Source organism: Oreochromis aureus, linkage group 13, assembly GCF_013358895.1.
Source record: "Oreochromis aureus strain Israel breed Guangdong linkage group 13, ZZ_aureus, whole genome shotgun sequence".
Lineage (NCBI taxonomy): Eukaryota > Metazoa > Chordata > Actinopteri > Cichliformes > Cichlidae > Oreochromis > Oreochromis aureus.
Genome location: NC_052954.1, coordinates 21847791 through 21919879, shown reverse-complemented (window position 1 = coordinate 21919879; position 72089 = coordinate 21847791). Strand labels below are relative to the sequence as shown.

The 72089-nt window shown below is 39.8% G+C and overlaps 3 protein-coding genes across 8 annotated transcripts in view; 1 reads left to right on the top strand and 2 right to left on the bottom strand.

The window, feature by feature from the left end:
- Window positions 1-12776, bottom strand: part of adam12b (ADAM metallopeptidase domain 12b) — a 120383-nt gene extending 107607 nt beyond the window's left edge. For 3 of the 6 annotated variants that reach the window (XM_039621929.1, XM_031742247.2, XM_039621930.1), the window contains exons 1-6: window positions 12482-12776; window positions 6919-8015; window positions 5331-5503; window positions 2159-2339; window positions 563-626; window positions 1-36 (exon numbers count right to left, since the gene is read on the bottom strand). The exon at window positions 1-36 is cut by the window's left edge and continues 64 nt beyond it. The gene's annotated coding sequence lies outside the window, so the exon portion shown is untranslated. Of the gene's footprint in view, window positions 37-562; window positions 627-2158; window positions 2340-5330; window positions 5504-6918; window positions 8016-8414; window positions 8509-9147; window positions 9279-12481 lie in introns of those variants that run through there. The other 3 variants (XM_039621932.1, XM_039621931.1, XM_039621933.1) reach the window with 3 other exon arrangements.
- Window positions 12777-44075: 31299 nt separating this feature from the next.
- LOC116322211 (indoleamine 2,3-dioxygenase 2-like) lies at window positions 44076-54292 on the top strand. Its single transcript, XM_039621427.1, has 10 exons — window positions 44076-44211; window positions 45008-45103; window positions 45252-45371; window positions 47436-47554; window positions 47689-47703; window positions 47799-47898; window positions 48036-48153; window positions 48268-48319; window positions 48544-48692; window positions 48866-54292. Exons 1-10 carry the CDS (start codon window positions 44122-44124, stop codon window positions 49225-49227), a joined length of 1221 nt encoding a protein of 406 aa, XP_039477361.1. The 5' UTR covers window positions 44076-44121; the 3' UTR covers window positions 49228-54292.
- On the bottom strand, window positions 54208-69271 carry insyn2ab (inhibitory synaptic factor 2Ab). Its single transcript, XM_031742230.2, has 4 exons — window positions 68014-69271; window positions 64546-64617; window positions 54496-54945; window positions 54208-54339 (listed from the first exon to the last, which is right to left on the bottom strand). The coding sequence occupies exons 1-3, from the start codon at window positions 69153-69155 to the stop codon at window positions 54762-54764; spliced, it is 1398 nt and encodes a 465-aa protein (XP_031598090.1). The 5' UTR covers window positions 69156-69271; the 3' UTR covers window positions 54208-54339; window positions 54496-54761.
- Between the last annotated feature and the right edge of the window lie 2818 nt (window positions 69272-72089).

Here is a 72089-nt window from a genome sequence, read left to right as displayed (position 1 = left end):
TTTCTCTTTGTCACCTCTGGCAGCATGTTGTAAATCCTACAGACAGAAAAAGGCATATTCATACGCAGCAGGGGAATATAGTATCAGAAGTTTGAGGGTGGCTGAGCCATGCCAGCAGACTGGCATACTAGAGATGAGGTTTTATCTAGTGCGACCACAGCCAGTGAAAAACCTGGATCCACTGATAAACAGGTCTCGCTCAGACTCCTTTTTCATTCCTGCAACTACAGCCAATTTGTCAAGAGATCCTCCAAGCCAGATAATGTTGCTTTTGAAAAAAAATTACAATGGGCAGCCATCATCTGATCAGGTGTGCCTTTCCAGATAAGGGAAGAAAAAAAAATAGATAAGGTATACAGAGGAAAGCTCATATCTCCTGCCAAGACATTTGGGCGTCAAAGATCTATTGTATCCATACAGTATGCATATGTGTGAATGTGCATTGTGTGGATGCATCCAGATATGACAAACAAGGGTGATGGATTGTGCTGAATTAAAAAAAGCAAAGTGCAACAAGAAGAAGAGTGACAATGTCTGACTCGGGTTTGATCTGAGAACTCACCGTCTGGACCTCAGCTGCATCTCTCTACTCGATATAGACCTCTCTCTAGGCTTGAAAAGGTTATCTAGGACACCCACACACACACACACCCACACACACAGACACACACACAGACAATAATATGACGCACACACGCAAACACACAGGAATAACAAATAAGAATTAAAATGTAAATGAATCTCGCATATGTAAATGAACACTGAGGGCTGTGTGTGATCTCTCTGTTTCAGACAGTTACACAGACACACACACACACACACACACACACACACACACACACACACACACACATCTCAGTATTAGTGCAAGCACTCACAAACACACACATACATGGACAGATATCAAACCCACACACATGCCAAGCACGGGCATATCCAGTCCTACTAACTCTGTTTATAATTAGAATCCGAACTTCAGTCAGAGATGACTGTGAGCTATTCATGGTTCCTAATTTCATGACCCCGCCATGACCTTCCAAAACAAAATTCAGAGCCGAGAGATGATCTGAAAACACATCCCTCCTAACTTCAGAAAAAAACACGCTGTTATCCAGCAAAAAAAGCCCCGATGTGTTGTGATGTGTTGCTACTCTTAAAAGTAGGAGGCATTTATGAACATTTGATATTATGTGACCTGTGGAGAGCTCATATTCCACCCATGTAATAAAATCCCACATTTTTCAAAAGCACAAACTAGAGATTAATGCTCAGAAAAATGTACATAGAAGCCAATTTCTTGCACAGTGAACACCTTTATGAATCTTAAATAACCCAACCACAATTAAAAAAATACACATCATTATATGTATTTAAAATTATACTTGGCATTGCGTATGAATGCTTTTTTGACTAATCTTTTTTTTTTTTTTTAACTTGAAATAGCACAAAACAAAACTAAAGGATTATTATGGTCTATTTTGTGAAACTCATTTATTTCCTGCATGCAGAAAACAGTGCTTTAATGGATCTGCAGTAGCAGATAATGTCCAGCAGAGAGCAAAGTTGGATAACTGCCACTACACTTTAAAGGGAATAGAATGTAATGTCGCCCCCTTTGTTTCAGTCCACCCCAGTTTAGATAGGTTAAAAAGAATTATTGGAGAAACAATTCACAGTTCCTCAAAATGCCAGCAAAATTCAATATGGTATGACCACGAGCTTCTTATTTAATTATTTCTCACTCTGTGTGTTAGAGGCTGCAGTGTCTCCAGAAAACTACACTGACTGGAGGAGCTTTCATCCTAGTGCTTCATGGATTTGATGAATGTTTCTGTCTCTGTAGAAGTGACAGAAGAGATGGGATACATGGTAAAAGATCAATGTAGGAGATGAGGGCCTGCTGTGGACTGAATCCTATCTGATCTGCAGTAGCTACACTGTGGATTGCCTGCTTTTGTTGCAAGAGCTCCTGCCTTACTTTTACTTCCACAACCTCCAGGATCTTTCACTGTGACTTAGAGCTCCTGATGTGCTGCTGTCATTTTACAGCAGAATCAAATCATTCAGATTGGTGGGCCAATAAGTATGTGACATTATATTCTACTAAGTGGCTTACTTCTGCTCAAGGATTCGACCCGAGTTATTCAGCTGTGCTTACCGCTAAGTGGATCTGGTGTGGTGCAGTTCCTCTTTTGCTTGACACGATTTTCCCTAAGGCCCTGCACCAGGTCTGGATTGGAGTCCTGCAGTGATTTCCTTATCCTGGCCCTTTGCTCCAACCTCCTCAGCCGACCCTGAGATCGGCTGATGAAGTCTGGTCTGAAGAGCTCCAAAGCCTCCTGGGGTTGGGTGGGGAATATATATACAGTAAGCTGCTTGTTTGTGGGAAGAATAGAGTACAACTCATATACACTAATCCTGTGGAAAGAGAAAGAAAATCTTCACTGGGTCGAAATCTATTTTGAAAACATCCCTAATCTACATCTTAACCTTGGAAAATCCTCTTCACAGCCTTGTAATGGCTAGGAGGTGGAGGCAACATGGAAATATTATGCTTAGCTTTAGTGGAGATAAAGGTAGAAGAGCTTTGCTCACAGGGGGAAGCGGAATCCTTTAAAAAGCTTCACAGAACTCATTGGATCTTTACCCATCACAGCAATGAGATAAAACTCAAAAAATTCTTTCAAATAGCAAAAAGAAAAAGGGGAAACTGTAATTATTAGTTTTTATTATTAATTTTTTCTTTTTTTCTCCTTAACTTGTTGAACCCATGTGCCAAAATATGTGGAATGTAAAGGTGTGGGACCATAAGCACAAAGCTGGGGGCAGTATAACGAGGATTTAATTTCGGCCAAAAATAGAAGTACAAAATAAGTCTAAACCCAAAGAATTAAGCAACGAATAATCCAGAAGCACAATCTGATGAGGAAACCTGTGATGACAGGTGGTATAACGACAAAAGAGTAAGTAAACTGATGTAAGGAATCAAAGAAAACCAATTTTCAAAGTAAAACAGGAAATAAAAGACAAATACTAAGAGTCTCATGTTAGACATGATGGCGAGGGCAGTACAGGCACGATCAGAAATTAGAGACAGATGGATGAGAGACAGGGAAAACACTGAAATGCTAAAACATAAATATACAAGAAACAAAGCACTGGATTGCAAACAATAAATCTTATGAGTAGGAATCATAAAGTAAGACAGCAACAGAACCAGAACTGGGTCTATATAGATATAATACAGAAGTCAAAACATGAAGCTGAAAGACATAAAAAAAATCAAAAGTTTTCAGAGAAACTCAAGGACCAGGACTGAGAACCATCCTCATCAAGTTTTTTGAATTTAGGATCTTAAAGAACACATTTGAGTTTAACTTTTTGTTCCTTTATTATTCTAAACGTGAGTTTGATTGCCTGTGATGTGGTCGAGTCTTTGTTTTCTGTTTTGTGATCCTGTGTCTGGGTTCATGTATTCATTGTTATCCTGGTACGCTGACACTTTTAGTTTTTCTATACTATGTGAACTCTGGTCTGTATGGAAAAACGGATTCCTGTTTTTTCATTATTTTTTTCATTACTATTCTAGTATCTTAAAGTTTTACTTGGGTATCTTTGTGTTTATGGAGTTTGAATGCCTGTTAAAATGATTTACGGTCTTAGTTTTGGGTTGTGAATCCTCGGTCAACTTTAGTTTCTCAGCCGAGCTGATTATTTTTCATGAGTGTAGTTCCCTTAGTGTTTCTCGGTTTCTACCCAATCCGTCTCATTTTATTGTGTTCTCCAAAAGTTAGGTTATTCATGTCTTGGTGTTGTCTTCTTTTAATTGTTTGTTAATTTACTGTTTTATTCTGATAGGTGGCTTCCTCCATTGATTAGAGTTTTACTTCCTGTCTCTTTATTGTCCTGATTGCATTTGCCTACATCTCATTTCTCTTCTGTTTCTCACCCCCAGCCTGTTTTCTGTGTATAAATAGCCCTGCCCTATCCTTTGTTGGAGTGTCTGTTTTACTTTCTTGTTTCCCTTGAGTAGGTCTCTGTGTTTCAGTTTCAGAGGTAGACTTGATAATAAAGCTTGCTTTTATTCTGCTTTGTGTTTAAGTGTGCAAGTGGGTCCACTTTTGAACTAAAATGTAAAAATGAGAAAAACAGCTAAAGTAATAAAAAAAAAATCCCTCCAATCACCCATTGAGATGATGCAGCTGTTGTACAGATGTTCATTTCAACAGGAAAACAAATTAACGCTCTCTGTGTGGGAAAGCTTAATTGAGCAGTGTACATATGTAAAACTTGACTAATGAGGATTTTAAAGGTTACACATGGCACATACCCTGCCCTCTTCCATCTTTTGTGGTTGCACTGTGACAATACCAAACTGCTTTTTGTAGTATTTTCTTCCCTCCAAAACAACCTTTGTATTATTGGTCATGGTTCTGTGCCTTGTAGAATAATTATTTGTGAATTTCTATCCACAGTAGCTTCACTCACCTTCAATATTTTTCTTTAACTTTGATGGATCAAAAGGAGTGGAAAGAGAAGAAATTTGGAAGTCAATTTGCCACTGGAGGCTCTGGTCTACTTTTTTTTCTTTCCTTGAAATTATATTTAATAATATCTTACACAGCTGAAAGAGTGCCTGAAATCATTTCAGTAAAAACACCTACAACACCCTTGAAAAAAAAACAAAACAAAACTGGGACACTGTGTAAAAAATAAATAAAACAAAACGCAATGCCTTTCAACCCATTTGAAACCCTAAATTTAATTGAAAATGAACAAACACAACAGACCAAATACTGAAGCAAAAAATTAGGAAGCCAAATTTTGGAAAACTTGTGTAAAACTTAATTTACAAAGCCCTGAAATATGATTTAGTATAAAAACACAATTTTGCATTTGAGAAACAAAGTTAAAAAGTCAAAAACTGAGTTTAAATGTCAAGAATAAAGTCAAACATTTGAGAATAAAGATCCATCCATCCATCCATCCATCCATCGATATATGCATATATTACACCACGTTTTTCTATAGCCTTATGTAGATAGAAGATCTCTTTAAATTTGTAGTAGTACTGATGCATATGTGCAAAAAAGTGGAGCATTAAGTAATATTAACTGGTTACAACTCTGTCATTTAGGCTATAGGAAAATTTGACCCCTCTGGCCATTTGTGGCATTGCAACAACAAACAGCTCTTGCAGCCAATAAAGCATTTTTTTGGGTATCACCAAAAATAGATATCTATAAGACTGTTGTTCTTAAAACAAACAAACAAACAAACAAATTAATAAACAAACAAATAAAAAACAAGTATAGAAAAATGGCTCATACTTGAAGGCTGAGAGTCTTGGGAGTGCCTTCTAGAGAGCTGGTCTTCAGTTGGGAATCATAATAACAGGTCTTATCCAAAGTGGGAACTCTTTCAGTTTCTGTGGAACAGTCATCTTTTTGCCCTTTCCAGGTCTCTTCACTTGTTCCTTGCTTGTTCCATGTTTCGGAGACCACTTGACAGACACAGAAAAAAGTGAAATAAGCTCCACACACACACACACACACACACACACACACACACACACACACACACACACACACACACACACACACACACACACACACACACACATATAGATAGATAGAAAAACCCAGAGGGAACACGAGTGTGGCCGATGAATAATGTAAAAGATGGCAGCGCATCCATCCAGCACCCGTAACCCCATTCCTGTAGCTTTTGTAGAATATATATCTCCACTGAATACCCTGCCATAAGCATATGGCATGTATATAGAGCACTATTACAAAGTAGCGTCACCGGTCAAACTATTTCTATAGGAGGTATAAATTCCATTGAAAAGGACATCATCCATTAATAGCCTTTCATCTTACATCAAGTGAAAAATATAAAATGAGTACAAAGAACAGTCACTTAGAATGTAAAACAGTGATAAAGTAAAAACCAGAGGAATTTCACCAAGGAGATGATTATTTGGCTAGGACCTCAAATGTCAATGCTATAGGCCTACTGGGCTCCTGCCTACAAGCAAGTGAAGCTTTTTAGTCTGTTTTAGAAGTGCAGATATGTTGATTTTTATACCTTTGTACACATCCTGTTTAACTGCTTCCCCATTTTTTCTGTCATAAACTAATAAGACATCTGGCTGCTGTAACTTCATATTTAGGCATTTATTCAAACATTGAACAGATAAGACTACCTCTCAGCAGGAAAACAGTCAAAGTGTTTTAAGATGTTGTTTGAAGTGAAATAGTTGGTCTCCTACACCAAAAGACCAAATTTTGCATTTAATAATAGACCGTGTTGTAGTGTGACACTGAAAATCTCACGTGTGCTGAACAACTCTGTTGTTTGGGGGCTGGTTTGTTGTCTTAATTGCCATTTTCTAAAACAGAAAATTCCTCTGTGGCATAAACAAAATTATATATTTTTTTTCAAATAATGCTTTCATAAAATATTGTCGTGACTTGTTAAGAGATTGGAAGATTCTTAAAATCCTCCAGTTTATTTTAAGTCTATTGTTAAGATGCAGCAGCAAAGTGTGAAAAGTAAAAGGAGGATGAAAGAAAGTGTTTGCACTTTAATAAAACTTGCAGTTGAGCTGAGTGTGTGCTTGTATCAGCTGGGATTTATTTAAACAATGTGAATGTACAGTAGGATAAGTGTGGTAGGTGTGTGTGAGTCTATTATCCATGCATGAAGTATAAATCAAAAGGTGACAGGCAGAGTGAAAAAATGAGACTTTCTACCCTCTAAGACCACATTTAGATTACTTTCACACCTACAGAATAATGCGATCTTATCTACAGCAGCTTTAGAATATATAAGGCAGTCAAACGAGTATACAGATCAGTTGGCATGGCCACTTTAAATTTTTAGACTTGTAAATCAAGGTGATGAAATTCATACCTGAGCCAGTTTTGAAAGTGTGTTGCCTGTGCCTGAAATTTCTCCATGCAGAGAAGCTTGCCTCATCTGCATTCCCCTTCTGTGTGCCAGTCTTTGTGTTTGAGGGACCTGGCCCTCTGAATGACAATAATCCCAAAGTATTGCTGAGGCAGTGCGTGTCTGAATCCTCATTCTTGCTGTTAACACCACAAGCGGGTGGTGTTCGGTTGAACCTGTAGCCCCCGCGCTTTGATGGAGGGCCTCTGCAGCGACCTGAAGTGCTCTCTCTGCCATTACGTTGGTTGCTGTCCAACACGGCTGCTCTGGATTTCACATATCCCTCATTTCTTTTGGCTGGTTTGCTATCTTTAGAGGATCTGTGGCAGGACGAGGCACCAAGGCGAATTGACAAAGTAGACCTACACAAAGCTGGTTTACATGCTCCTTTCCCCTGTAGTTCCACAAGGGAAATACAAAGTGGCTTGTCCAAAAATACAAAGGATCTAGTGCACCTCAGAGGCACCTCGTGATAAACACAAGACCGGTAAGAAAGCTGTGAGGAGAGCAGGTTCTTTTCTGAGCCACCAATCACTTCCTGCTTTCTGTCTTCCTCTGTATAGCTCAGTCTGCAGTGCACAAGTTGTACTTTCTTCTTTCCAGGATCTTTTACTGCCAATCCATCAGCTGGTGAGTAGGCCCGTCTGAAGTCACTTGGCATCAGGTAGGTAGGATTCGGTCTGCACACATTCAGTTGGGAAACTGAGACTCTCATGGTGGGTTTTGATTGGGCTCTTCTCCCAAAGGTTTCTGCCACTTCTGGAGGAGTTGCTAACTTCACAGGTTGTGTTGGCGTGGATATCTTGGAGACTAAAAGTGATGGTAGGACCTTATGGGCTGCAGTGAAGAGAGATGAAAATGTCTCTGTGGACTCTTTACAACCACCTCTGGGGGTATCTTCAGTCCGAAACAAGCTGGAAAGTCCACTGAAGATATCCAGTAACTGTTGCCTGCTGTTGCTCTAAGAGACACACTCGCCTCACACTCGCCTCTTACCCCCACCACACACCCAGTGACAGGACATTTCTGTGCAGTGAAGCGGTGATATCCGTATTTGAGGGCTATGAAAAGACAAAGAAAAGAAAAATGTCTTGTATCAGAATTGGGCTCCAAGTCTTCATTTAATTCCCCTGCAAACCAAGAGGTTCTGTAGTTGAAATGAAACAAAGAAAGACTGCAAATACAAAGATATGAACTGCTGTAATGTGACAGGGCAGACTTGTCATCTGCTCTCCTGTGCTACTTGTTTCTTTATCTGTTGCTGTTTCCATGACAATGTGCAACTTGATGGACAGCATGTGGGGACAAATTATCCATGACATTTAAAATGAACAATTCAGTTGGTCCTTTGAAAAACAAAGATCAGTGCCTTCCCTGTTTCTATTTCAAACTTCACCTAAAAAAAGAAAATCAAAGCTCGAACAGGACAGCTTCCTACTGTCGCTGTAAGGATACTTTACCGGTTAATATTTTGTTTCTTCTGATCGTCTTTGAAGGGCAAGCTATGGAACATCTTCCCCAAACATCCCTTGTGTTGACTCACATCCTCGAGAGCTAAATATCAGGAGACGTTTGCACAGATATAATTTGGATTAATGAATGACATTTCCTCTTGCTTGAATGTTATTATAAACCAATATTAAAGAAAACTTTAAACATAATTTAATTAGTTTAGAGGTTCAGCAACGTGGAATTGCAGATTGAAATTATGTATAAACATGTTTGTTTTTGCTGGATATGTATCTTTAGCTGACAGTAGGTTGCTGTCCCAAATCATTTTTAATCCTCAATTTAAATGCTTTTCGTTGAGAATTAAATGTTAAGATTTGATTTTCCACTTACATCTTAAAGTACAAAATACCACAAGTACACAGTGAAAGATCGCACTGTGCAGCAGCGAGCTCACCGATATTTGCACAGTTTACGTCATCGGTCTAGATCACAAGACCTCAAATAAGTATAACAAAAGCTGTTCATTGATGTTAACTGTCAATAAGTTTGGGAATCTCCAGCTGTGGAAACCTGCTGACATCGACCAGCTGTCTTATAATTCGTTCATCTGTCAGCTCAGTACAGAGACAACATTAGCGCACTGCGGTTTCTGATTTTGGCTGCACACACCACATATGACTTAAAAGAGAAGTCCACTTCAAAGGCACACTCCTCAACATAAAATACAATTATCAGACTTACCCACTCATCACAAAAGTACACCTATCCTGTCACAGAAAATGGTAGTTCTGTTAACACTTCAATATCACATTATTCACTCCACTTTATCACGCCATCATTTATTCCACGCTCGGAGCCATGCTCATTCCCACCTAACAGCATCCGAAAGAAAAATCTCTCTCTCTTGCTTTCTGCTTCCCAGCTCAGCTGACGATGACTCCCCTAACATAGTTATCTGCCTGCTTGGCTGGCACATTTTGGATAATTTCTTGACACCATACAATAGCCTAAATGTTTTGTCCTATTGTTTCAGAAGGCAAAGGAAAAGGCTTAATCAACCCATTTTATTCACCACTGAGCATAGTTCAGTTTTTTAATCATGATACCCAAAGTGCACTGCTCTCTAAACAAAGCCCAATGTAGTTATTACAGTCAATAAAACTGAGATTATTATGAATGGAGGCATAATTTACTCTTTAAATATACTTGTCAAGCACACAGAGCATTCATTCAGTGTTATACAATGCTACAGTGAGACCTTGCAAATATAAGTCTCGCTGTTGGCCCGTTCAGATGTTTGCATGAATTGTACAGAGCATATTATACAAGGGAAGTAATTATGTTTACTGTGTGTGCTCCACTTTGAGGTGAATCACTTGGGAACTGAATGCAGGCCCGAACAACAACGCTGAAATAGAAATTAATACATACATGGTTTCAGCCCATTTTTCCTTTGATTTATTTTCTCCTTAGCCAGCAAGTGTAATTGAAATTGTTTGAATATGCAGTGTTTTTAAAAACAAGATATTTAAGAATTTAGATCATCAGGTGACTTTTTTGACAATAAACATGGTAACATGAATTAAAAAAAAATGAAATGACCAAAAGCCTAAATTGATATTACTCGGCCTGTGTAGCTGTTCTACTGGAAAATACATTCATTATTGACTATCTCTTTTAATGGACCAGACCCTTTAGGGGTGCCAGAATTTACCGATATTGATGATGACTGATATGTTAAAGATATAGAAGTATAGATATCATGGTTACATTTTGTAAATTATCAAATACTTCAATTATTCAACTATTCATTAATGCAAATATCTAATCTGTCAATCACCCTCCAGTTCACTGAATTTAGGCACAAGTCTAGAATCGTCAAGACTGATGCTGAAGTTCGAATGGGAAAGAAAAGTGATTTAAGTGACTTTGAATGTGGCGTTGCTGTTGCCATGTTTCAGCAGATCTGAGAATTTCAGAAACACCTGATCTCCTGGGATACACAACACAACAATCTTTACCGTTTACAGAGAAAAGGCCAAAAAAGAGAAAATATCCAATAATAGGCAGTTCTCTGGGCAAGCTTTGTTGATGCCAGATGCCATAAGAGTATGGGCAGACTGGTTTGAACTGATAGGAAGGCAACAGTAACTCAAATAACCACTGAAATAACCATGGTATGCAGAACAACATCTCTGAACTAATGACAAACCTTGACACAGATATGCTACAGCAGTAGAAAGACATAGCAGGTGCTGCTCCTGCCAGAACGGGAAACTGGGGCTACAGTTCACCAAGGCTCACCAAGGCTCACCAAAACTGGACAAAGGGTTTTGGACAATTTCTCCTGCAACGTTTAGATTGGAAGGGTCAGCATTTGATGGAAAACCATGGGAAAGCATGGATCCATTCTACCTTGTATCAGTGGTTGAGGATGGCGGTGGTGTGATGGTGTGGAGAGTATGTCTTTGGCACACTTTTGGACCCTTTAGAACCAAGTCAGCATCATTTAAACGCCACAGCCTACCTGAGTATTGTTGATTATATCCATCCCTTTGTGACCTCAGTGCACCCATCCAACGCTTCCAACAAGAAAATGCACTAAGTTCAAATAATCTCAAACTGCTTTCCTGAACAGGACAATGATTTCATTGTCATTGTAGTCAAATGATCTCCACAGTCACCAGATCTCAATCTAATAGGGCACCTTTGGAATGTTTATAGTATTTTAGTACAGGCTACAGTTTCTCACACTTGTATTTTATGTATAATTTAATTGCCAAGAAGAATGTAAAATATATAAATGACTGATAGCATTAGCATGTTACCCCTACTTCATACTTTTTTCTAACAGCTAGCACAAGCAGCTGAAAAGGCTCCAGAGGAGCACTGCCTACTCCTGCGTCAGAAATGAGTGCACCGCTCTTTTTGATTTGTTTTATGTATGCTTAAAAAAATGAAATTAACTAAGGTTAATGAAGAACTGAAAGAAAGACACACTGTTGGTCTGCCATGTCTTACTCTATAGAATAGAAGCCAGTCTTGTTCTTTAAAAGTAACCATTATACACCAACCAGTCAGTCTGTGAGAAATTGGAAGAAAATACGCAAGCTGCATATGTGAGAAAAATAGCAAGGTGCACGTGGAAGACAGAGTGACAACAGAAAGACAGCGAACAGGGTTTGAACTTGGCAGATGTGACTATTTGCTTATTGTTGCATGCATGGAAACCAGTGATTGAGTAAACCTCTGTGTTCCTGACAGTGCCAGGAACACAGAGGGAGGCAGTGGGACCTACAGCTGGTTAGGAAGCAGACAGGCTGTGCAGAACTGTGGGCATATGAGAGATAAACCCATCAGCACAGCCAGTGTTGAAATGAGGCTTACTGAGAGAGCTCTGAGAGACAAAATGCTGGTATGTGTGGTTATTAGCATAGGTCGTTTCTGTCATGAACTAGTGTTATTACCCCGGCCTTCCACTTTATGCATGCAGTGTCTTTAATTTCTCTGCAAGCTTGCCTTAGAACGCAAAACAAAAGAAAAAACCCAGCTATTTTCCACTCTCTGTTAAATTATTAGTTCAATTATTGTTTGAGCACACATTCAATATTGATCAATGTGTCACGGATTATGAGGAAAACATACACGTTGCATTCATGCGTGCTCCTCATTATGAGCTGTGGCAGTGGCATACTTGTTCCTGGATTAGCGGAATTATTTCAAAGTGAGTCAAGCATGCCGTAATAGTCCTGACTGTGGGACACTGGAATGTGGTCACATGGACAGTAATTAGTTCAAAACCAGAATAACAAAACATGCCACTGGCCTCAGGAGTTTTTTATGGAAATTAAACCCCAAAAAGCCCCCTAAAAAACATTTTGAAGATTAGTTTTCCAGAAAGTCTGTTTGGGTAGATTGTACCAGTAACGCCTATGACCATATTGTCTATCATAATATATTTTCCATAATGGGTAAAAATTATTGACCTAACATTTACTTTAAATCCAAACACATTTTTTTTAAACAAAATTTCGTCTGAAATCTCCTGTCCAACCATACTGTGGAGCCTTCTTACCTTATAAAGAAGAGTATCTGTGTTAAAGCAGTGACTGTCCAATCTTTCCTTGGAAAAGATATAACCCCTTTTTCAGCAGCGGCCACTGTGTGAGCTGTCCTGCACTCAGCCAGGAGTATAACAGATCTGTGTAGTCATCAGGTAGCTGAGAGTGCTCTGTGGTATTTTCTCAAGCCGTAGTGGAAGCTCCTCTCAGCTGACAGGGGCTCAAGGAGAAAAGAAAAACCAATCAACTAAGTCAATATGTTTATAAAAATTAGCCCGCGAGCTTAAGTTGGCCAACTGAGAGTGAACAGCCGATTACACTGTGCAAACAAAAAAGAAGTCCGTGGTAGAAGTTTAACCACGATGGCTCTGCTGGACACACTTCACTGAATTTTAATATTTCCCAGTTACTTCTCTACAAATGCCTCTGGTTTAGTTGTGCAGGTTAAAAAATAACCCCCAGGGATTTATGAAGCTCCCAGCAGTCCTTTAGGCCTTGTTTGAGAGGAGTCCTTCAGACAGTCAACTCAGGATGTCCTTTCCTCCTCCTCTGTCCCCAGAGTCCAGGCTCAGGTAGCAGAACAGGTGACTGCCTCTCAGGTTACAGGACATGCATAATAGCTCCCTAATGCACAAGTTATTAATGGAGTTAGAAGCTCTCCACAGCTCCCGCAGTTCACTTTACTGACGCAGCAAAGACAAAAAAATATATAGGAAAAAGTACAGCTGTTTGCACCCAGTTTTGCTCTTTCCAGTGCTTGCTCACACCAACATGTTTTCCCAAAGCTGCTTTGAAAAGACAAATACATCTTCTCGGAATAGGCAGACCAGGACATCGACGAAAGAACAGAGCGAGTAGAGGCAAAACTATAAATAAATGTCTAGATTCAGTACAGCGCTGAAAGTGCTGAATATTCACCTTATTGTTTCTCCCTTATATGAAACCCAGCCATAATAGGTTGGCATTAAAATCACACTAAAATGCAATAAGTTTACACTTTCTCAATGATAAATTACCCAGTTACTCAACTAATACAGCAAAAACATCGAGGAATATTTCACTATTGTCACCGCTCATGACCCACTGGTTATACTGATACATGCGCTGAATGAAGCGCAGTTGTGATCAATGGCTCATATCTCCAGCGATTAATCAGAGCCATATGGTGCTACTGTATTAAATAGGTGTAAATACACGGCGATCATTTTAAAGTTATTTTGTGAAGAGGTTTTTTTTGGGGTTTTTTGCTGGCCTAGCAAAAGGCCAGCAACAATAAAAGCAAGGCCACACAGAATTAGGGGACAAAGAGTTGTTTATTGAATCCAAATAGGGAAATTATTAAACATAAGTTTGAGGAGGAACCAGTACTGTTTGCGGTGAATGGGAAAGGGCAGATGTGGTGTTCTTGTGTTTTGTACTGGGCTTCAGACAGAATCAGGTAGGCTGGGGAGGATGCAGTTAGCTCTGGGAGAAAGGTGCGGATGGCCCATTAGGGGACTCCTTTACGCTCTACAGGCCCAGCCCAGATGTTGCAGGTTCGAGCAAATGGGCCTCTCAGCTATTTTGTCTCACTCAGATGAATGTTGACCTATTTGTTGAAGCACACTTTATGGTAGCAAAGAAAGAGTTGCTCAATACTTTTTCATCTGCAAATTGCTTAAAAGGTTGTTTCATAGTGATTTGTCAGTTAAGTAAAAAAAAAGTAACCTCAGTCAGTTCTTCTTAAAAGCATCCTGGCATCCTTGTACCTCGTCTTATTTCTTCCTGTCTAAAATTTTGAAATCAGTGTTCCTGTTTAAATGCTCTGAGAAGGAACCTGGAAATAACTGTGAAATAGCTTTTACACACCACGTCTCAGGATACGTGCAGGGGAGTCTGTTCTGCACTAATCCTATTAAAATTCTCTTGTAGTACAGTACGTTCACCCTAAGTCTTCCAGCCATGTCACTTTTCATTTGATTGTCACCGAGCTTCGTGGGGATTTGTGCAATCAATACTGGGCTCTAACACAATGCCACGTTCATTAGACAAACTCTGAGCAGATTCTTTTCTCACTTACCCCGAAGAACTCCTTCGCCTACATCAGAAACACCATTGATATATTGTACTAAAGCCGTCTTCATCCTCGGAAGAACAATTCTAATCTCAATCACACACGCACACACACACACACACACACACACACACACACACACACACACACACACACACACACACACACACACACACACACACACACACACAAATCCCTTGAAAACTCCAGCTTCATCAGATCACAGAAGATCAGCTTTTTATCAATGGAATAATGCACTTCATTTTCTTCATCATGGCTTTCTCCTCTAGATTTGTCGCTTAAGTATTTCTACATCTTGAGATGGTTAGACCAGTGTAGTCGTAGCGCTGTCTGCACTTACTGTGTTGTATGCAATTAATAATTCAAACTGCCTACTTTGTAGGAACAGTAAATTTGGCAGTATATCGAATTTTCACAGTTCTATTTGTGCACAATGGTGAAACGTAGGAGCATCATCCTAACACAATGACCGCTATCAGTTTTTGTCAGCATCCACACTAAATGAAAAATTTCATTTAACCGATAGCATGTTTCCCCAAAGCTTATTTTGCCGAGGTTATTCATCAGAAATAGTGCACACAGCAGCTGTTATCAGGTTGTGCAAACAAATTAAATCTTGTGTGTGGTCTTAAAAAAAAGGGGAAAAAGGTGCTGTTCTGGTGCCTGCTGAGCTTGTTTTTAAGTATCAGTTCTTTCTTTAGGTACTTTCTTTATGATTTTTGGCTATTTTATTAAGCTTACATTCTCATGTACCACATTATCTGCTCACAAATAAAAATGCAAGCTGATTTTTTCATGGATTTTTATCATAATTATGGTATATCATCCATTCTTGCTTCTCAAAGGATTTTCATTAGGAACGGGGCAGGAGGGTGAGCAGATGTGGTTTTCTCCAATTTTTGCATCAGTTCTAAACTCCACAAAATGCTGCCTCTGAACTTAATCCAGCCAGAGATTATGTCTGCCAGTCACATATCTGGGAAAAAACGATTTAATAAACACAATTTTTAGGTGGTTGAAGTGTAAGGAAGGAGGGAGTTATCCAGGCGAGAGTGACTTTTATTGATAACAAAAGTCATCCTGAATATTCAAATGTATTATAAGTCTTATTCTTTGTAACATTTCTTAATTTTGTCGATAAACGTAGATAAACACAAATGATCAGGAAGGATCGGGAAAGCGTTTGTCTGGAGACAAAATGTGTCTTGATTTTCTGATTAAACCTGAAGAGGAAGCAGCTGTGAACTTCATTTCACAATACTTTGCCTGATTTTGCAATTATGCCTGAATAAATGCAGCGTTGGACAGAGCAGCATTAGTCCATGCTGGGATTAAGGAGTTGTGAGAAGTGCTTGCTCTAATGAAGCGTCAAAGACAGAAATCTCAAGTTTTTCATCAGATAAAAGTTGCCAATTAAATAATAATAAAAGATAATTTTATGTGAGACTTCACATGATGAAATGATTACTGACTGTAAAAAACAAAGAGTACCGCTTCATAAAGCACCAGGTAGAGAAGAGATAGAAGTCCCTGCCAAAAGTTTTTACTTAACAATTCACCTCATGAAATGTAGCTGACATTATTAAGGCTTTTAAACACATTAGATTTACACAGATGAGGAAAGAAAAAAATCAGCACATCTATAATAAAAAGAGTAGGTACCCATGATTCCATATTAAGGACTTTTATGTCTGATTTGCTTGTTCACAGACTGAACAAAAGGCTTAATGTGCACGTTTCAGTTAAACATCAGTTGCAAATGAACTTAAATGCCTCTCAGATGTATCCTGTACGGCACACCAAGCCAACTTCCCCTTTCATAGTGAACCACTGTTTACTTTGAATTAGAAGAGTGGCATTACTTTATTTCTAAATCAGCATAATTAAATCAAGAGTTACTAATTCAATAATTCTAGTTCCTATTTCTCTTACTTACTGTTGTATTTGATGATCCTTTTTTGTTGTGCTTTAGTTTCTGCCATTTCTCATGAATTTTATGTGCCACCTCTCTTCTGTCACCTCAGTACTCAGCTGTTGTTCACCTTTCAGCTGCCTGTTTTTGTTTGTTCTTGTGGTCAAGCATTGCAGCTGAATTCAAGTTTGTGTTCCTTATGTTTTGTCTCTAGTTTGATCTTCTCCTTGTGTAATTGTATTTTATTGTGTTTCAACTTGCCTTCCCAATGTATGATTTTCTGCTTTAGTTTTATGGACCCTACCTTTTTGCCAGCAACTTTCCTATATTGTTTGCTTTACGTTTTGACCTCCTGTGTATGCATTCCAGACTGAACTTTTTCATTTTTATTTTTTTCTTTCACTTGGGTCCACTCTTTTCACGTCTTAATAATAAGTATGTGTGCTGAATGTGTTGTATTTAGCATGAAGAGCTGCAGAAGAATATCATTAAAGATTAGATTTTTTGTTGTTAATGATTAGCAGAAAGTGTCACCATTGATAAATCACAATGAACTATATTGCATGACCACAAAGAATGACTTCTGGAACAATTGTGTTTGGAAAGGCAAGAACAAAGTGAAGATGTTTGTCCATAATGCACAGCACCATGCAAAAAACACAACAGATCAACATGAATGCTAAGCAGGTGGTGGAGGGGTAATGATTTGGGTTTGCTTTGCAGCCATAGTACCTTGGCACCTTGTAGTCATTGAGTTGACCATAAACTCCTCTGGATACCAAAGAATTCTAGAGTCAGAAGGGAGGCAATCTATCTGACAGTTGTAGCTTAGATGAAATTGGGTCATGCAACAACACAACCATCCCAAGTACATCAGCAAATCTACATCAGAATGGTTGAAAAAGAAAAGAATCAAGGAATTGCAACGGTCCAATCAAAGACTGAAGTGGTGTAGTGGGGCCTTCAGACTACTATGCTTAAAGCAATGCCTGCAAACCTGAACTGAAGCAACACTACAAAGAAGAGAGGGCTAAAATTCCTCAACAACGATGTGAGAGACTGATGAAGTCATAAAGTGATTACTTCAAGTCATTGCTGATAAAGTTGAGTCTCCAAGGTACTGAATCATGGGGTGTATTAGAGTCCGGTGAAAACTCTTTTTCTCATGGCTGCAGTACTTCAGGAGGTTTACAACTACTCGGCTACTAAAACGATTCTTTCTTTGTTCTTGATATCTTTTACGCTTATTATTTGACTCCTTCCTTCCCTTGAAACGTAGGGGTATGATAGATGAGTGAGCCACAGAGGGCACGTGAGCGTTTAATGGCGGTCCAAGGGTGGGCTATATCCACTATATAAGCGCTCCTCATATCAGGACTGAAACCAGTTTAGGACAAAATCAATGTCTGCTGACCAGACTGTTTTGCTGTTATGGCTGATTGCAGCAGCCTCCACTGCAAATAATATTGTTCCATAGTTAGTGCTCATTTTATTGTCTTCCATGATGAGCTCAGTCTCTGCGCTATGATGTGGTTCAGCTGAAGAATATAACCTGATCAATTTTATTTATTTATTTATTTATGCATGTGCAGTATTTGTACAGTTGGAATGTCACATGCTTTTTCCAAGGCAATGCAATCTTTCAATTAGTTTTTTTTTTTTTTTAATCATACTGCTATAATATGTGGAGTTTTCATTATGGTGGCTGTTTGTGTATAACATTTACATTTGTGTGTGTGTGTGTGTGTGTAGTAAGAAAAAGCCCCATATCAAAGTTGGAAATTTCAAAGACTCTAGCGCATCATATATGCACTCTGACCCATGGCTGTATGAGATGAGTTACTTTAGACACACAGTTTGCTTCAGTCCACTTTTCCTTGGAAACACATTTAAACAAGTTATATCAGCTCTATAGTTGGTAGATGACTACTGGGAATTATGTAACAACATCTACAGTTATTTGAGGAGGCACTGAAGATAAAGGAAAAAGTAGTAGTTTTGTAATTTTTTAGCACTTTACTGCTGAATCACAGCATAACTATGCACTTTATTATTATAGGTAATTGTTAGCTTCTTTTTATAGGTTTGGTACTATGTATATATATATATATATATTAAAAAGTACATTGTTTTTGCGTTATGAAAGCAGTTGACAAGCTTGCATGGACATGATTAAGATCCAAGACACAATTCTCGTACTGGTCCTAAAGTGGAACCAGTTTGTGGCTCCTATTGCCACTCTTATTATTGGGATGGGATCAATGTGAGTTTTTTTATTTCAGTTTTTTTTTATTTTATAAAGGCAGAAGAATGCTTTGCTCCTCTTTCTTTATGACATACTATCAGAATGCCGTACCACTAGAGGAGCCATCTGTGTATGGATTGATTATTTCAGCCCCAGAGATAATGAGTGTCGATTGAGAACCCAACGGAGAAGCAGTTGCTTTCCAAAAATCAACAATCTGTTTGGCTCTCTGTCTCCCTCTAGCAAAATATTGATCGTAGCAACTGTGTCTGTGCTGTTGTACCCCACAAAACCCCTGCTACCATTTGTCACCATCCCCCTGGAAAGCTGTGTGTGTTGTGTGTCTTTGTACATGTAGCTGGTCATTTATGCAAAATTACTTTCCCTGACTAAATTACTTTACCCACCCAGGTCCGTAGCGTATTTGCCAGTACAACTCCTCCATGATTGTGTGTAATAGATTAACCTCCTCTCACTGCACTGTAGTAAATGCATTTCCACAGGATTCCCCAACAGGGCAAAGCAATAACAAAAATAATTCTGTATCATGAGTTGATTCATAATTGTTGTGATGCAGTATTGATAAAAGAATTTACGTTAGTATAATCACTTCAACAGAAATGAGAAAACTACCCAATATATGATCAGTTTTATGAAAAGAAAAAGAAAAAACAGAGAAGAAAAAGATTTGTATGCATTACGTTTTGAGGAGTGGATTTGGAGGCATACAATGGTGCAGCTTGGTTAAAAGATGCCATTTGCCAAGCCCATTTTTTGTAGACATTCTGTCTTACAATGAGTTATAGTATCTGAAAGTGGTTTACAAGATTAATACTTGGACGGCAGCTTTGAGAAAGATTTTGTGAGCAGGTTTTACACACTGCTGCACCCCCCCCAACTCTAATACAAAAAGCTGATGTGTGAGAAAACTAGTGTACATGTTATCCATTTGCTCTCCATTGAACAACATTGCTGACAAAAGAAAGAACCCGGCGGGGAGGAGATATGGCAGGTTGCTGCACTGACCTGACAGCTTTGGCAGATATGACCTAATGAACTTTCAAGGAGAGAAATGTGAAAGAAACTACAAACAACACAAATGCAATTTAAAAATACACTTTTTGTAGGCTATATGGCTTTTACATTACATCGATGTGATTTCTCCCCAGCCTTCTACCAGGAAGTCACGTTGAACACAGTAATACGTATGACAGCTTACAGTAGCATTACATTTTGATTCTATTGCCACTTCTTCTACAGATATTTCTAATCTGTACCATGTACCATTCAATATTATTCTATTCTTATAACTAGTGCTCTGGTAATTGCTTTAACTTACCAGATTAGACATGGTGCACCTCCTCTCCTCTGCAGTCAGACTGAGGATCTGTTGTTAACACAGATAAGAAGCGTGGCATTGTGAGCGGCTGACAGGATTGGCTGTCATTCCAACTCAAAGCACATGGCATGTACTGTGCGTGTTTGAATTGGCTCAATGGAGGCTTGCTTCCTCACCTGTGACAGTCGCGCCTACTGCATGAGGGAGGGAGACTCAGCGCATACACGCATTCAGAATCACGCCAAGCCTGATTGTTGGTGTCCTACCTATGAAAATGAATCTATAAAGCTTTGTATTAGATGATTACGGTGTACTCATTTTTAAAGAAATGCAGTAGTACAATGACGAGCTGCTTTATTTTATTTCAATAAAGGGTGGGTTTGCATTATAAAAGAATAATTTATCAGAACTTTGCAAAGTAAATGTGAGCGTTATGTTCTTTAAAAGGTTTATATATTTGGCAAACAATAGCAAAGCATCAGTGATTTCTGGTGTCTTGGATGATAAAATGTCTCCGATTTATACTAAAAAGATTAAGCACCAATAAATGCGAAATACATGACACAATGGAAGGACATTATTGTTGCTTTGCTCATGGTGATATTCTTACATTATGTTCAGCAGTCAGTGCCAGGCTGACAGCTCTTCCAAAAAAATGCCAATACAAAAAGCGAGTGCATGTGCATGCCGGTGCCAAGACGGCCCGGTCCTCTGTATTCGTTGTTCTATTAACAGAAAATGTGCATGAATTGCAATGTTTGATAAAAGCAGAAACGGGCCAAAAAAATGCTTGTGCCTAAAATGTGGAACCTCACCTAGTATTAATCACATATTTCCATGGGCCAGGGCCAAACCACATTTCACTGAAGTCTCACCTGACGTTTTTGCTATACCCTGTTAACTACTGAAATGACAAACAAACACGACTGTAAGCACAACCTCAGTGGCAGAAGTAATTACACCCAAGGTATAAGGGAGGGAGGAGAGCTCATAATCAGTTTGTCAGCTCTAATAAGATCTCGCTCCCACTGAGAAGAAGTAATCTACTGGAAGCTGATTTGACTGATGAACCTCCAAACAAACCACCAAGCCAGAGAATTTATCATATTATACAGTGCATTATTTCAACGTTATTATGATGATCACAGGGGTTACAGCCTGTAATAATTCAGGCAGTTCATATGGTAATATTACACTATATTATTTTATACATGCAACCATTTAGTGCTAAAATTAAGTAGATTACAAAGAGTCCTGTAACAGTAACTTTGTTGTCAGGGTTGTTAGGGTTAGGGTCAGTGGGAATGTCTATAGTTTCATTGGCCACTTTATAGGTATACCGTTTCAATCGCTAATGCTACAGTCACACAATAGATAAGACTAAAGCATGACCAAAATTTTTGCAACAAATAAGTTGCCATCTAATTATAAAACCACCAATCTTGTCTAGTTGCAAAGAGAATGCAATTGTATTTTTACTCTGACTGACTAAGCCATAATGCAAACATCTAATCAGCCAATCACATTGCAAATGCATCAGACTGAACGGTGATTTAAGTGGCTTTAAAAGTGACATGTTGGTTGGTTTCAGACAGGCTGGTCTGAGTGTTTCAGAAACTGCTGATCTACTGGGATTTTTCCATCCTAACGTCTTTGGGGTTTACAGAAACTGGTCCAAAAAATGAGCAGCGGTCCTCTGGGTGAAAATGCCTTGTTGATTTCAGAGTTTGGAGGAGAATGGCTGGACTTCTTTGAGGTAACAGGAAGGCAACTCAAATAACTAATCATTACAACAAAGTGTGCATAAGAGCTTCTCTGAATGAACCTTGAAGAAGATGGACTGCAGCAGTGGCCCCCAGCCCCTGGGCCACGTACTGGTACCGGTCCATGAGTCGTTTGGTACCAGTCCATGAGTCGTTTGGTACTGGGCCGCGAGAGTTGAGGCTGTGAAATGTATCATTTTCAGGGTTTTTACTGGTCTTTAGTGTTATTTTTTTTAATCGTTTTTATCATTAAGTCGGTTTTCCTGGGTCTTTTCCTGTGTGTTATGAATAAATCTTCAGATTTTTTTGGACCGGTACTGGTTTCTTTTGTTGTATTTATCCGCGACACCTTAAAGGCCGGCCCATGATATTGTTGTCGGACATACACCAGTCGTTCAACCGGGCCTTGTAAGGTTGACGAAGAGAAGGGGCATTAAAGGATAAAGCTGTGGAATTCCCAGTACCAGTATGATCGTGTATTCTTCCAACTATCCTGCTAAGTGTTTCTACCGCTCCTCTAAACCACTGAGTACAACCCAGCATTACGACAGCTAACCTGAGTATTGTCGCTGACAATGCACCTCCCTTTATGACCACAGTGTACCTATCTTCAGATGGCTGCGAGCAGCTCCATAGGATACTCAAAGCTCAAATCATCTCAAATTGGTCTCTTGAACATGATGATGAGTTTACTGTACTTGAATGGCCTCAATGTAATTGGACACACTTTTGGAGTGTGGTGGAAAAGCAGATCATGTATGTGCAACTCGCAAATCTTCAGCAGCTGTGTGATGCTATCATGTAAATGAGGACCAAAATCTCTGAGGAATGTTTCCAGCACCTTGTTGAATCTATGCCACAAATGATTAAGGCAGTTCAGAAGGCAAAAGGGGTCCAACTCGGTACTGGCAAAGTGTCATCTAATAAAGTCTATAATTAATTCATTGTCATAAAAAAGGTTAATCTTTAGTGTTTTAAGAGTGACCGGCCATGACATTTATGAAGATGTCAAAGACTGACTTTGAGAGTAAGGGCCAGATGATATGATATTTTTAAAAAAAAGCTCCCTGTTTCCTCTTTAATACTCGCAATGTTGGTAAAACACTGTTCTATATTATGGTTATAATGGGGCCCTGCGTATCATAATTACTTAAATGATAATACAGAGACCACTGCAAGGGTTTGCACAAAATTAAGAGCTAGCTGAATGTGCAGTGTAACATGATAAACATGCAGTAAAGGGACCATCTGTGCATATGGTGGGAAATTACATTATAGCTCCATCTCTAAAATGGTGATTGAATAGAAGAGAGCAATACAAAAACAGACAGTGGCAGGTAAACGTCCCCAGTGGACACTGTGTTTTATAGGATGATTCTAAAGCTTTACTTTTCTACTCATTTAGAAGGATTCGATTTTTTTCATTTCAGTTGATTCAACTCTTGTGCACGCACAATCTAACAGGCCTTTTCACCGAGACACTGATCCAAGTGAATGGGACTTGTTAGAGTGAGAATGTCATATGGCAAATTGTGACAATTGTTTTGCACAGGGCACCGTTGCCCCTGTCCTGGCAGTGTTACACAGGACAGCCATCTGCATCCCACATGTCAGAGAGCAGCAGCCAACATGGTGACAGATAATTGGTGAGGGAAGAGGGCTGGAGTGAGAGCCAGGGTCTAAACCTTCTGAAATCAATTTGCACAAACTAAACTAACAAAACAGTCAGATTTTGTGTGCATGTGCACTCTCCTGCAGATGCAGAGTATGAGCACATTACCATTTACATACCCACCGTGTACTCTATAGTGTAAAGAACCCTTCAGATAGATTCAAAGACTGTGAAGGTCTCTGAGTTATTCATGCCTCGAGGGCGCTATCATTGTAATATATTTCACTGCACCATCTGCTTATATTTAACATTACTCATGTGATGTGATGACAAATGTCAATACGTAAAAAGAAACAAGCCATAGATGTAACGGTGCTGTTACCTTGCACAGTCTGCAATCACATTTGTACTAAAGTGCAGTGCACAATGCCGTTGCATTTAATTAAGCATTTGCATAGAGTATGTGTTCTGTGCTGGCCCAGAATAACAAACCATAACGATAAATAATAGATTACCCATGTTGTGTTAAAACTGACTCATGTCTTCTTTCGAGGTACTTTTTAAGCAAGGAAACTTTTTTTAGTTGACATTTTTTGTTGTTGCGTTTGTTGTTGATGGAATATTTTCCACCTTTTTAAAAAAGAAGATCCAGACAAACACACACAAACACGAGCGTGCACTCCAAACTGACACAAACTGAATGACAGACAATCTGTCAAAACTTTCATACGTCTCATTTGTCTGGGAATTAAAGCACGAAGACAGCTGAGGAATCTCAGACAGCAATCTATTCCTTAGACAATATGCTTCCACTACTTGTATGAGCCAAATGATTATTTAGCGCCTGCTGTCAGCACAGAAAGTATGAATAAATTCATGCGAGTGCTTTGGACTGCATGAGGTGCTAGAATTAACTTGCACACTGTCCATGCATGCATTTGAGATTATTGAATCACAGATGAGAATCATGTTCTCTATTTCATCTTCCAATTACAAGTGGAAACTCATCTTGTATATTTTTTTATTTGCTGTTGTTATTTTTGATCAACAATTTTTTCTTTGCCTAGACAACAAATAATTTCTTTTATTTATTAAATTATTTTATGATTTGAAGCTGTAATTTCAAGATTCTACTTCCTGCATCTTTTTCCATTTTTTCACTGAGTAGCCATTAGTGTTGTTTCCTTTTTGCCAGCATTGCCAGTCTTATGTTGAAATGACAGTATCTGGGGTCCAGTGGTCCTCTTGAGGGTATGATGTCTTCCAGGTATCAGTGATGACAGGCAGAGCTGTGATACATCCCAGACAACAAACTTTCATCATCCAGCAGCTCAGGGCTGCTTTCACCCTATAAGCAATACCTGGAAGTCAATAATTATAACAGTGCAGGCAAGGGTTAAAAGATTCAGAAAAATGAATATTCACTTTATCCCCTAATCTGCTTTTTAATTTTTTATTCTTTTTTATTTCCTGTATTTCCTCTCTGGCAGAAGAAAACCGCACAGTTTAGTAGAAAAGCAAAAGCTGTTAGCAAGTCAGGGGATTATCATTTGTGACGGTGTCACTAAATTTAGAAAGACGCAATCCTGGTTTCAGATGTAATCTTTTGCTGTGCTGAAACCCACAGACCAGATGACACTGAGTGCATTGTAATGAGGTGATATGTATATAGTGTGTAGAAAAAACAATCAGGATGAATATGTCTGTGAAGGTTCTCAGTCAATCAGGATGAATAGATATTTCTCAAAGTGAGAGATAACCTTGAATGCATTTTCTTTTTAAGGTCATTTAAAGGCATTTCATTCTAATAGCTCTATATATGGAACCCTTCACTGCGCTGCTTGTGATTTTTCTGTTTATGCTGCAGGAACTATGTACTCTTCTGAAAGTCAGCCAAAAATCTTGTTGTGTGATGTTCCCTTTATCACAACTTGCAGCCATTTGATAGAACAAATGCAAAGCACAAAGAGAAAGAACCGTACTCTTCACATTGTGGATTATAATCAACACTATACAGTGACTTCTGGATGCATAAATCTTATACTGCTGGGGTATATTCAAGGGCAACCATTAAGACTGCAGACTGTTATGGCATTCCTGATTGTCTGGTAGATACATTTCTTAGGCTGTATATAAAAACTCAGAATTTTTACCCATTCAGCCTTTAAACGAGAAAACACAAAATCTGCATGATTCTTTTTTAGCATTTCAAATTTCTGCATTTACAAGAGGTTTATGATTTTTGATAATTCCCACCATCATAAGCAAGTTTACAAAACAATATGATAAGTATGCTGACAACCTTATACCATCTTTACCACACCTCAGTGCACCCTTGTGAAAAAGTATTATACTCATAATACTTGGGATCGTGCATACGTTTCCAAGGGGGGAAAAAAGACAAGGAATGCTACTGTCACTGTCATGAAGAGAAAAAAAACTTCCTTATCTACTTAAAATGTGTCATGAGGTGACCAAATACTTGAATGTTTAGGGCACATACCACATGCCAGTGGGCCAAGTCATAGCTTGCTTGCTTGAATTCCTGTCTCTCTTCCTGTTTTCTCTTTGTCTCTTTTCACTCCAACTACAACAACAGAGCCCCAAAACACAACAAAATGAGCTTTAGGTACTTCTTTTCTAACAACCTGACTTTTATATTTTTTGCTTGTAGCGACAGTTAATGTGGGTAATAATTACAAACTGTAACTGGACACTGGAAAAAATGGTTTTGCAGACAGGTGACAACTAATCATGGTAAACGGTAAATGTAGATAGTAAATGGACTGGTTCTTACAGAGTGATTTTCTACTCTACTTGAGTGGTTTATTCAATGTGCCTCATTCACCCATTAACACAAGTAGTTTTTCTACACCAAAGTACTTTCTATCTAACATTCTCACACATTTATATTCCAATGAACATATCAAAGGGTAACGTGGGATTCTGTACCTTTTAAGGATACATAGGCATGCAGACTGGAGACTCGAGCAGCAAGGAATCGAACAACCTTCTGACCTATAGCCATCCCCATGTGACGTTAAAAGTCTTGCATTCTGGACATGTTACTGTCATGTTGACAATGTAGGATCAAATGATATGACATTAGTCACACAGGCCTAGATACTGGTATATGACCAGTCAACCACTGGTCATGAGGAGAAAAATGAGTATTCCCCAACCAGTTGCAAGTAGTTGCTGGAGCTTGATGGTGCGGTTGCTGCGAAAATGATCGCTAAAGTCCTAGTCAGACACGGTGACAGGTTGACCAGTGACCCTCCAGGCAACCACCTGTCGTTAACGAAAATGGATATTTCACAACCAGTTGACAAAAACCTCCTTGGCATTACTTTGACTGCTAACATATAGCTACAGTCGTAGTTTGGCTGGAAGTGACAGACTTGACAAACACTGGCCAGCAAGCTGTAGTGAAACACTGAAATATGGAACATAAACTGGAAATGGAAACTGTTTGCTACTGCAAAAAATTGAAAAATTGTCTGCAGGACTGAAACTTTTACTTTGAAGGTGAATATTCTCTATTTCTGGTTTGTGTCAGATTTTATGAAGTTGTTCTACTGCCCACCTAGTAGTTAACGAGTGTTTGCAAAAAAAATAGGATAAATTACAGGCAACCATGACAATCTTCCAGCGACCAAAGCAATCACTTAGAGATCTTTTGGTTCTGGACCTTCTTTTTAACTTGTTTCCAGTGCGAGTAAGAAACCTCAAGGAAGCACTGCAAACTTGTTGATTCCCTAGCAACCAGTGGTTGCATTACATCCAATATGGTCGCTAACTCTCAAGCAATGTGCACACGACGCCACATACTGTAAGAAATCTCAATACAGCCATTAACCTCTCTGAAATGTATCTGAGGCAGATTATTTAGTTACAACTTTTGTAATTATTAATTTAGTGGTAACTTCAAACTCTCAAAATATCTCTAGGTTTTAGTGTATTTAAATCATGTCTTTTGAGGCATCACTTTACACTTCCTTGTCAAAGAAATAGAAGCGGCAGGCCCAACCTTAGTAGCTGCTTCCAGTAGTGCCCTCAGCTCTGAGCTCTTTGACAGCTGTGCTGAAATATGGATGTAGTTCAAGAGAAACATAAAGAGAAGGCATTCATTGTCTATCCCAACATCAGTTCAATACTAATTCAGTCAGAGGCAGAAGGGGATCCTACTATATTGCAGAATAGATACCACACACACACACTAAGCTCATCCTCTAGCTTTGACTAATGACCTACCCTTTGCTGTGGCCATTCAGACGGCTGCAGCATATGGATGAGAAAGGTTCACTGGGGATTGTATTTGTATGTGTGTGTGTGTGTGTGTGTGTGCGCGTGTGTGTGTGCGCGTGCATGCCTGTTTACATGTGTGTCTTGACATTCCTTCACCATATGGTAAGAACTATATCTAGCCATGGCTTTCTGTCTCTTTTGACATGTGCTATATGTTAGAGGAATGACCAGGAACAGAATGGGTTCTGTACTTGCCTTATGTGACACTTTCTGGAAATATATTAGAGTGGATTAAAGGGGAGACTGAGACTGATAAATCGTCTGTCATAATTTGTCATGACTCATTCTTCAACAAAGTTCAGAGTTTTTACAACTTACAAAGATTCTCAATGCATAAAAATACCATTTTAAATCTCTTATAACAAGATTTCATAAACAATGTTATAATATTTAAAATATTTTATACAACATGACAGGTGTCATGGTCCAGCAGTCCTCACCGCTCAACCTGCCCGTTGTGTTTGAGTGCGGTGTTTTGTGTTTGTTTCTACTCCCCTCCCGTCTCTCTGTCCCTGTTGTGTTTGTTTTGTGCGGGACGTTCATATCCCTGGACGTTTTGGTGGCGAGTATTGTTCGACCTGGAAGTGTCCGCTTGCTGGAGTCAGCCACACCTGCCGCTCGTCTGCCGTCTGATGGAGCTGATTACCATCATCGGCAGCATCCCTACTTAACCGTGTGGTTGAGCTTCAGTCGACGCTGGATTGTTGAGTTGAATTCGTTGGTACGGCCGCGGATTGCTTTGAGAAAACATTGTTTATTAGAGAATTGCTTAGTCATCACTTTTGTGTTTTTCTTCACTAGGAATCAGGAGTGGAGTTGTGTTCATGGGAGCGGAGCCACTGTTAGGAATTGGAGTTGCTGTTTTACGATTCACAACACGGACATGAGCACTGTGGGATTTGGGAGAAATTGCCACAGCAGCCACAGTGCCAGGACTTGCATTTTACACTGTTTTACACCGTAAATAAATTCACGGTCTTTTCTTGGAGGAGTTCTGTGTTTACCTCTGACCTGACAGAAAGATCCACCCAGTGATAGACCCAGAGGACTCGAGCCCTGTTCAGCGTGAGTTATTGCTACAGGTGGATTTGTTAAAACGCCATGAGAAGATGTTGTCTTTCTGCAAGTGTTTTTCGTCAGTCCACGTCGGAATATGTGTACAGTCGTCAGGCTCTCTTACACATTCGGAGAAGCAAGATTTGCCAAGTTTTGAACACGAACGTTGAGATGCTAAGGGAGATAGGACTTCTGCGACAGCCTGCTAGCTGGCCTAGCAACTCACCGGACTCGCCTGCTACCCCTCCCGGGCAAGGAGGCGCGAAGGCGGTGCGCTAGGACAAGGAAGCGGGGCAAGCGCGGAGGTGTCGAGTCAGGCTCGAGGCTAAGCCAACTCGCCCAGCCATACCATCGATCCTCTTGGCCAACGACGATCTCTGGACAATAAAATGGATAACATTCGACTTCTGAGATCAGCGAATCGCAGAGTAAGTGACTGTTGTGTGCTAGTTTTCACTGAGACATGGCTTAATGACAACATTCGGACTCGGCCATACAACTGGAGCAGCTAGCATGCTACAGAGCCGACAGGGCCCTCGTGAGCGGAGGCAAGACCGAGGTGGCGGGGTCTGTGTTTACATCCGTGACGAATGGTGTCGTGATGCCACTGTAGTACACAAACACTGCTCATCATTGGCGGAGTTCATGATCGTGAAGTGTCGCCCTTTCTACTTGCCCAGGGAGATAAGTTCGATCCTGTTGGTCGCTACTTATATACCTCCATCTAGCAACAACAGCGATAGAAATGCGGCGCTGAGCGAACTGTATCAGGCCATCAGTGAGCAACAAACAAAACACCCAGACGGTTTCATCATCCTCGCAGGAGACTTTAATCATGCTGACCTTAAAACTGTTCTCCCAAAGTTTCATCAGCATGTACATTTTCCAACAAGGGAGACAACACATTGGACCTGGTCTACACACAGGAAAAAGGAGCATACAAAGCCATCCCCTCCCCACATCGGCACCTCTGATCACCTGACTGTTATGCTAATGCCAGCATACAGACAGAGAGTGAAAGTCACCAAACCTGTTATGAAAGAGGTAAGAGTGTGGCCACAGGAGGCCACCTCTGCTCTTCAAGACTGCTTTGGGTCAACTGATTGGGATATATTCAAGGAAGCAGCCACCTACAATAACATCATAGACATTGAGGAGTACACAGACACGGTGAGCTCATACATCACCAAATGCATTGATGATGTTACACAAATGAAAAGTATCACAACTCGAGCCAACCGGAAGCCATGGCTAACAGGAGATGTCCACAGGCTGCTGAAGGCCAGAGACAAGGCCTTCAGAGCTGGGGATGAAATAGGCCTGAGAACAGCGAGAGCCAACCTGTCCCGTGGCATCAGGAAAGCGAAACAGGACTACACACACAAGATAACCTCCCACTTCAATGATAGCAAGGACGCACGAAGCCTATGGCAAGGCATCCAGGCTATTACAGACTACAAGCCTGCAGCAGCGTAGCTGTGAGAGCGACACCACTCTGCTCAACAACCTGAACAGCTTCTTTGCACGATTTGAAGCACAGAACAACACACGCCCACAGAAAACACCACCACCTCCACACGACCAGCCTCTGTGCCTGTCTGCTGCCAGCGTGAAGAGGACACTCATCACCATCAACGCCCGGAAAGCAGCGGGTCCAGATAACATCCCTGGTAGTGTGCTGAAAGACTGCGCAGAGGAGCTGAAGGATGTCTTCACAGACATCTTTAACATCTCCCTGAGGCAAGCCACTGTCCCATCATGCTTCAAGACTGCCACCATCATACCTGTGCCAAAGAAACCATCCCCAGCCTGTTTCAACGACTACCGCCCGTGGCACTGACACCCATTATCATGAAGTGCTTTGAACAACTAGTCATGTTACACATCAAATCCACCCTGCCTCCCACCCTGGACCCATACCAGTTTGCATACAGAGCGAAAGCGATCCACAGAAGATGCAATCTGCTCTGCCCTCCACCCAGCCCTAACTCACCTGGACAAGAAAGACTCATATGTGAGAATGCTATTCATAGACTTCAGCTCAGCATTCAACACCATAATACCACAACAACTCATCTGTAAACTGGACAGACTGGGCCTCAGCACCTCCCTCTGCAACTGGCTGCTGGATTTCCTCAGCCAGAGGCCTCAAGCGATGCGTGTGGGCAACAAGGTCTCAAACAGCATCACCCTGAGCACGGGGCTCCACAAGGCTGTGTGCTCAGTCCTCTGCTCTTCACCCTGCTGACACATGACTGCACACCAACCTACAGCTCCAACCACCTTGTGAAGTTTGCGGACGACACTGGCGCTGGTGGGGCTCATCACCAAGGGCGATGAGACCCACTACAGGAAAGAGGTTGAGCTCCTGACCACGTGGTGCAGAGACAACAACTTCCTGCTAAATGTTAGCAAGACCAAGGAGGTTATTGTCAACTTCCAGAGAGACCACACCTGTCACCCCCATTGACCATCGGCGGCGCTGCGGTGGAGAGGGTGAGCAGCACCAAGTTCCTGGGGTGCACATCAGTGAGGACCTCTCCTGGACCACCAATACAGCATCACTGGCCAAGAAAGCACAACAGCGCCTCTACTTCCTGCGCAAACTCAAGCGGGCAAGTGCTCCACCACCCATCCTGACCACATTCTACAGAGGAACCATTGAAAGCATCCTTTCCAGCTGCATCACTGTGTGGGGCGGTAGCTGCACTGACTATAACAGAAAAGCTCTACAGCGCATTGTGAGAACAGCTGAGAGGATAGTTGGTGTACCACTCCCCTCCCTGCAAGACATCTACACCACCCGCCTTACCCCGCCAAAGCCATCACAATTGTCAACGATGCAACCCACCCCGCGCACTGTCTGTTCAGCCTCCTGCCCTCCGGAAAAAGATACAGAAGTCTCCGCTCCCGCACTACCAGGCTCACCAACAGCTTCATCCACCAGGCTGTGAGACTGCTGAACTCTCTCCCCTCCCGGCTCCCAGCCAGCAGAACCACCAGACTGGCAGGAGTATGGGAAGACAGACTGGACCCTACACCCCACACACACACACACTCCACAACAAGGAAACACTCTCCACATTCCTGACTGGAAACGACTACCTCTGCATTACAATTGCACACACCTGCTGCTATATATTTTAGTATTTTCTTTAGCACTATTTATATTATTTATATTACTATTACTGCTGCTACAGTCTTATGCTGCATTAAAACAAAAACACTTACCAACCACAACCTGGGACTACGTCAAGTAGACAAGTACACTACTTTCCAGGGCGCACTGTGGAACACTTTATTATATGTTATGTGTAGGTCCTGTCTTGTTACATCCTGTATGTACCTAAATGTTGTGCATCTGCACTTTATTGTTGTCTATGTCTACGCATGGGACAGTGTGAAACGTAATTTCAATTCCTTTGTATGGCAAGTACATCTGAAGAAATTGACAAATAAAACTGACTTTGACTTTGACTTTGACTTTGCAGCTCATCACTAAGGAACAGATTGCGCTGCTCCAGGTGGTCACTGACCCTAAAGGTATGTTTCAACCTCAATGCGGTGGAGCAGAAAGTGTTTCATCTTCTCTGCCTTCGCTAAGTGTTGCTCCCTCCTTCTCCTCCACCTCAACCTCAGGAACACCCACTACCGGTGCCGGAGAAATTCTCAGGGGAATTGGATAAGAACGGAGATTTTCTAACGCAGTGTGCTCTGGTCTTCAGGCAGCAGAATCGAGCTTATGCCACAGATTGCGCAAAGATTTCCTTTATGGTTGAGCTGCTGATGGGGCAAGCGCTGAAATCATGCATTTCAAGATCCTGAAATTTCCTATCACGTTTTTCTTTCTTAGTTTCACTGTGTTTTCGATAAAGGTTCCTGCCCTGACATGACCGTGCATCGGATGTTCACCCTCAAGCAAGGGAAGAGAACCATGGCGGATTTCTCTGTAGATTTCTGGATTTTAACCGAGGAGACCGGCTGGGAGGAAAAAGCGCTCTGTGGAGAATTTTTGAACAGCCTGAATGAGCAAATAAAATGTGAGTTGGCCACAAAAGAATTGCCAAAAACTTTAGATGCTCTTATTTATATTTATGTTAGGTTGGATGACCTTCTGCATGAGTATGGGAAACGGACCAGTGACCCTCGGTGGGCTGACAGAGAATCGAGCTCTTGGATGGGGTTTCAGTTCGCAGAATGGCATATGGTAGAACACAAGCAACCTGGCGATGAGGAACAGCCCATGCACCTGGGCTATGCCAAGCTCACCCTCTCTGATCGGAGAAGAAGGCATGTAGCAGTTAAGTGTTTTGCCTGTGGGAAGAAGGGATATTTTGCAGATGCCAGTCCTTCCCAGCTAAAAGATGCTGCCTGTCAGTAGCGGTAGGGATACTGATGGGCGCGACTACGAAAAGGGCTTTCAACATTCATCTGGGTCAGTTTGGTATCTTGTAATGTCTCTCGGTCTCACCAACGCTCCCGCTGTTTTTCAGGCCAAGGTGGGAGATTTCATTAACCACTTTGTGTTTGTCTACCTGGATGACATTCTCATTTTCTCCAAGAATCAAGCAGATCATGTGAAACAGGTCCGGCTCGTCCTGCAATGACTGCTCGAGAGTCGTCTGTTCGTGAAAGGAGAAAAACATGAATTCGATGTGCAGACAGTGTCCTTCCTGGGGTTCATTGTGGAAAAGGGGCGGCTGCAGGCAGATCCGGCCAAGGTCAAGGCCATGGTGGAGTGGCCCAAGCCCAAGACCCGGAAGGAACTACAGAGGTTCCTGGGATTTGTGAATTTCTACCTGCGATTCATAAGAGACTACTGCAAAGTGCTAATCTCTTCAGTCAGCTTACTTCTTCTAAAGTGTCGTTTCACTGGTCTTCCTCTGCTCAACAGGCCTTTGACCATCTCAAGCAGCTGTTCTCCTCCACACCTATTCTGGTCCAAGCAGGCCTCAACTGACCCTTTGTGGTGGAGGTGGATGCCTCCGACTAAGGCATGGGAGCCATCCTGTCTCAACAAGTAGGAAGTAAATTACATCCCTGTGGCTTTTTCTCCGGTTGTTTCACACAGGCTGAGCAGAATTATGATGTGGGCGATTGCGAGCTATTGGCCATAAAACTGGCCCTGAAGGAATGGTGGCATTGGTGGAGGGCATTGAGCACCTGGTCTTGATCTGGACGGATCATAAGAATCTGGCCGTATCTGAAGGCGGCTAAGCGCCCGGCAAGCCAGGTGGGCGTTGTTTTTCACCAAATTTAACCTCACCATTACCTACAGGCCCGGATCAGGGAACATGAAGCCGGACGCGCTGTCCCAATTCGCCCACATCAGGAGTCATTGGAGAAGGAAAAGCCCATTCTGCCTTATACATGCATCGTGGGTTCCCTGACCTGGGAGATAGAGAGGCTGACCTGGGAGGCGCAGCAGCATGAACCTGACCCAGGGTCTAGTCCCACCGACCGGTTGTACGTTCCCACAGAAGTCTGGGGTAAGGTCTTTCACCCGGGTAAGAACCGCACAATCCAATTCTTCCAATGTCTGTTTTGGTGGCTGTCACTGGTTAAAGATGCTCAAGAATATGTAGTGACCCGCTTGGTTTGTGCTCAGAACAAGGTGCCGAACACCCTGCTGGCGGGCCTGCTCTGACCACTGCCTACCCCCAAGATGCCGTGGTCACACATTGCTCTGGACTTCGTCACAGGCCTGCCACCTTCTTCAGGTAACACCTCCATCCTCACCATAACTGATCAGTTTTCCAAGGTGGCCTACTTTGTTGCTTTGCCTAAGCTACCTGCAGCCTTGGAAACGGCTAAATTACTCACCAATCATATGTTCCATTTGCATGGTATCCCATAGGATATTGTTTGGGACCAGGGTCCCCAGTTCACTTCTCGGGTGTGCAAGGTGTTTTGTTTAGAACCGGGGGTCCAAGTCAGTTTGTCTTCTGGTTTCCACCCTCACCCCAATGACCAGGCGGAGAGGGTTAATCAGGAGCTGGAAGCTGTCCTCTGTTGCCTTTTGAGGAATCCCTGGGATACCAACCTCCTCTTCTGTCCATCAGGGAGGGAGAACTGGCCGTACCCTCCGTGCAGCATCATATGCGTTGCTGCCATCGCGTGTAGACCACACGGGCTGCTTACCTCAGGTTAGTGGAACAAAACAAGCGTCTTGCTGATTGACGTCGTGTTCTGGCCCCGGCCTACCAAGTTAGCCAGAAGTTTTGACTTCCCTCCAGGTATATTCCACTGTGGATGGATTTTCAAAAAACTGGCACCTCGATTGATTGGCCTGTTTGAAATACAATCTATAATCAATCCAGTAACTGTTCAACTGAATCTTTCTCGCAACATGAAGGTTCACAATGTGTTTCATGTTTCTCAGGTGAAGCTTGTCAGGACCAGCTTCACCTGAGAAGCTCCGCTCCCAATTCTTTATTCTACGTTTGGGTCCGCTCATTACCTCTGACCTGACAAAAAGGGATCAACACCTGTGATTCAACAGTTCAACCCTGCAGTAGTTTATCATGTTTTACAGTTCAAAATAATTCATATTTATGCAACAGTGGGCATTGCAGTGGGCAATGCCCACTGTTGCAGTGGGCAGTCTGACTGATTAAGAAAGTGTTAGCCAGTAAGTTTTTGTTGAAAATTTCAAATTTGCATTTTTAAACATGGTAACATTTAAGATTTACAGAAAAAAATGTCTATTCAACATGACCCAATGAGAAACTGGGCCCATACCTGAGCACAGGAACCCAAAGTGATCAAGTCAGAAGGCTGTTTTCCCATTGGACTGGAAAGCTTTTGGCAACAACAGCTATGGCCATCTGGTGGCCTATGGATAAAATACCAGTTTAAAGCACTTCCACAATGGCTGCATTTTTCCAACTCGGAAGCTATGCCAATGTTTTAGACTATGCTTGAAATAAGCCATTTTTGTCTCTCCCTTCTTCCTTGTAGTAGTAGTAGTAGTAGTAAACATGAGAGTTTGAATAGTGTGCACTGCAGGAGAAAATATTTAATAGTAACACATAGCAAACAAGGCCAGGACACTTTTAATGTTGGTTTGTTCACACCACTGGTTATCAGATAGTTAGAATTAGCACCACAAATGCCACTGATGATGCTTCGTACTCTTAGTGGCTGGAAATCTGTTGGTGCTCCCTCCACTTTGGCAAAGGAGAGCAAACCAAGAGAATGAACGTTTATAATGAGATACAGGTTTTTTTTTATTTATATTCAATGGGGACTACACTCTATGGGTAGTCATTGTGCACTTCATTTAGCCATGCATTTCATATGCCAGTTAGTCTTGTTTCTAATGCACATGTACATAAAAATCAATATGTGAGAATGTGATCATGAAACCAAACTGTGCTCTCTATGATTTTTTTTTTTTTTACAGTTGTTCACACAAAATTCTTAAATGCGCCTATTTAAAGTGATATAATTACTCATTTATAAATATGCAAAGTCATGAGATTGACTTGGCTAGTTACAGTTATTAAAGTGTCATAGAGTAAAATTTGTTATGACACTTTAACCACAGAGTTTCATATGAACAATACCCTTATTTGACCTAGTTTAACCCCAATTAAGTGCTTCTCTGCATGCTGAACAGGCTGAGTGTAATTGTTCTCATAGGCTTTCCCAGAACACAAAGATGCTGAAAACTTTGCCAATTATTACAGCAGCAGCAAGCTTGTGGAGCTTGATGGGCTACTAGAAAACTTTTGTACATCTGAAAAACGTCAGCCAGGATTTACTTAATGAGTACAATGCAATAACTATGCTGCTGGACTCACTTAGGCACTAACCACTTTCACCTATCATGGTAAAAGCCAAGTGAAGTGGTGTGTAGTGATTCGCTGTGAAACTGGCTTTTTATTAGTGTCATATGGGGTATGGGCGGTAAGCTAAAACGGGAATTGGGTAAACATGTTAAAATGTGCCCCTGATTGTCAGACTTAAATAGGCTTATGTTTGACGCTTGGATGGTGCCTTATTTGACACATTTCTAGGTGAATATTTAGACAAGTCCTTAATCGTAGTCTTGTTGCTTAGTTAGCCTGAAGCCAGGAGGAATGTATGTGGGGAATTATTTTTGATTGAATTACAAATATGGCAATTTGCAAAACTCTACACATGAGATGACAAAGTGTTTAGGCCATTCTGTTATTTGAAAAAAGACACACGTGTACATCAATTGCTATAATTCCTAAACAGTTAATGCTATAGTTTAATTTTACCCCATGAAATAAACTGGACGCCTGCACTTCAATCACATCTCGATACTTTGATTTGAAATCAACTCTGGTTGTGTGCAGAGCTACAAAAAGGCATTGTTGTCCGAATACTATCTGTATTTGACAAAGAGCTAGATTAGTATTAATACACTTTCTGTGATTTCTTCTAAAACGATTAACAATAAATACTTTTCACTACATAGTGTTCTCATTTTTATACACAGTGAAACACAACACTCAAAGGAGCAGATGAAGGAAAGCATTTCTCTGAGCGTTTCTCTTCCATCAGTTCATGTGCCAGTTGGATACCGTTCTTTTGCCTCCAGACAATGTGCATGTGGGAGAGAAAAGAAAACGAGTTGGGGAGTCTCAGACGGCGAGCAAGAAATGAGAAGAACTGAGGGGTTTGCGACTGAGAGATTGCACAAATCACAAAAAGATGGGCCTCTGCTGCTCTTGAAGCCTCCCTTCTCTCACTTAGAAGTATAATATTCCACAGATGCTGTCTTGATTTCAAGTCCCTTTTACCAATTTATCTACTTCTCCCCTTGCTTGAGTAAATTTACTGCCCCTTTGTGCCCCCTGTGTCTGATGACTTGGTAAGTGGTCTTGAAATTAATTTGAGCTCCACAGCTTTCATCCCTCCAGCTTCTCGCTCCTTCCTGCTGGTTTCTCCTGCCGTTTTGGAGGGTTAAATGGTTTGAGAGATTTCTGGCAGTAGCAGAGAAGTATGCTGACAACGGGAGGCAGAAACTGAGGGCTGGTATGATAGGTGGGGTGGGGGGTACTTTGTAAATACTACAGTGATGCAATCAGTTGATAAAGCTGCTTACATATGGTTCTAAACACGAGTCATGAACAAAAAGCTTGAGAAATTACCCGGGATCTCCTGCTGACAGAGGGCAAAGAAACTTCGGGTAAGCAGTCACATGTGTGAGACTAGCGTACATTCCAGTATTATTTCATGTTGATGAATAAAAATCGTTCCAGCTCATGCATTATTTTTAACTGCTTATCTTAACATTAAGTATGATCATACTGTACGTCCTTACATATGGTCAGATGCACACGATGATAAGCACAGCTGAGAATCCAGTTTTGCATTTTTCTAAGAATTACACATAATAAATTAAAATAAATTAATTATGCCTTTTGGAAATTTCAGTTCACACTAATACATCAAAACATTCTCAAAGGCTCACATTTGGTACACAGGCTTGGTCAACATTACAAGTTTAATCCCACTGGGTCTTCACATTAGAGACAACGCAGATGTGTTTGTCCATTTATTACAGGCATTTCAAATGTAGAAAACCCAATATATCCCAGGGTCACAGCAGAGCAAGGTTCCTGTGTTAATTAAAACAAAACAAAACAAAAAAATCTAGCGTATTAAGTAATTTTTTCTTATTTCTTGTGTTTCAGATAATGTGAAATTAGAATTTTTCAAAGGTTATAAAAAAAATCTACAAGCCATATTATTAAGGCTATTATTTTAATTACATTATTATCATTATAAGCTGAGTCAATTGCTTTATAAGAAATTATTTGTCAGGTAAGTAGAGTTCAGGCACAGTTATCTGTGTAACCCAGTGTTATATGCAGCGCTGTTTACTGTGAGCCATTGAGTCAAAATTGAAAATTAGGAGTCAGGGATTACAAAAACTGAATGAAATAACTACTGAATAAAAAAATTATTTCTTACACAGCCTAAATCAATGCAATTAAAATAAGGCTAAAGCCTACAGATGAATATTTGGATTATATAGAAACTGGAAAATGAGGCAAACAAAAATTCTTGCTTGGTGTGAGGAAAATCTGTTTGTCAGTACCTCTACTGTTTATGGATTTCCTGTTCAATTTATATAGAACATACAAGTTACAGTTTTACAAGGAACTGCACGACATTTCATAGGTGTCACAGTCAGCGGAGAAGCTGACTGTGTGAAGTGTGAATAGTGGACCTAAACGTATCTTAATTTAACAAAAGGCTGATGAAAAGGTACAAACAAAGGGCAAGGCAAACTGATGCAAAACATTAAACATTAACCTTAACAAACTAAAATAGAACATGAAAACCCTGACATGGACATGAATACATGAAACCTGGAAACATGGCGTGAAACAACAGACGACCTGACCATGAACGCATGATAGCAAACCACATAACAACACACAAGGGTGACGAGGGAAAAGGAAACGCACGGGGAACACAGCTGACTGGAATGAACATAATGATACCACGGGGGAAGTGAAACTAAACACAATGACCATGGGACAGTAGACCTCTTCAAAAATAAAATACGAAACATAATGGGTCGCAGACATGGCAACGCGAGCCTGATGACATAGAACACGCAGACATGAAACACGTGAAACACAAAAGGGGACTGGAGATGTGACATGGACATAACTAAGCAAAAACAGAACATGATGGCTGGGATTGGGACATGTGACAGAAGGAATTGGTCACGAGGGGTAAACAAGAGGAGGAGACGGGAGACAAAAACATTACAGAAACACATGAAGGGCGAGGGAGACTTAAACACAGGGAGTGAAGACACAAGGGAATCTAATAAACAATGAACTGTAACAGGGCAACCTAGGGAAAGCAGAATGAGCTTAAGATAACTAATGAACTTAAACATAAATCATAAACCATCAAAATATATTCAAACTCAAAGTGCTTGGTCAAATGATCCAGGACCATGAAAACAGAACTGTTTCACAGGGAAAGTCAGCCCTTGCTGGTTCATTAGGAATTATAAGGATAAATGGCATTCGGGTGCTGCTAATCAAATACACTTAATTAAATGACCATCAGCAAGTTTCAGCACCTCTATAAAAGCAGACATTTTAGCAGTTTGCTGCTCTGGGCGTTCAGGTGTGTGTTAACAAAGTGCCGCAATCTTACCAGGACTGGACGTCCCAGCAAATTTAACTCAAGGTCAGACCATGCAGTTCTTGGAGAAAATGAAATAAAGAGCTTCAGACTCAGGCCTCAGTTAGCAGTTTAGGTTCATGAAGGTATAATTATAAAATGAAGGAACAACCGTGGCTTGTTTGGAAGTGTTCCAAGGAGAAAGCGCCTTCTTTCTAAAATAAATAAATAAATAAATAAATAAATAAATAAAAAAGAACATGGAAGTACAACTTGCAAGTTGCATCTGAACAAACCACAAGACCTCTGGAACAATGTCCTTTGGACAGATGAGATCAAATAACACAAAGCACCACACATAGCAAAAACCAAACACAGCATATCTGCTCAAATGCCTTGTACCAGCTCTCAAACACGGAGATGGAAGGATCATGTTTTGTGATGTAAGAATCTATTGTCAACTTGTTTAGCATGTTAGAAATGAAAGCTTTAATGCTGGAGAGGGGAACTCCAGCCTTGTCCAGTTTAATAAAACAGCTCCACCATGACTTTCAGATTAGCATCTGTGAGAAATATGTGGTTAACCAAATGCGGAAAGTGAAACCAGCTATTTCAATAAGACACCAGCTTCATTTTTCATTCATTTTTAATCTCCCTGTAGCTGTATACAGATAACCATATTGCACAGTGCTCAAGTCTGTTTAATTGTAATCTTTTTATTCATAAATATATTTAAATAGCAGTGTGTCTCTCATCTGATTAAAAGCTGCCGCAGTCGTCACAGGAGAGCCACTATAAACATACGATTTTATAGAATATGATTCATTACTGCAGATTAAACTATAAATAATTTAAAATGAGAACAGTCTCAATCATCTGGAGCAGTAATAATGATCCAGCACAGATGAGGAACCCTTTTCTTTAAATACTTTTATTTTTGACACTTTATGTCCAATTTGCCCATAATATAGTTTTATGTTTAGTGAGGTGATTTAATAATATGCTACTGATTCTTTTGCTAAAGCAATAGTTCTAAAAAAATCATCTACTACTAGTCATTGTCACCTGTTAGTAAATAGTTGGATAACTAAAAAATTTATAGTTCTTCAGCCAGGAAGGAGTGGCAAGAGGTGAAGACTTCCAGAAAGTGCGGAAAGAGGCTGTTAAAAACTTTCCTTTTCACTCTATGATGTAATAAATTGTATGGTTATTTCTTCAGAATGATCTTCTTCAGATGCTACATGATGTCACAGGAATCTGCAGTAGTGTGAAGCAGAAGTCACTGTTTGGTCTCTGCTCACAGCGCACAGTGAAAGGGGACAAATAAGCAGTGAAGTAAAAATAACAGCTGTGCTGAGATCTGTCTGGATATGCCCGGAAAGATGATCAAAATCATGGTATTATGCGGAAAACCAACTGGTTTAACTGTTCAACTTACATTGTTGAGACCTTCTATTTGCATTTTTTTTTTTTATTTATTTATTGCAGTTTTGGAGACTTTCTGTGAGACAGCTTTTTAATGTCAGCTGTTTTGTTATAGAAACACTCAGTAAAACAACAGTAAGATTTGACATCGATTTTAGGATACACTGACTTTTCTGAGGTATTTGAGTTAGGCTGACAACATGTAGTGTCATCCTAGTCCTTCAACTAGCTCTCATTCTTTGAACTGTAAATGTATATGGATAAAATCTGTGTGTATCTTGTATTTTTATTTTTTACATTATAAATGCTATTACCTGGTCATAGAAGAATGATGGCGTTTTCAACAAGATTTTCAGTTCAATTCAGACTATCAAACATCTGATTTGTGCTGCATCTTCTAGGGTTTTCAGCAGCAGCCACCATCACTGAAAGCTAATCTGCAAGTAGCTTTTTTTTTTTTTTTTTTGGGCAGGGCTACAGGTGGGCAGTATGCAGGTATTTAAAGCCTTAAAGGGAGAGGTATTCACTGTGCACATTTTACATTTATGAGCTGGCATATTTGCTTTTGCATAGCCTGTCATGCAGCACCATTTGTTATTATCCTTATCACATGAAAGATGACTGCTTATGTGCTGGTCTAAAAATGAAATGATACCACAGTAGGCACCCACCAGTTATTTCAAAATCCACATCACACTGTGAAAAATTCATTTGGAAGTCACAGATCAAACATCACACCCATCTTTATTTGGATTTTTGGAGTCAGAATTTGTCTTCCTGGTTAGTTAAAAATGAGTTTAGAAAAAGACGTCCCATTTGAATTTGTCTGAAAATGAAAAGTACATTTGTCCTCCCTGAACCCTCTACAAACCAGTTAGACAACCTGCATTTTCAGCCTGTCTCTGTATTAACCCTACTTGTGCCTTCTAGAGGTGATTCCTTACCTGGTCTGCCTTCTCTGCCCACTTACCTGAAGACAGTGACTAATTATTCACCTGTGTGCAATTTGCCGATTACGCATCGAGTTCTGAATCAATGCCTATTGTTACACTGGTAAGTTGGGGTGTGTTGCAATATGTATGACTAATGCTGACCTCTTCTGTGACCTATTTTTGTGACTGGACTTGCCCTTCTCTCCTCTGTGTTGATGCTAACAGCCTCAGGAAAACCTGTGAGGAAAGATTTATGGACTCAAGGAATCTCTGTGTGGAAGAGAAATCAGTTTGGAGGAAAACCTCCTGTTGGAATTGTGGTGTATTTAGTTCAGGTTTATTGCAATATGTGTCAGGAATAAAGTGACTTAACTTTGAATTTCTATGTCCAGTGCTTGTGTCCAGAGCCGCCTTGGTTTAAGACAAGAATGATTTGCTGTAAGGCATCAGCTCTTACCACAGCACAACTGCATTGGCCTAGCAAACAGGAACACATGTTGGTTTTCACCGTCCAGAGGGCAAAACTAAATAAAGCCACTATGCAACACACAATAAGGCACAAGTCCATAAAAAATTTTGCCCATGCCATTAAGCTCCTGGTGTACAGATTTTATACTAATGATAATGCCAGAAGACATTTCGAGTGTTGGTACAGCAGAGCTTCCCACTTTGTTATGTTTACACACTCTGCCACTTCGTGATTGAGCTTGCTTTGTAATAATACTACTTGCAGTTAATTTTGAGGGATGAAATTTCCAGAATGTTTGTGTATATGCATACACATGTACGCTGCCTTTGCAGACATTCTGAAAAACTGGCATGGCGCTATAATAGGACGCAAACAAGTTGGTTCATGAAGTTTCTTCTGAACTTGACACTTTGTGGCTGAATTGCTATCATTGCCAAGCACTTGGGAACACTGTGTACACCACATTAATTTAACTGAACCAAAAATAAAATAAATAAATACTACAATAAAAACTAATAAGATACCAACCTGCAGAAGCCTATTACACAGAGGACCAGGAACGGGTTCAGATATAGAATTACCCCAATTTATTAGCATTGATTTTGGGGTATACCAGAAAAACCAGGATTCATACCTAAAAACTTTACCAAATAATCAACAATGTGGATTGTTTTTATTGTTTGCATCTCATATTTTCTCTAAGGCAAAAATACAAATGTCAGTGTCACCATGTTTAAAGCCTGTTTTATCAGTTGAAGAGATGTGCCATTCTTTGTATATAAACTGTAAAAAGTACCTACAGGCCGAAAAGACAGGCAGGAAAAAAACACAAACTTTTAATGACTGTTAACAAAACCTGGAATCATACACATTCAAATAGAAAATCTAAGCAGGAATTAAAAAGAACACAAAGAACAAGATGCATACTAACTGAGCTACATATCACAGAATAATTAGTGAAGACAAAGACAGGAAGTTGAGGCACAGGTGAGGCATAAGCAAGAGCAGTTACCAAAGTAAAATAAGAAATTGAGACCAAAAGACAAGCTACAGACAAACCACGTCTGGAATTTACACACAATGTAAAACATTTTGGTGTGCGTTCAAGAACACTCTAAACAGTTTCTGTTATTTGGCAGTTGTATTGTTTTCAATTTTTTTAATTAACTGACCAAAAGAGGAAGATTAGCCGATTAACCGTTCAGTCTGTCAACTCTTGACATAAAGGACAGGGAAATGTGATTGGCTATTTGCTCTTCGGCGCAATAAAAGGGAAGTGACAAGGGGAGTGAAAACAGGCTCAGGGCAAGTTTTAACAGCTGAAAACTCTGTGACAAATGCACAAAGAACTTTGTCTCTCAGCCTACTGTAGTGGTATACAGGCCAGCAGACATGGAGACGAATAGCAAAGAAACACTACAAGCAGACTTTGATGTATTTGATATTTCTGAAGAGTTTGGATTTCTACTTGAGGAGCCACTGGTAGGTTTCATTCCCATCTTTTCTCTTCTCATGATGCAATGTTCTCATCTGACTCACATTTTGTTTTGCCATATACTGGATAAATCAAAGGAGATTTGAAACTGAAGGATAATATAACAGTGACTATGCTGTATATGTTGTTTATCCTTTAGTACTTTTCCTGAGCAGCTGCCTTAATTTAAATGTTTGGTCAGTTACACAACAGTCTCTCTGGCCTAATTATGCTTGCTCTCTAGGAATATTATTAAGGACTACTCACCTGGTCTAAGCCTGTCTTTAAGTTTCTATTAAGCCTGAACACGACTGGACTGCCACAGCATTTAATAGAATTCATTGAATCTAAGTTGTATAAGTCGACTGATAGAAATTATTGATACATATTTCTCAAACTGGATAGTTGTAGTTCATTGGGATTGATTTCTAAATGTAGCAAAACATAACAGCATTAATCTTTGACACTTATAAAAGAATATTAGTCTAAAATTTTAGAATGAAACTGTGGCATTAAGCACAGACTGTTTCTGTTTACGGTATAGTCTACAGTTTCCATCTCCCCACCCTTTTGGACATCCCCTGTTTTCTGCTTGGTTGGTTGTTGCTTTGTTTATTATGGCCTCCTCTTTTAAATTGCTTGCTGTTGCTGATTGATGACTCCAGTCATTTGTTGACATGCAGATCAGGCACCATGGAAAACATGAGCTGATGATGTTACTGATTACACTCTACATGAAAATCCACCACGCAAAAAACAATCAAAACCCAATGAGCAAGCCATTTTATTCCTATTATCTTCTAGACTCACCTCCCAGACTATTATCAGGTGTGGCTGGACCTCGCAAATAATCTCACACATCTGATAGAATCACGTAAACTACGGGATCTGGTTGATAAGGTAAGAATGAGCAAAGCCTTCCAAGTAGAAACATACTGACAGGCCATACATGTAAATGTGTACAGGTGTATTTTTGAGAGACTCGATGATGATCACCATTTCCAATAAAAATAAATAGATTTAAACAGAAAATCTAATCACAATCCAGATGCCGGTCTTGAGTCCAGATCTTTTGAGTAACCATCGGGAGCTTAGGCTCGCTCACCTAGCACTGGGATTCATCAGCATGGGATATGTATGGCAGGAAGGACAACATGCACCTGCTGAGGTAAGACACACAAATGGCAATTACACACAAATTAAATTTCAGTCAATAGTGCTCTAGCTGTTTGACCTACAAGTATTATTCCCCGTGCACACATAGATGTATTTTGGTAAACATTTGGCTTTTAGTCCACTTGTTAACTGCATTTTTAGGTCACTGAAAATGGAGATTTTGAAAAACTCCTTTAAGAGTGAAGACTTTCAGAAAGTCAGCTTATGCATTTACGTATGGACAAGGAAAAAGAAGACTTTGCAACACTTTATAACCAAACACTATTAAGCATCAGTAAGGTATTAGTTGATATATAATTCATTCTTTATAAAACATTCAGGGGCGGATCTAGAGGAATTTTCTTAGCGTGGCATGAGCGTGGCATGGAACTCAAATGGAGTGGCACAATCAAAGCCATTTTTTTACACATATGCAGATGTTACATTCTGTAATATGAATTATATATGGTTAAAATACTAAATAAGTATGTAACCCAACAAGTATAAAATCCAGAAAGCTACACAAAATGGGGTGATTCATTTACAAACACGTCTAACTTACGTTTCACACTCCTTTTCTTATTGGAAATAAGAAAATTGTTACATGCTTAAATTTACACAAAATGGCAGAAATCTGCATGGCCATGAATACATTTTTCATGATAAACCTATATATGTATATATATACTTAAAATATAGCTTGAAGTCCAGACTTTCAAGGCAAGTTGCAATGGAGACTCAGTGTGGGTGCAGCTTTTTGCTATGTCATCTTAAATCGGTCATGTGATTTACAGGTGGCGTGCATCTGTTAAACCCAGAGGGTTAATGACACTCACCTTCGTTCCATTGCCAAAGTGTATCAACCACCAATGTTGAAATCTGAAATGCCTTTGTTTGGTGCTGGAACAAAATGTGCTCTAGCACAATTACAGGCATCGGTTGCTACTGACAACAACAAATACAGCCAGTATTAAACAGCACTGTTACATGCAAAACTAGGGTGACACATAGAGTGGGACATGCCACCTCATGCCACCGCTGAAAACATCCAACCCCTTTTTAATTTTTTTTAATGCATTAGCTTATCTGACATTAGCTTATCTGACTAAAGCTAGCTAGCTGACTACAGCTGACTACAAACTAGAGCAAAGATAAACTCGAGGAGCAAACTAAAAAATTACAAACTCATAACATCTCAGTAGCCTAAAGTAACTTTTATCACTTTATTAATACTTTGTTCGCAACTTTGTTGGCAACACTTTTTTGTGACACTCTGTAAAATATCCTCCATTGCTTTGTTTTAACTTTATTTGTTTTATTTTATATGAAGAAGTTTCAATAGATTTAAGTTAAAGTGCTCTGTTGCTCAGTGCCTCCTACAAACTCTGGTGCTGCTCACATTTCAGTCCTGCAAATATTTAGTGAGCAATATTTGCACCTTCCATTAAATATTAGCATGTTGACACTTGTTTGATTAAGGTCCTGGTGACCTTCAGATATTTTATAAATGCTTTGCAAGGTAGAGATAGTCCTCATTTTAGATGAAATAACAGAAAATACTTAATTAACGATTATTAACTGCCTGAATTAACCATGAATTGCTAAAGACTAAACATTTATATCTATGTTTATAAATGCATACGCAGGTGGAGTAATGGTTCATAAATGACGAATACAGTATTAACGAATCCATTACTTATGCTTAATAGTGGGTCATTATTATAAAGTGTTACAATTTTATCTTGCTATGTCCTAACACAAAAAATAAGCATTTGTTAACAAAATGTAAACTACAACTGATGGGAATCTCGTCAATGTGGCAGACAGAGGCACGTTTACATTTTGACTAATGGTGGTCCAGGGCTTAACTTGACCATGACTCAAGCAGGAGGTGACATATTTCACAGCAAAAGTGAAACTTTTCTGTAGCTAATGTTAAATAAAAAGTAGAAAGGGAAATCATCAGACAAATCAGCCTGGTCAAAACTGCTGGCGCGGCCAAAAGATAGTCACTACAATCCCTGAAATCTAAGTGAGCCTGCTGGATTGAAACTTCACTGTTATGCTTGTTTGATAGATACTCCCAAAGGCTCTGGCCCTGCCTTTTTGGCTGGTATCACGCAGACTTGGCCTTCCACCCATCCTGACATATGCAGATTCAGTTTTAGCCAACTGGAAGTTAAAGGATACCACAGGGTAATCTTTTTTCTTTTTTAATGCCAAAATATTAGCCAGTCTCATTAAATGCAATAATAACCTAACAGTGAAAGAGATATGCCATTCTTTAATCTTCTAAATATTGCTACTTCTTTCTTTCACTTTCATTTCAGGGATATGAGCATTGGGTAAGACTCACTCTGGACTTTTATGTGATTTCTGTAATCGGATGTGTCATGTGGTTTTTACTCATTTGTTTGCTAAATATTATTTTTAAAAATAGGAACATGGACCTGATATTTTCCTTCCCTGGTGGTGACACTTGCAGGGGATTTTTTATTGTGTCACTGCTGGTTGAGATGGCGGCTTCACCTGGCATAATGGTTAGTATTACTTCTTTTGAAGTCTTTCTGAACATTAGCTTGGTGTTTTCAATTTCTCTGTTCCCTGGTCCACATACTGTGTGTGCTTTTGCCACTTGTAACTTGGTAATGCTGTTTAAACCTTTGACTTTAACCAGGGGGCGCTGGAGGTGATGCACGCCATTAAAGTCTCTGACCTCACTGGGATAAAAAATGGCCTCATCAAAGTAACTCAGTCTTTAAAGAAGATGAAGGAAAATTTCAAATTTATGCACAGTAAGTTTGAATTAAGGCTTGCTCACACGAATTTAATCACTTTACATGCTGTGCTCTTTTATGAAGACAAAGAAATTCAAGGTAATTAGACAAGTGAATCTGTGCTATTTCCAGATCACGTGGAGCCAGCTGCATTTCATGGCAAATTGAGAATTTTTGTCTCAGGGTGAGTTTAGGACTGCTACAGTATTCTCCAAACTAAAGTTTTCAAGGTTTCAGTATTTCTCTCATGCAGATTTATCTCAGTAAAAGTTATCTTTTTATCTGTTTCTATTGGTGCACTTTATATTTTATGGGATAACATCTGAAGTCGTATCATACATTTCTAAATTCATGTGCATCTATTAAAAGGAGGCTTGCAGTATAGGTTTTTTGTTTGAATTGTTTTAGGTGGCGAGACAATCCAATGCTTCCAAGGGGGGTGCTGTATGAAGGTGTGAGCGATGAGCCTATTTTGTTATCAGGTGGGAGTGCAGCCCAGAGTTCAGCTATTCAATGCTTTGATGCTTTGCTGTGCATCCAGCATGAGGAAGAGACAGGTAAGCATGCATTGCCTTCAACCTTTGACCCCTTCAGATGCCTCTTGTGAATAAATCACATTTGTTTGTGCAGCCAGCTGATTGCTTTGAATGAGAATGTTTCCAGGACAGACAATTATTTTCATTCTTTCAAGGTCTCTTTTCTGTTCCTTTCACTGATTCACTCAATCTAGGAGCGTTCCTGACACGCATGAGAGATTACATGCCTCCTGCCCACCGTCAGCTCATAGAAACGCTCTCCGTCTGTCCACCGCTGCGAGACTTCATCTTGTCCTGCTCCAACTCTGACCTCTGCCAGGCCTACAACTCATGTGTCTCCGCACTGGTGGATTTACGAAACTATCACCTCAATACTGTGACCAAGTACGTCATTATTCCTGGTAACCACGCGCAATCTGTGGGCTGTCCATTCAGAGGTGTGGGTACTGCACTCAACACCACTGGGACTGGTGGATCCAACCTCATGGTTTTCCTTAAGAGTGTTCGTAACACCACCCAAAAGGCACTGATTTTTAGAGAGACTATCATAGTCTAGAAAAACTTCAATGTAATTCCTGGCACATATATACTGCTCCAAAAAATTAAAGAAACACTTTTAACTCGGAGTATAGCATCAAGTCAATTAAATTTCTGGGATATTGATCTGGTCAGTTAAGTACCAGAGGGGGTTGTTAATGAGTTTCAGCTGCTTTTGTGTTAATGAAATTAACAGGTGCTTTAGAGGGGCAATAATTTGACAACCCCCAAAACAGTAATGGTTTTACAGGTGCAGGACACTAACATTGTCCCCTCCTCATCTTCTCTGAATGGTTTTTTAGTAGTTTTGCATTTGGTTAGGGTCAGAGCCACCTCGTTAATGTTAGTACAAAACTTCCAAGATGGCACATCAATGCGAGCCATTGCCAGACGACTTGCTGTCTCTCCCAGCACAGTCCATGGAGGAGATTCCAGGAGACACACAGTTACTCTAGGAGACCTGGATAGGGCTGTAGAAGGTGATATATATGCCTGATATATCTCCTTTGTGCAAGGAGGATCGGGATGAGCACTGCCAGAGTCCTACAAAATGACCCGCAGCAGGCCACTGGTGGGAATGGCTCTGCCCTGTGCTTTTCAGTAGGTTAGCCCTAAGATCATGTGACAGAGGTGAAAGGGCCTTGAGATGCTATGCTGCCTGTAACATTGTTCAGCATGACCAGTTTAGTGGTGGGTCATTTATGGTCTGGTGAGTCATATCCATGCACGCACAGACCTCTAGGCAACAGCATCATGACTGCCATTAGGTATAGGGATAAAATCCTTGGACCCACTGTCAGACCCTCTGCTGTGGGTTATGGGTTCCTCCTGGTGCATGGCAATGCCTGGCCTCAGCGGGTGAAAGTATGCAGGTAGTTGCAGGCAGTAGCCGAAAACACAAAGCAAAAATGAAAATCAGCTCAAAGACACTTCAAAACGATCGCCATAGTGATTCTAGTGTAGAAACCTGAACAGGTAGAAACAGAGGCTGCAGCCTAAATTCTTATCAGTTTGTTAACTGTTGTAATTCAGGGTCACTGCTGGCCTGGGGTTGGCATTCACTCAGCTTTCACTCTGGGTTCTTGGCTAGCTTAGTGTTAGCATGCTGTCTGGCTAGCCTAATGTTAGCATGCTATCTGTGCATGTGCTTGCAAACAGCCGATGTAGTGTTAGCAGCATAAAGCATATGTCTCTGGGAATTGGTTCTTGTCTTGATTCCCATCCCTATTACCCAGTCCATATCAGTTTTCTCTGTATTATTGCCTTTACCTTATAAAAAAGGTAAAGATACTACAATAATACAGCGCCTTGAGGCAATTGTTGTTGTGATTTGGCACTATATAAATAAAACTGATTTGAATATCAGTTCAAATATCCAGGATGGTTTCCCCCCCCCCATTGAAATCTGTTGCATTTTGTGTTCCTTTAATTTTTTTGAGCAGTGTAAAAATATTTATTATAACCAAAACTTTTTCATACGCAACACTCTAAACGTAGTTCTAAATAACAAAAATATCACCAACATCATTTAAATCAGCCAGATCTTTTCATCCTTATTGAATTTACCAAGCACTTACAGTACATTTACCCTGACATTAGTAAATCTTAGAGTAAACTTTTATTTTTTAAATGATAAATGATTATTGGGTTTTCACTGTTTGATGGTGTCATGGATGATTTCTAGCAAGAATACATCACTACATTAACAAAGTATTCTGTTTGAAATCTATACCTCTTTACTTTAATACTACTATCAACAATTTTTAATAAATTTGCTTTTGAAGAAATGCATGACAAACCTGAGCTATGTTTACACCCATCGCTTACACACAACAAGCTACCTGAGCATTAACACACACTTTTGGAAGTAAACCTGTTTCTAAGAAATGGGTTTCTCCATAGGTCACAGTACAAAAACAAACTAATGACATATAGTTAGGGAATCCAGCAGCACACATTTTCAACTTTTCCTCCAATGACCTTCCATGTCTGCCTGAAGACCTAGCTTGTTTTGGCTTCACAGGTGTCACAGTGTGGAGTGGTGAAAGTTAAAAAAAAAATGAACTTTTACCACAATGCTCTTGTAAGCTTACAGAGTAGTTCAAACTAGTGGAAATAATTATTCCCAATGAGTGGTACCACTATTACATCAAGTTTGAAAGCTCCTATGTACAAGATAACAACCCCCTATTGTGGTAACTAAAAGCTTTTAAACCTACTAATCAAACCACACTTTATGTTTATATAATCCTTTATATAATCAAGTAAAACAGACCATGAAACAGAGAGGCACTAAGTGTGGTGATTGTTTTATTTTCAAGTGTAATTGTGCTTGTATGCATTTGAACCCTAATATCGTTTTGTTTGTTTTTTCCCATTAATCTCTCTGTTTGTTGATCATTCTCATTTTGTCCTTTGTATGTGGGGTGCAAGTCATTTAATTTCATAGACTGGATCCCTCACTCTCCATCAGGGCTCCACTTCAAGGTTGAGTCTTTTTTGCTATTGAAAACTAATCACATTAGAGGAGAGAAGAAGTAGCTCAACTACACAGTCGCTGAGGCCTTATGATGGTCAAACTCTCTTACACAGAATTGCAAGGTGGAGGGGGTAGTTGTTGAATAAGTGTGTTTCCTCCATTCTGTACTCCCTTTTTCATTAATGAAATCCTCAGTGTTGTTTTATATGGTCACAGGAAAAAAAAGGTTAGGTTTATAGAGTATAGACCTATGTAATGAGCATCACTTGTTTAGTTTTGGCTTGGTGGATGCCGCTAAATACTAAGTTGCCTATGAATCTGCTAGTCACATGGAAATCAGTAAAAGAAGTCAAAGTACTTTTGCCACAACTGACAAAGTAGAGGAAATAAATTTAAGTTAGTGGTGTATACTGACAAATATGTAAGCTCTGTGATTTTTGTTATAACCTTTTGATTAACATTTGTTTATGTACATAAAATGGTACTTTTTGAGGAGCAATTCATATCAGTCACATTTTTTTGTTGTTGTAAAAAGTTAGATTTTTGCTTTGGGCCCCAGTCACACAGGTCTCGAGACTGGTTGATGACTTCTCCCAATTCAACCACTGGTCAGCTGGTTTGTTTGTAGTTGCGGGAGGGTGCTGGCAGTGGCTTGGTGAAATGGTTTGCCATGAGATATTCCATGGAGCACTGAAAATGATTGAAAACCTGCAATTCCTTGGGTTACTAAAAATTGCTGTGTTTGCCTGTTATTTGCATGGAAGACATTGACCTTTCAGCAAACACTTGGAAGCTACTTGCTAAGCAGTAGTGAAACAGTGACGCCAAACCAGAAGAGACCCTTACCTTCAAAGTGAAGTTTGAGTCTTTTGAAACATGTTGGTTTTAGCAGAAAAACGCAACTTGAACTTAGAGGGTGAAAATCCTCTGTATCCGGTTTGCATCACACTTTTTCAGGTTTCACTGCCATTCGGTGGGTAGTCAGCAAGTGTTTGCAGACAAGTCAACCTTTTGATGCAAACTGTGGGCAACCATGGCAACCTGTTAGCAACCAAAGCAATGAAAATTAGGTTTTTAGCACAGAAACTTCTGGCAGCCTCTTGCCAACTGCTTAGGGGAATGCACATTTTTTCCTAGCGACCGGAGGTTGCCAGGGGGTTGCCAACTGGTCTCTAGGCCTGTGTGAGTGAAGCCTTAATATCTCTAGGTTTGCTCCACAGAGCGGTTAGGGCTAGGGTAACCATCTAACATTAAAAAGACATACAGTAAGAGAACACTGAATCACCTTCATTTGAAAATGTTTTAATTGTGATGTAGAAACAGTAGAAAAATGCATAATATTGCACATAATCACTAAATTGCACTTTTCCAAGGTACAGATCTTTGCATGGAGATTGTTGACCTGAATAATGTAATCTACAGTGTAATCTAATGATGGGAGGCCAGTGTGAGTCTTCCTGACATTTCTTGTACAATTCCATTCAATTATTTACATGACAGCTGCTGTTATGAAGTGGCTAAAGGAATTTAATAAATGCCTGCTTTATAAAAGCATGCAAGTTTAGTGTCATTGCTACATCATCAGTGTTTTATTTCTGTTTTTTTCCCCCCCTAATTGACCAGAGCTGGTGGACACAAGTCTTTTCTGCTGTAAGATTGCTACCATTACTTCTTTAGCACTGTATATAGCCCTTCTGCTCTTGCTGCAAGTTCAGTGCACAGTTGTTTGTGTGGGTTGGTGGACATGTGTTTGGCGTTCAAAAGTTGTTTTTTTTTCCCATTTTACTAAATGGATAAGGATAAATAAATGTTACAAAACAACAGTTGGATTGTTAAAGTAGCTAACTGGACATGAGACAAGTGGCTTAAAATGAATTAGTTTCAAGATTTCACATCTTTGCTGTGACTGAGAGCCAAGACAAACTCTTGGACTCAAGAGAAATGTCAAAATAGCTTTTACTTTCTGTCTGAACTGTTAAACAAAACAAGCCGATAAAGAAATACTCAAAATAAAAAGCAAACAGTGTTATCATAGAAAATACTCTGCCATACAAGTAGTCAAAACATTATATATGTTCTTTAAAAAAATCTAACCCAGAATACTGTATTTTTTATCTATTGTACCTGCTTCAAGAGGAGGGGCCCAAACATACATATTTATAAAAATTCATTTCACAGTACTTTGCTAAAAAGATGCAGATATTCCAAAGTAAAGACTCTGAACATTTCGTGTCAGTCCAAGAACAGAAAATGACAGAATGACTAAAGCAAAGATAGCTGGCTCGTTGGTCAGTTGCACAGTAAGCTTAATAAAAAGCTACAAAAGAGAGAAAGAGATAAAGGAGTTACAATAAGAGGGAGGACAAGGAGGAGTTATTAGCAAAGGCAAGCAGATGTTCTGTCAGACAAACAAATTACACAGTATGGTAACAGATAAGGAGGAACAGGAGAGGATAGCAGGGATTATAAGAACAGCGCTGACATAAAGTCATATAGCGTTTCAGTCTTTTACACATGCTTCTCTCAAAAGTCAAATGTTTGTGCTTTCAGGAGGTGGGGGGTGGGGGGGGGCTGATGTCCGTTTAAAGATTAGAGCTTCACCCATAAAAGACCCTCCACATGGCTCCTCCTCTTGTTGCCAAGCAATATACTCTAAGGGGAAAAGACCAAAGTGCATTGCATTCATTGGAAGGTGAAACAAAGAGATTTCAATATAAAGTGAGAGGTGCATTGAGCCAGTACGTGAATAATGGCCATTTTTACACAGATTTTAAAAATATATGCGCAAAAATGTATGTCAGAGCTCACCTAGTTTTTGCAGATGTGTGTCGATCCTGTCCAGCAAACATGCCAGAAAAGGTAAGACTGAATTTAAAATGTTTTTATTTTTTATTTTTTTGGTCTCAAGTCCCCAGGTGACACGGTGTGGAATCTCAACACAGAACCTTAAATCACGTGGTTTCCATTCCCATGGGTTGATTACCCCATTTGAATATTCCTTCAGCAATTTTGAGAATGACAGGGGTATTAACGTGCCCAAGAAAATGGTTGTTTCCAAAGGCTTCAGGTTTTATTTAGAGGAACCATAGTTTCCATCGAGCATGCTTTTTGGATTCTGTCTTGGACTTGCGTTTAGGAGTAGATGTGAAAACTTCATTGGAGTAAGGCAGAGCAGGGCACTGTTGGCTGTCCAGGGGACAAAGTCTCTTCATCAGAGGCTGTAGCTTGTCCTCCTGCAGCTTAAAGTCCAGCTCGACACTGTAACACAAGCATATCAGGTAGAATTACGAAATATTTAGATAGGTCAGTTTATTTATTGTAATTCTTCACTTAAAGTAATGCTAGAAAAATTCATCTGTCCCATTTAAAAAGTTGGTGGTCTGTATGTTGTGTGGCTATAATATTTATGACTCAGCTTTTGACTTATTTTTTTATGTTAGTAATCCATAAAAATCCACGGCCAGATGGAGGCAGGGAGGGAGGCCGAGGTTCAAATGCACTGACAGACACCCTGGCAGCACATATTAGTTGCGGCACATATCCATATTTCTGAGACGACTCTGAGTAATAGAGTTCCTCTACTTCATCTTTGCATTTTTTTAATGCATACAGTCAAAGGGCTTTTCCTGCATAGATTATATTTGAATTTAAAAAAAAGAGCCTGAATGTGGGTTGCTCCTGACATCAGACTTTCACATCCGCAAGTGTAATCCCAGGCCGGTCATCGTCTGATTTCGTTCCGACACCATAGTTCAACCCTCTCTCTGATTAAATCTCTCAGGCCTGAGAGAAATGTGGGGATTAATCCCATCCAAATGAAACCACTGAGAGGCCAAGCAGGCCCTGATTAACTGCATGTATTCAAGCAGGAGATAAATGCACCATTATACGCCATCTCCTTTCACTTCATTGCTATTGATTTGTAGAGTGCATGTATTTATTCTTAGGGCATGCGATAAATTCTGAAGGCATCATAGTTAAAATCAAAGATAATTAATCTCTGTACCTGCTACAGTGATACTCTGCAGCAACCCTTACCTGGTAATCGAATGTTATATTGCTTTTTGGTTTGGAGTTTCTTTTTTTATTCATCCTCATTTTCTTTTATCGCTAAAATTGCTCAACATGCTGCTTTTAAAAAACTCAGGGAATACTACGACTTACAAAGCTCATTCATGTCAAAGTAAAGAGGATTATTGGGTGGGAGAACTAGAGCTGCCAAAGGAGATGACATCCGACAAGTCAAGGTCAAACATGAGGTCCACTCCTTGTCTGCATGTAGAGAAACTGACGGTAAGGTGCAAAGCCTGGCCCAATTTGGTAAGCGCTTTGATGGGCAGTGTAATTAGTTGCCTAAAGGATATGCTCTACTCATAGTGACATAATGAATCCTGGGAACTGTCCTTACCCTTAAGATAAGTGTCAGTTATGAACAGTGCTCTATTAAAGCCTTCAGGGGAGAAACTGGATGGATGTCTGGATAGTAGTTTGGCAGGCCTGAACTTCCAATGAATCAATATGTTAAATTTAATGAAAAGCAAGCAATAAGGAGTCTGGATTTGTGAGCTTTCTAAAATCTAACATCATTATTAATACCAAAAAGATATTTTTAAGCATGTGCTCTCTTAGTTGCATTTTTTCTTATTTCCACTGGAAATGAAAGCTAGCAATTGCAGGTCTCCAAAATACTGAGTCCCTCACAAAGAGAAACTCCATTTTTAGAAGAGTCTATCCTCTATCTTTCTAAAACTGCTGCTTCTAGCAGTATGCGATGAGCATCTCTTATTTATATCATCCATTGTTTCGTTTCCTCTCCCTGTTATCTCTATTTGTATCTTTTGTTTTATGTTAAAAACTTTTACAAGTGCTGTTTAAATAATGTTGACTTGACAGAATCGCCTCAGAAATTATTAAACAATTAATCACTTGGCAGATCACTACAATTACTGCACGCTGTGGACAAATGCCTCTATGGGAAGCCAGAGGCAGCGCTGTACGATGCGGGTGGCACTGGGAAGCAGGTGCTTCAGCAAACAAAAAGCCCTATATCTAAGATCATCTCTGTACACAACAGATTGAAGCGGCTGGAGACAGGGAAGCTTTTCTAGGGCATTCACCAAAGCAGATTAATCATCTCTTTAGCTATGCAGTGTGAGTAGCTGTTGCTCCGATCAGTGGCGAGCAGTTTGTTTGTCTGCGGTCGTGGTGTGCTGAGCACCATTCAATGATTGTTGCTCCTGGGAGGGATACTGCAGCCGTGAGATGTCTTTTTAGCATAGCACAGTCTATTCATTCAGCAGTGTACACCTGCTTGCTTCTATTCTCTGTTCTTTCTGCTGCTGGCACCTTTCAATGTAAAGTCATTTCCCCTCCTATGATTTCCCCTTCGGCCATTCACAGTTCAAACTCTCCACTTGACAAAATGAGCGGTTCAGGCCCAGCAGTGTAACATCCTCAGAACTGCATGATGGGGCATCATAGATAAATCACCAGAGAATGACAGTCATTTCCTCTGCTGACAGGCAACAGTTGAAGCAGAAACTTCCCACAGGTTTACTACAGTAAATGACATGTAGAAAGCCTCTCCCTGTCATGTATATCGGAAATAAAAGCCTCCGCTGTTGTGTGCTACACTGTTTTCTGCTTCAAAGATGCATGGAGAAATAAAAAAACAATCTAATTAATGAGCATAGAACAGGCAATCTTGACAATTGTTCAACAAAACAACCACAGCTCCGCTATCTCAGCATGGGACACAAGTGCTAATTAGCTCCTTGCGTCTCATCATATTGAACTGCAGTTGCTTTTTCCTGAACTTAACTGTTCTTCAAAGTCATTGTTAGTTCCAAATTGGAAACACTACATTATATACTTTTGTTTCAAATGCTGGGTCTTAGTCAACACAGCGGTGGCAGGAATAGAAGCTGTTAATGCTTTGATCTGAGCATGTTTTTTCTGATATGGGCTTCCTGCTGTAGTCTAGGTTGACTCAGTGGTAGGCCTCATATAATTTGCAACTGATGCTCTTGTAAATCCTCTTTGAATACACGCAGGTAAGTATAGCAAGAAAATATAAAGCACTGAAGCTGTCTGCATCTCTGAGTTGAGTTATTTTTGTTGTGTAAAGGGATGGCTTCATGTTTTTGATTCTCTGTGGTATTTCCTTGAATGAAGAGTTAATAAAGAGGACAGCAAAAGGCTATCTGAGCTAGCAAACCTGCTAACTGCTAGTAGCTAGGTATCCATTCATCTTCTTCCCTCTATCCAGTTCAAGGTCACAGGAATGTTGGAACCTATCCCAGTGAAAGGCGGGGTAAAGTTGTGGGAGGAAGCCGGAGTACCCAAAGAGAACTGAGACACAAGGAAGTCCACACAGAGAGGCCCCAGCTGATTCGTGGATTCAAACTCAAGACCTTCCTGCTATAAGGCAACATGCTAACCACTGCAACACTGTACTGCCCAAGCTACGATACCACACAGCTAATAAGCTATGATAGTGTCCTCCATTTTGGACCTGTTCGAAACATGCTGCTTTCCAAATTTCCAACGGTGCGATTGCTATAAAACAGATATACACACACATGTATAGATATACACACAGAGGGAGAAATAATTAGCTGATATCCTGCCCGAATTTGTAAGTTTTTGCTCACTTAAAAAGAAATGTACTACATCCTACTTTTATGGTAGTTTGATTTTAATAAAGAGACAAACCTCTAATTGTTTTGTCTATGGACGTAGCCCCTCTAGTGTTTCTTTACTTGCCATATATATACATGCCATCTTTGTTGCAGTGATAAGTAAGATGCAGCATTATACAAAGAGTGGGAGAGCGAGAGCTGAAGCCTAGATAAGATGCACAGATTGACTACCTCATCTCAGCATCCACTAGAGTGGTTGAATTTATTGGATGCACTGGATATGCTGGAGCACTCTGAACTCAAGCACTGCATTTCAGCGGTTGATAATCCAGGTTTCAGTTCCAGCACACACTTACTAGTTGTCTAAATTTGAGGGGTAATTGGTCCCAACTTGCTGTTCTTGGCTGCTTTTAATTTTCCTCACTGTACCCAAGCCTTTCTTATCAAAGTGTCACATAGAGTAGTTTGTCCAGCATCGTGATTGCAGTTGTCTTAGCAGCAGATTAACTCAGCAGATTAAAAAAACAGGGATGCTGTGATGGGATCATTCAGCCGTTTGAATAATGAGGTAGTTTGAGGAGACAAGGCAAAATGCACTTGAAGGTAAAAAATAAAGAGATGATTTCTTTCTGTTTTGAAGACAGCAATACTCTCTTTGAAAGTTTGAGCTTTCCTGGTTAACAATAAATACTATTGCAGAATGACATAGTGCCCCAATACCTGCATGCATACTATAGCTTTGCACCATTCAATGACTACTAAATCAAATTAGATTAACAACAAACAACAACAAACACACAAAATGTAATGATATAGTGCACAGATGAAGTGATAATCTTCCGTTTTACCATCACTCTGCAGAGTGCATCATCATTGCAGCTTTATTACCATATTCTGCTTGCTTTGGTTTACTGACAATAGGCTGAAGACAATGTTTTTGCCATTTAATTTTTCTTAGAGTTTGTTAATTAAGCCAAGTTGCTTCGCTGACATATAGAAATGCCACAACTTTATCTTATCGAGATACCATCAGTGAACTGAAAAAGAGAAATTGTGCTCTACAGTTCAAATTGCTCTTCTATGCAGAGGCCTTCCTGCTTCACACTTAGATACTCGGGCTGCATAATGGACCAAATTTTAATCTTGATCACGATTTTAGCTTCCCACAATTAAATGAGCATGATCAAGCGATATTTAAAATGCTGCTGCTTTGCCAATTAAAATGCAAAGCAAAAGCAAATCAAGTTCTTCCTAAATCACTGCCTGACCATGTGTCTTTATCTGTCAGTCACAGGAGATCCCTTCACTGCGCAGCTTGAAGATTCCTGGAGTAGCCTGGAAGACTAGTCTGTACTTAAAATTGATGAAAAGGCCTGTCTAGTCGATAAAGACACAAACCAACACACACACTGCAGCTTTACCCCAAGAGATCACCTGTAACACCATATATACACTCACATCTGTTCAGCTGGGTGCTAATGATAAAAAGTGAAGCCATAATAATAATCATAATAACAAGCCATCACTTGGCAGCAACTCAGTGCAATTAGGCAAGTAGACACGATCAAGACAGCCTGCTTAAATTCAAACTGAGCATCAGAATCGGGAAGAAAGGTGATTTTCGTGACTCTGAACATGCCACAGTTCTTGGTACCTGATGGGCTGATCTGAGTAGTTCGGAAACTGCTGATCTGCTGGGATTTTTCATCTCTGGTCTTTACAGAGAATGGTCTAAAAAAGAAAAACTAGTTTGTCCAGTGAGAAACCCAAATACTTTGAGCTGATAGGAAGGCAACAGTAACTCAGATAACAACTTGTTACAAGTTTTTAGCAAAACACCTCTGAATGCATCACTGAATGTGTCACGTTGAACTTTGATAGGGTACAATAGCAGTAGACCATAGTGGTGCCATTTCTGTCAGTCTAAAAGAGGAAACTGAGGCTACAATTTGAACAAGCTCACCAAAGAGGGTGCTCTGGATGATATGATCAGAATCTTGCATAAACAACATGAAAACAGGGATGGATCCTACCTAATATCTATGTTTTAGACTTGCGCTTTTGGCGTAATTGTTTTTTGATATTTTCCTGGCATACTTTGGGCCACTTATTACCTGCAAGCATCGTTTAAATGCCACTGCCTGCCTCGCTGACCATGTCCATCTCTTTATGACAACAGTATATCATCTTGTGATGGCTGCTTCCAGGAGGATAACTCATCCTATCAAAAAGCTCATATCATCTCAAACTGACTTCTTGAACATGACGATAAGTTCACTGTACTGGCCTCCACAGACATCACATCTCAATCCAATAGAACACATTTGGGATGTGGTTGAACAGGAGATTCACTTCATGCATGTGCAGCTGACATATCTGCAGCATCTGTGTGATGCTATCACGTCAACATGGCCCAAAATCTCTGACTGTGTTTTCAGCAAATTGTTAAATCTATCCCAAAAGAATAAAGGGAGCTCTGAAGGCAAAAGTAGGTCAAACCTGATACTAGAAGTGTAACCAATAAAGTGTCTGGTTAGTGTATGTACCTAGAAGGATGAACTAAAGATGATATATGTTTAAAAATCTGTCTTTGTCTCAGTTCACATCTTGAATGAGTCCATAATGCGTTCTTCATCATAATATTGCAAAATTCATATAAATCTTTACATTTATAGACTTGTAGAAATGATCTATTAATAGAATAATAGAAATGACAGATCTATACTACTCTCTGTAAACCTCTTAAAACCAGAGGATGTTCAATTATTTAGCATTTATTGTTTTTTCTGTACTTTCCATGTAGGATTTATGGAGTGAAGTCTATGGACTAGCTTAGACAACTTGAGCTGCATTTCTCTTCGCACAGACTTACATGCCTCAACCTACCCCACCATCTGCTATTTCAACCCCTCCACCACCCGAATATCTACCTATAGGCTCCAGGGGATGTTTGCTTATAACTCCCTAGTCTGAGTGTGTTTGAATAGAGGGAGAGGGAGAGACGAGCTTAGATGCCATACTCTGTTTTCACTACTTAATTTTAAATGTAAGTTGTCTCACCAAAATTTAAAGACTATGGAACTCACTACTGTAACCGGAGGGCAAAGGTATATATTACTTATATTATTTGATTATCTGTTACTTTGTCAGCAATGTTACTATTGCTAGTATTGCGAATATGCCAGTATTGCAAAGTGCTAAAACACAAAGTACAAATAAAAACGTAGTTTGAGGGAAATAGTGACTTTGGCATTCATTTAGTGATAAAAGGAGATATAAACTTTAGAAATTTAAATTGTTATTAAAGATCATCAATAACTAACTCATTTAATCTGACAGTAAACAGGTTTTTCATTTTACTTGAACTAAATAATGACTGCATAGTGTAGTGGCTATAGAGTAACACAAGCCTTATTCATTCTATGTAATCCTGTCAGCCACTGCACACAAAATTCAAGCTTAATTTAATAACCAAAACAATAGGAGGATAGCACTTGTGTTTTCCTTGGCACCTAGATTTTCTGCAGATTTCCTGAAAGTATTTCCTAGAATAACTAAGATGAGCCCTCCCAAAGAAGGAGAATCATAGAAAGAAAACATGAAACAAGAGAGAGCTCCAGGGCTTGGCAGGGTTTACAAGACAATCAGTTGCCTGTATTTCTACTAGATCAGTATGAGACAAAATCTTCCTACTTATTAGCCTAATAAAACTGTTTTTAAATTACAAAATGATCCACACTTTCCAGGGTTTCTCATATTTACTGATTTTTTTTTCTGAGGTTGTTTACTCCTCTCTTTGAAGAAAGATGACTCAGTTCTTTTTTCCTCTTCCATTTTCTAGCTCAGTGAAGTGCTTTAGACTAAGAGAGGGGTCTGAGTTTGAGTGGAAAGAGGAAGAGGGCAGTGGAGTGTTTGGGGGAAGACAACAGTTCTTCTCTTACCAGCCAGTTGGGTCTTCTTTAATTTGATTTCTTTAGGTGCTATAAAAATGCATGGATGACTATCTGTTTAAAAACTGCAAAAATTTAGCCTGGCATGCACAATCCCTTCCAGGATCAATAAATGAAACTGAAGGCTCCCTTCAGGTCAGATATAATAAAGATAACCTTAAAATTCTAACTGCTGACACCTATCAATTTCCCATACGTGAGGATGAAATTCAAGTCTAATAATCTGCTGAGAAATGGGGTTGAACTCAATTTTCTTCTTGAAGTTCTTTTGGATTTTAATTACCTTTTATTCTGTTCTCTATCAAGATGATCTCTCACTGCTTCAATAAAGTTGAAGCCAGTCCATGACTGATACTGTACCACTATGTGTTTTTCTACCCAGGTATGCTTTAATTGTATTGGCTGGGTGTTTAGGATCCTTGTCTTGCTGAAACCTGAAATCGATGCCAATCGGTTGTTTTCCAGATGCTGTTGCGTGGGGGATCAAAAATCTGACAGAACTTTTTTGTGTTCATAATTTTTATACTTCTGTAAGACCTCAGCCTTTTATCCCCATTTCCCTTTTATGCCTGTCAAATTGTGTCTTTCGACATTTTTTATACATTAAACTTAAGATATGGGAACAAGCTGTGCGTTTTTGTGACAGGCTGCTACCAATAAAGTGCCTGAAGATAAAAATTTAAAATAGGGTTGTCTGTTATGTGTAGACACAACACTGGTATGTCCCTAGAGTTAGCTGCCTTTTTTATGTTTGAATGATTCACAGGTCAGGCAAAAAATATATTCCTCTTAAGTACAAGAAATAGACTGAAAATGAACGAAAAAGCAGGACTGGACTTTTGCAAAATGTTAGATATGATAATTTGAATGAAATATGAATCTGCAATTGCATATTGTAGTAACAAGCAATATCTTTTGTTTCCATCAAATTTTAAGCATATGCAAATTGGTGATGTGAATGTGACACTGTTGAATGCCAGTCCAGAACTAATGTGTTTTTTTAGGGGGTCTTGCTTGAAATTCAGTTATTTTTCTTCCTCTAGTAGCCTACATGTAACCAAATTCCTGTTTTTAGGTTCTGTCACCACAGTCCGGGCCCGCTTGACACAATGCACTCTTCAAATAAGCAGACAGAGTTGGTATGATTTTGCAGGAAATGTTACACGAAGAGAAAATCCTGTCCAAGGCAGTGTTGTTTTCTTTGTCCAAATCACTTTCAAATATTCCTGGTGTTGCAAATATCAGGAACGTATTCAAAATAATTCAGAAGAGCAGTGGCGCATAAATAGGCTGCCAACATTATCTTATGTATGGAGTCTATTGTCTAAAAGGGGAAGCATGAAGCAGAAGTGGGAAAGAACATTTTCATATGGCAACCAAACTTTTATAATTGAAAAAAAGGTAAAGTTGAAATCTGCAAAACATGTGATGGTGTTTTGTTTATTTTTTTGTTTGTTTGTTTTTTAAGCTTCTTTGACTCGTGTCTATATGAAAAAAACTGAGAGGTCTCAGAGGTCAATGTATTTTCTGGGGATAAGAGCATTTTTCAAACACTTTCATGTTTCACCATTTTGGAGAACAAGGTAACAGCGGGTTGTAGCAGTAGACACTTTTAGATAGAAGTGACAAATGACACAAGAGTACAGCTTGAGTGGATTTTTCTCTTGCTTCTGAGACATTTTTTACACTTAGAACGTATGAGAATACACTCACTTGATAAAAACTGTGTTTTTATAAATAAATTATGTCTTTTTTGGACTCGGAAGAAAGCATTTGGAGTTTCCAAGTATATGAAATGTTTTATTTGAGCTCCTCACATACTCTGTGATGGGATCACAATATTTCCTACTATATATACAACTCACTTCCCACTGCTGTGTATTGTTACTCATTCTGTCACACCAACTCGTATATTTCCCAGAAACCTCTGCAAATAATACTGGAGCCATCATCCACCGTATAGTAAAACAATACACAGCACTGTCAGCGGTATTACATCTGTACTTCTTCCGTGACCTTGATGTGTATTTTATGATTCCTCTCTTCTGAATTCCATTTAATGTCACACCCAAAAGATTTGACTGTAACATTTTCAGTACTCTTCAGATTTTCTGCCTCAGTCAGACCACTCTAGATGCAATGTTGTGCATATAGTATATTTGATTTTGCATTTGCTGGACACTAATGCATGACTGCACCAGATGAGTCTCGTAAGGACCCCTTTCAAATTGATTCAATGCGTTATACAGACAGTGCAAGAAGCCCACCTGTAAATGATGCAGGCGCTGTTTCGACAAGTGTCACAATTTGCTGTGTCTTGTCCTGTTCGGTAGGAGAGCCTGTGAAGGGAGAGATGGAAAGATATACGTGAGCTCCAGTGACAGGCTTCGCCTTCATATTTCAACACCTGTGGGCATCGGCTATCACAGATTTGCTCAGGTTTGTTTTCACTCAGGGTTGCTCTTTGCTAACAGTTGAAAATGCAGCGGGGATTTTGATCCTGCAGTTCTCTCAGATTTGGCTAATCAAGCGTGTAGACTTGCTGATTTAACATAATAGGATTACCTTGCTTTGCCATGACATACTTTGAATTGTCTGTGTCTCTATTCTATAGGCAATAGGAGGAAACAACTAAATGCAGCTCTTGTGTGATAAAAAAATCGATATCTTTACATTATGTGCTACAGCACATAGTACATCTTTCCCATAAAGGTCAATTTGTTACAGACATACTTTTTCAAAATGCAATCAACAGCACTGTATCTGCTCAGTTTGTGGCTGAGGTCTATTGCCCCCAGGCTGTGTTGTCTGTTGTTTTTATGTTGGAAGCCCTCTGCAAACACCAGCTGCAAGCCAGGTGGCACATAAGGCTTATACAGACTGTGCACATGGTAAAGAGGACACACTAAATATCCAATGACTTTTGTTAGTGTGGCGCTCTCTGACTTTCATTAGTTCCTGTTTCATCATTTGAGTTTAGATGAGCATGCAGGTGGGCTTTTTGTTATTGGCAATATGTCACTGAATAGACTGCTGGACCGCGGTGGGATGGGAATGATAGGATATTTTGTTTTCGAGCCACACATGTAATTGCTTGCTGTCACGCTAGCCCTTTATACTTGATGGATGACACGTGGAAGAGCTGCACCTCAAATGTTCACCGTGACACGAGAGGTGACCTCATCGGACGAGACAGAAGGGCTTCTTCATGGATCGAAAATGCTGATGGAAGCTCAAGGTCACTGACTTCATCCATCCTGCCCTGTTCTCAAATAAAGTCTCTTTGAACAGCTGTGAGCAAGGGCAGTAACTGACTAAAAAAGAAAAAAGATCTACTCTAGTGCTACACTGCTGCCTAGGTTTTCATGTACTCCTTGAAGAGAGTTGCTTTAATAATCAAAGTGTATTAACCTAAATTTACAATCAGTGCATGTACTCAGCACAACACCCTTTTTTGTATTCAGGGTCTAATGTTCACACTCCACTGTTGTGATTCTGTATTAAACCACAGCGACACAGAAAAGATCTTCATAGATTTTTCATGGAAAAAACAACAACAACAACAAAAAAAACCGGCACCTTTGAAAGTCTTTCTTTAAGCCGACTGCTTGTTGGCACAGATTCACTGCTGTGTTGTTTGCCCACGTCAGCTGTCCTGGGATATGTCCTGGCCTCATCATTCTAGTTTCACTGTCTACACCCCCTGCCTACGTGCCTGCTGCTCTGCCTGCCTGAGAAATGCATAACATGCGAACAGAAGCTTCACTAGGTCAAGCCACCATGTTTCAAATGCCACTTTTTATATACGGCGTTATTCTGTGTTCTACACACGTCTTTGTGTGGAGGGTAAACGCTTAGTGGAGAAATGGAAGTGTTTCCTGAACAAGGCTGGGGAAGTGACTTTTGGAACTGTATGAAGCCAGTGGAAAAATATTATAACAGTAAGATTAATATAAGAGAAAAATACTGAGCTATATATTCTTACTGTTAATATGAGGGTTTTTTTTAGCACATTCATAAGTGTTTAACAATAAGCATCACATGTCACTGACATACACTGAGGTTAAGGTCTGGAAAACCATAAGAGAAGTGAAACATGTGACATTGATGGGACTTCCTCTTCATAGGCCGTCATTGAAAAGCATCCAAAACAAACTGTGATATCATGAAAATTAAGAAGATGTGAAACAGATCACGGGGAAATGCATCAATCAAAGCTCCTACTGTACATGTTTGGGATTGTCTCATGGAACAGATGACGCAAAGAAAGTAAAATCCCCTCAAAAAAAAAAAAAGTTTTTTTGCCGTAATGTTATTTCCAGTGTAAACCGTGAAGTCGCTTCTCAAAACACTTTACTTTTGCTGGAAGAGTAGAATATTTCTAACACCTTGCTAAAACAAATGACATACAGTAGAGGTTTAGTAAAGAGTGGACATTGTGTTGGACATTATATATGCTGGTTACAAAAAGGGAAACTTTAACTTGCTTTTTGGTTCAAGGAAGCATAACTGACACAAACAACAGAAAATAAGGATAATAGTTTTGTGCCCTGTAACTGCACTTCTCTAATAACACTCGAGCACAATGCTGGAGCACAACACAGTGAAATCACTACAGCAGGCACAGTTTTGTGGAGATGAAAGGCAACGTGTTATGAGGCTGTACTAATTGGGCCTTTAAAACCAAGCTCCTCAGAGTCACACCAGGGTGCCTTGTTCACCACTGGATGTGGATGAAACTTAAATACAATTTGCTTTGTGTTGCTGTGGGTTTAGTGATAGAGCACAGGTTTTTACAACTGTGCTGCTGTGAAAGTGACTGAAGGACTAATGGCATTCCCATCAACTACAGTTGAACTTTCTGTTTAATGCCAGAAGTCAGATGTTACCACACCTAAGAGTTGTGCAAGTTCATGCTTCCCAATAAGACCAATCACATTTCCTAAAAACACACCAGATATTGTTTTTCCTCTCGTTTTTTACTTTTAAAATATTGAGAGATATATTGTTCTAGAAACCTCTTAGTTACATCCATATTTTTGAAGAAAATGTGCATTCACACTGATAACTATTTCAAAATGTGATTCACCAAGATCCTGGGTGGCATGCTGTTGATAGTCAAAAAATTAAGTGTGGAACACTGTAACGTCAATGGCTGTGCCCTTGGCTACATATCAAATAGTGACTGACATCCAAACAGAAGGCAGAATAAGGAGGATATACTGTGAGGACCAATGCCATGGATGGAATATGTATTGTAATATTAGGTATACAGATGCTTTGAGTCTTCTTCACAGTAGAAGGCCTTTGTATTATTTTCAAAGTAACAGTAATATGTTGTAATCATCGTTTCTGGTAAGTGCACAGCTTTGAATGTTCAATTTCAGATAACAGCCTGTTAAAATACAGGCATTTCCATGTGTACATAGTGTACACATGGAAGTGTAAAAATTGAAACAAGGTTTAATTAATCATTAAAGGATAATTTCTAACATTTTTTGTATTTTAGACCATTATTTTTGATAACTCTGGTTATGGATGTTAGCTGCTGAAATGTGGGCCACATTGATGTTACTAAAATGAAATCTGACAGGGTAAAAGATACCACATTTTTTTAAACAAACCTCTATGTTCCTATGAAACGGGGGATTATTTCTAATGATTCTAAATGTCTTGCTTTAGATTTCATGTGGCGCTTTCACAAACATTTGCACTATAAACGTTACTCTACTCACCCCTCTCTCTGTGCTTCACCTTTCTCCAGCTCCTGAATAACTCCAAGAAGGACCTTGATGGTCTCCTGGCTTGAGCTGATGAGACTTTCCATGGCCTGCAGCTGTGCTTTGATATCCTTGTCTCCAGATAAGGTTATTATCTGCTGGCTGCTCCCGATGCCTGTGGCTCCTGGAGGAAAGCCCTCGTCACCCCCGTGTGTTCGCTGGAGTTTAGAGGAGGCTGACACATGCCTTGTCCGACACTGCCCTTGCGACTTTAAAGAACATTTGGCACTATGGGGAAGTGTCCGTGACTGTTGCTCATTTAGCTGTGTATCCTTTTTCCGTTTACAGCTCACAGAGGGGCTTCCTAAAGACTCCACCTGTGTCAAAGAGTTCCATGCAACAGGGCCTGTGCCCTTTGGCTTGTCCTGCGAAAACTCTGAGTCAGCTAGCTGGCGCTTTGAGGAAGTGCCAGCATCCATGTCTTCTTTGGGTAATCCTTTATGTTTGGTCCTTGTCCCACAAACCTTGTATTCTGGTTCACTTTTGGAAGGAGAGCTGGTAGGATGACCCTCTTCTGAGAAATGTGAGGGTCCATCCACACAGTTGGCACTGGAAAGCAAATCCTCTGTATCACTGCTGTCATCAGTGTGGTGAAGCAGTGCTTTTGTCTGCCCCACAATCTTACCCTTGTACTTAGATGACTCCCCAGTAGGTTGTCCATCATCTCCTACTGCTTTTATGTCACTCAAAAATCCATTGTTTTGTCCTCTGTAGTCTTCCACTAAAGCAGCATGTTTAAAGGTGTGTCCTTTTTTCCTTTCAAATGGGAAAGTCTTATACCGTTTTGTAAGATCTGGTGAAGTCTGGACACCAGTACTCTTGGTCACGTTAGGGATAGATCGCCGGGCAGGCATTGTCATGTACTTTCTGTGGGTAACTTTACAGGAAATGGACCTGGAGCGTCTGGCACGATGCTCTTTCTGAGCTTCGCAGATATCCTTAAAACGCACTTGCAAAGCCTTGTTTCTCTTCTTCACCTGCTGTTTGCCAGATTCGGACCCGGACTGTGCGTCGATGCTGTGTGAGGGAACTGTTTCTGAATCTGATTCATCTGAATTTGAGAGAACAACGCATTTGGTGTCCTCTTTGCTCACCATATTTCCTGAAACAGCCAAAACAGAAAAAAAAGAGTGTGTGTGTTAATCTGTTGGAGACGATTTTTCACATGTGATGACTTTGGTAAGATACTGTGACAGATGGCCTAATGTCTTTCTCCTCTTTTAGAATATAACTTGTAAACCACCATTAAAGTAATCCAAAACTGAGATTAAAATATTTTTTGTTATTTATTTATTTTAATAATAGAATAAAATAGGTAAGCATATTTCAACTGTAACTGATAAGGACAACTTAAACAAAATTAAAGTGATTAATGCGTGATTAGATACATGTAAAGATGGCTTGATATCTTTAAATAAATAAAACAAAAACCAGCCAAATATATAGAGAAGAACTATAATACAGTGTTATAAAGTACATATTTCCTGACAGTTTCTCAGTAAAGTTTGCACTTGTAGTGTCTGTATTTCTCAGCATAATAAACAACAATCAAAGTGCTTAATTCATAAGATGCAGCTTATCTACCCGCTGCCATGCTGTACAGATGATGCACCAAACTGCAACATAAATGTGTTAAATATGGAGGAAATCTGTAAAAATAAGAACAAAAATGATCATATTTCATCTGTGTCTGATGACTCAAAAGTGTTTCCAGTGACCATCTATTCGCATTTACTTTTTGTTCTTTTAATAACACCTTTAATGTTATGTTTCCAAACACTACAGTGCTGTTGAAGAAGAGAACAGGCCAGCGGTGCTCATCCAAAACTGATCCAGAATCTAAAATCAAACTCATTTAAGATACAAAATAACATTTACTTTACACGTGCCATTTAGTTTTGCACGCATCACAACTGAAGCTCGATTAAACTCTCGTTCCGTTGTGTTAATGTTTCTGAATCACACCTCATGCTAACACTTGCAGCCATGACAGTAGCATTTCACAAGCACGGTCCCCTGCCAACTGTTTGATGATTTGCTTCAAGAGACCTTTTTGGAATAATAATTGTGTTCACACTGCTCTCCTTGTTGCTACTGCCATCATTCAATACTCTGTTTATTGACTCTTCATTATATCAGTTGTCAGCCTAAATATACACCTCAAGCTAAAAGCACAGTTTTTCTGTTAACTTGATGTGTTACCGCAGTTTAGATGCCAGATCACTGACTTAGATCAGTAACCAATATATCTGGTAGTTAGGCTAATGTGAAGGCTATAAAATAAATTTTGAGTAAGCATCGTTAATGTGTTTAGGTTTTGTTTGCTTCATATAAGTCAGCCTATAGGATTGCCGAGGCTGCTGTCTGCTGCTGCTGCGCCATAGATTCACTTGGGAATGATAACTTTGAATTGCTGCTCTTATTTTTTTATCTTTTGGCTTTTGCTTTACAAATCCATGACACCCCTTTTATATGTCACTGATTTATGTAGCAGTGAAATGGAAATACTTTTATATGGGGTGTTTCAAGTGAAATCTGCTGCTAGTTCCTTGAAAAATATTTCAAATGAATATAAACATGAGACTCACATTGAGATACTCTTCTTTTTATTTTTTTTTGTTTGCAAATACAATGATCATATTTTTATTCCTATTGGGAAGGCATTCCAATTCAAACAAATGGGTCTACGTGACAGCTTGTTTTACTGTTCTTCATATCATAATTACATCTAAACGGCTGTTCTCTGCTTTGCACCGATGCACTCAGCCGCACTCATTGCCAGCCTTATGCTTACCGTACACCCATGCACCCACTCCTCCTGCCATCCACGCTATATAACATTTCATACAACATGTCATTGTGAGCTGCTGCTTTTATGTTGCTTGATAACATTCTCCCCACAATAGTTGGGGGTGTTTTGTTAAGGAATGGCCACAGAGTGGTTGGTGCTTAGCTCAGGGCTTATATATATTCCTCTTGTGGTCTGAGGTTGATACCAGAAGCAATGGTGACACAGCAGCTGTGGCCCACACATATTAAACTGCAATAATAGCTAGCGTTAGGCTTCTCCACCTGTATCCACCTGCAGGCTCTGAGTCTAAACTCTGTAGGGAGAAATTTATTATCGTCACTCCCTGGTTGCTGCTGTGCCGAGTGGAGTGACGAGGTCAGAGCCTAGAGATCAAATATAAACTGTACATGCTCTGCGATCGTATCGGAAATCTTTTTCATGTGAGTCGTCTGTGTGAACTGACCTTCAACTTTTGATGTTTACAGATTGCTGTTTATCACAAATTTAGATTCAATTATATTACTTGAGCATGTTTCTGAATGAAAAACAGCTACATTAAGTGTAAAGCACACTATGGCGTGCTATAAAGTGCATATTTCCTCACTGGCTGTGTTAACATATTGGTAATATTACATAGGTTTATGCAACAGTTTAATAACCTGAACTGAAATTATTGGTTTCCAGCTTTCGATCTGCATTTTTATGTGGTTTCAGGTTTTTTTTTTTCTGTTTTGTTTTTGCAGTTCCTCAAAAATAAATATTTACATCTTGCATCTGTAAAGTGACACTGAAAGAGTGTAATTAATCATAATTCATAAGATGCATCTGATCTACCTGCTACCACACAAATGATGCACCGGCACTGTAGACAGATCGATATTTAACTTTCAATTGCGTAACTTCATGTTGCGATACATCATAAACTGTTTTGATCACACAGAGGAGCTCAAACTGAATAAAAAAACCCAACCAAACAACTAAATAAGTACTACTCTTAATGCCAATCTCTGTGCAGATTTTCAAATAAGACCAATATGATCAAGTAAAAATGACACATTTTCTGACTCATCTGTGATGAAACACATTTCACATCTAGAACATGAAATATATCAAGCGGCACAAGGAAATGAAATGATGTCTGATATGGCTGAAAGGAAACATCAGAATGAGCTGGTTAATCATTTTTATATGACAAGACAGCACGCGATAAATAAACTCCAATGAATCATTTATTACCACA

Bases quoted from the DNA above. Each gene is read 5' to 3' on its own strand.
- insyn2ab (XM_031742230.2), bottom strand. From the start codon at position 69,155: ATGGTGAGCAAAGAGGACACCAAATGCGTTGTTCTCTCAAATTCAGAT. The intron at 64,618-68,013 runs GTGAGTAGAGTA...CTCCCTTCACAG, and splicing joins GGTGAAGCACAGAGAGAGGG to GCTCTCCTACCGAACAGGAC. The intron at 54,946-64,545 runs GTGGGCTTCTTG...CTTGTGTTACAG, and splicing joins AGCGCCTGCATCATTTACAG to TGTCGAGCTGGACTTTAAGC.
- LOC116322211 (XM_039621427.1), top strand. From the start codon at position 44,122: ATGGAGACGAATAGCAAAGAAACACTACAAGCAGACTTTGATGTATTT. The intron at 47,899-48,035 runs GTTAGTATTACT...GACTTTAACCAG, and splicing joins CGGCTTCACCTGGCATAATG to GGGGCGCTGGAGGTGATGCA. The intron at 48,693-48,865 runs GTAAGCATGCAT...CACTCAATCTAG, and splicing joins CCAGCATGAGGAAGAGACAG to GAGCGTTCCTGACACGCATG.